Below are 72,089 nucleotides of genomic sequence, written 5' to 3'. Positions count from 1 at the left end.
TGTATTATACTCCAGAGCTGCACTCACTATACTGCTGGTGGAGTCACTGTGTACATACATTACTTATCGTGTACTGATCCTGAGTTACATCCTGTATTATACCCCAGAGCTGCACTCACTATACTGCTGGTGCAGTCACTGTGTACATACATTACTTATCCTGTACTGATCCTGAGTTACATCCTGTATTATACTCCAGAGCTGCACTCACTGTTCTGCTGGTGGAGTCACTGTGTACATACATTACTTATCCTGTACTGATCCTGAGTTACATCCTGTATTATACCCCAGAGCTGCACTCACTATTCTGCTGGTGCAGTCACTGTGTACATACATTACTTATCCTGTACTGATCCTGAGTTACATCCTGTATTATACCCCAGAGCTGCACTCACTATTCTGCTGGAGCAGTCACTGTGTACATACATTACTTATCCTGTACTGATTCTGAGTTACATCCTGTATTATACTCCAGAGCTGCACTCACTATTCTGCTGGTGCAGTCACTGTGTACATACATTACTTATCCTGTACTGATCCTGAGTTACATCCTGTATTATACTCCAGAGCTGCACTCACTATTCTGCTGGTGCAGTCACTGTGTACATACATTACTTGTAACTTATCCTGTACTGATCCTGAGTTTCATCCTGTATTATACTCCAGAGCTGCACTCCCTATTCTGCTGGTGCAGTCACTGTGTACATACATTACTTATCCTGTACTGATCCTGAGTTACATCCTGTATTATACTCCAGAGCTGCACTCACTATACTGCTGGTGGAGTCACTGTGTACATACATTACTTATCCTGTACTGATCCTGAGTTTTATCCTGTATTATACTCCAGAGCTGCACTCACTATTCTGCTGGTGCAGTCACTGTGTACATACATTACTTATCCTGTACTGATCCTGAGTTACATCCTGTATTATACTCCAGAGCTGCACTCACTATTCTGCTGGTGCAGGCACTGAGTACATACATTACTTATCCTGTACTGATCCTGAGTTACACCCTGTATTATACTCCAGAGCTGCACTCACTATTCTGCTGGTGCAGTCACCGTGTACATACATTACTTATTCTGTACTGATCCTGAGTTACATCCTGTATTATACTCCAGAGCTGCACTCACTATTCTGCTGGTGCAGGCACTGTGTACATACATTACTTATCCTGTACTCATCCTGAGTTACATCCTGTATTATACTCCAGAGCTGCACTCACTATTCTGCTGGTGCAGTCACTGTGTACATACATTACTTATCCTGTACTGATCCTGAGTTACATCCTGTATTATACTCCAGAGCTGCGCTCACTATTCTGCTGGTGCAGTCACTGTGTACATACATTACTTATCGTGTACTGATCCTGAGTTACATCCTGTATTATACTCCAGAGCTGCACTCACTATACTGCTGGTGGAGTCACTGTGTACATACATTACTTATCCTGTACTGATCCTGAGTTACATCCTGTATTATACTCCAGAGCTGCACTCACTATACTGCTGGTGGAGTCACTGTGTACATACATTACTTATCCTGTACTAATCCTGAGTTACATCCTGTATTATACTCCAGAGCTGCACTCTCTATTCTGCTGGTGGAGTCACTGTGTACATACATTACTTATCGTGTACTGATCCTGAGTTACATCCTGTATTATACTCCAGAGCTGCACTCACTATTCTGCTGGTGCAGTCACTGTGTACATACATTACTTGTAACTTATCCTGTACTGATCCTGAGTTTCATCCTGTATTATACTCCAGAGCTGCACTCACTATTCTGCTGGTGCAGCCACTGTGTACAGACATTACATTACTTATCCTGTTCTGATCCTGAGTTTCATCCTGTATTATACTCCAGAGCTGCACTCACTTTTCTGCTGGTGCAGTCGCGGTGTACATACATTACTTTTCTTGTACTGATCCTGAATTAAATCATGTATTATACTCCAGAGCAGCACTCACTATTCTACAAGCCCCACAGCTGTAATCTCCCCGTATTTTCTGCTTGTTCAGTGCCTTCATAAAGCATTAGGAGTTTCTCCATTTTGACTTCTGTTTTGGGCCCCTTCTCACCTATAGATATTCAGTCACACGTCTAGGTTGTATTTTCCAGCAGCTCAGACATGTATCCCGAGATCACACACAGTAACCAAAGATTTAGCGCAAATTATTGCTAATGTAGCAGATCGGAAATCTTTATCTAGTCTGGCAAAATATTTTTCTATGGATTCCGGCAGGATAGGAATGTTCTATTCCCGGAGCCTGAAAAACCCCACACAAGACCCTGGATTGTTCATCTGTCAAGTTCCAAAGCCTCGTCATAATAATCCTCAGAGTCCTCACGCACTTGGTGTAAAATAAAAGATAAAAACATTAAAAGATAAAATAATAATTCTACAATTTGCAAATTTATGAAATCCAAAGGATATTTGAGGACCCCCCCTCCTCCTTGCTTGAGGTCCCCTCTCAGGATTAGGGAAACAATTAGACTATAATTATCATCTAATGATACAAAGTAACAACTTGTCACTCATAATACAGGATTTCACTATTCAGTCATGCTAGTCATAGGGGTGGGGCCGTGACAACCCTTCAGTTCTTTCTCTTATTGAGTGGTTGTAATGATTCACAAAACAATCTAGGTGAGATTGCGAAAAATGTTATTTGGGCCCTAGGCTGGGGGAGCAGATCCCTGCACCTGTAGCCTTCTCTCACTTCAGCAGGAGAGGATAACCCTCTGGTCATTTTACCATTGCCCCATCTGCCCATGAGCATATTAAAATTTCCCCATTTTTCCAGGAGCTCCTTCTTTCAATGAGCCCCATCTTTCCATTGCCCCATCTTTCCATTGCCCCATCTTTCCATTGCCCCATCTTTCCATTGCCCCATCTTTCCATTGACCCCATCTTTCCTTGTGCCCCATCTTTCCATTGCCCTAGCTTTCCAGGAGCCCCATCTTTCCATTGCCCCATCTTTCCATTGACCCCATCTTTCCTTGTGCCCCATCTTTCCATTGCCCTAGCTTTCCAGGAGCCCCATCTTTCCATTACTCCATCTTTCTATTAGCCCCATATTTCCATTGTCCCATCTTTCCAGGAGCTCCATCTTTCCATTGCCCCATCTTTCCAGGAGCCCCATCTTTCTATTAGCCCCATATTTCCATTGTCCCATCTTTCCAGGAGCTCCATCTCTCCAGGAGCTCCATCTTTCCATTGGCCCCTTCTTTCTATTACCCCCATCATTCCATTGGCTCCTCACCAGACTTGAACCATAGTTTGGTTCCTGTCCCATTTCATGTATCCGTATTTACAATGTCCGTACATAAATGCATCTTCCCATGAAGCCGGCAGATAAGCCAGGGCAGTTCCTACACCCTGGGGCAGATGATATAGAACACTCCCGGGGTTCATCTCTCAGCTCGGAGATTATATAAAGGGGGCAGTGTATATGACGGGATGTTTAATTCATTTAACCTCTCTCGTCTCACAGGCCGCTAACATCTTCATGACTCACTCGTGGCTCCTCCAAATGATCCGCCATGTGCTGGAAGACCCTGCAGTAATGTCCCATCCAGCAGATTGCTAAGCAATGTGTGTGGCTTCCTGCACATGGGGAGATGACTTTCCCAGACACTCAGATCCACAAGCAGAACATGGGGGTTCAGCCGTCTGACAGCCCCGGGAATCACCCACCGCAGCCTGTCCTGGAGCCTCCGCTGCTGTCAGGGTCTTACACATTCTATTCAGCCATTTCCAAAGGTGATTGACAACCAGTGTGTGTTTACCTCTTCCAAAAAGGTTGTCAGATGGCATTTTTAGAGACCTGACAGATAAATCTGTTTAGTTTTCCAAGGGAATGTGTTTCTACATAATCACTGCCAAGAAAAGCTGGGTATCGTGTACATACTGGCAGAATAGTGAGTGCAGCTCTGGAGTATAATGCAGGATGTAACTAAGGATCAGTACAGGATAAGTAATGTATGTACACAGTGACTGCACCAGCAGAATAGTGAGTGCAGCTCTGGTGTATAATACAGGATGTAACTCAGGATCAGTACAGGATAAGTAATGTATGTACACAGTGACTGCACCAGCAGAATAATGAGTGCAGCTCTGGAGTATAATACAGGATGTAACTCAGGATCAGTGCAGGATAAGTAATGTATGTACACAGTGACTGCACCAGCAGAATAGTGAGTGCAGCTCTGGAGTATAATACAGGATGTAACTCAGGATCAGTACAGGATAAGTAATGTATGTACACAGTGACTGCACCAGCAGAATAGTGAGTGCAGCTCTGGGGTATAATACAGGATGTAACTCAGGATCAGTACAGGATAAGTAATGTATGTACACAGTGACTGCACCAGCAGAATAGTGAGTGCAGCTCTGGAGTATAATACAGGATGTAACTCAGGATCAGTACAGGATAAGTAATGTATGTACACAGTGACTGCACCAGCAGAATAGTGAGTGCAGCTCTGGAGTATAATACAGGATGTAACTCAGGATCAGTACAGAATAAGTAATGTATGTACACAGTGACTGCACCAGCAGAATAGTGAGTGCAGCTCTGGAGTATAATACAGGATGTAACTCAGGATCAGTACAGGATAAGTAATGTATGTACACAGTGACTGCACCAGCAGAATAGTGAGTGCAGCTCTGGAGTATAATACAGGATGTAACTCAGGATCAGTACAGAATAAGTAATGTATGTACACAGTGACTGCACCAGCAGAATAGTGAGTGCAGCTCTGGGGTATAATACAGGATGTAACTCGGTATAAGTACAGGTTATTTAATATGATGTGTGGGTTTCTTGGATACATCTTGGAGGTGATACCATCAGACCAGTACATGAATAGGATCTTTCCGTTTTCATATTTACTCCACTTCCTACAAAGTTCAGGAATGTTTTGAGCCTCAGAACATCGATCGTTTGGGTCGTTCTGGCAGCAGAGGAACCACAGAAGACGCTTTTAAGCCACGAGAGCCGTCCAGGTGCGGTTTTCCATGTATCATCCTGACTGTGTATGTAATATGGAAAATGTCACCAGCCGTGAGTCACCGCAGGGAAGATGTGATTCTTATCTTGCGTCGTCGTTTGCAGAGTGAACATTTCTGAACGGCTGCCACATCCTGTGACGGGGCCTGGAACGCACTTCTGACAAGTCCACGTCTATTTTCAATCGCTAATTTGAAAAGATTTCTCGTTGCTCTGAAATATAAAGAGAGGTAGATCAGAGGGCTGCCGTTCAATGAGCGCCCAGACCTTCATGGTGCGGAAGCGAGCCCCAATAGCCGCTCAATCATATGTGGCATTTGTATACATTCCAGGGCTCAGATCTCTCAGGACCTTCCTCCACTTCTTGTCAGGAATGGGTGGCTGCAGAGCACAGCGCAATCAGAGGACGCACTCGCTGCCATGCTATTGTTACGTGAACACCGCCTGCAGGAAGGCGCAGGTTGCAGCTACAAAGGGTGTTTTTGCCCCCTTTTTTTGGGAAGAGCCAGGGTGGAAATGACAGCGTTGCCCCCTGATATCCCTCTAATTCAGTTGGCAGCAGCTTCAAAAGTCCAGCTTCAAATGTAAAGCTGCTGCGCAAATGTCTTGACGTCCGGCCCTGTGACCGGCGCTACTGTGATACATGAACTGTAATAGATATGAGACAGGGATCTTTTGTTTGTTTCCTTAAACATGCAGAATTTTCATTAAAATGTTACCAAATGTGACTTTTTTGTGAGACTGTTGTAATTTTGAGGCCACACTCCATAGGGATGCATTGAAATTCGTCTGTGTCACTTGATACATCGGCAACATTTTGTTGCCACTTATTTCTGTCACATGACAATCGCATTCTAATAGAAGGGAACTGGGGCCAAGACGTTTCCCATTCACCTGTATTGGCACAAATTGTTACCAAACTCCAATCTCAGTCCTGGAAACTTGCCACCAGTTGGGGTTCTATAAGCTGAGGTCCTTGTCTACCTATCGATTACCCAAAAACATCATTTAAAGGGTCACCTCCAGATACACATACTCCAATGTCTGTCTTATGTGACATTATCCAGAGCTGCATTCAGAGCCTCACATCACTCCCTGCTGGTTCAGGGTCTGCAGTATGCATGGCCTGCTGTGTTACATTCTGGGAGATGTAGTGTTTTTACAATGTAGTAAAGCAGAGTATTCTAGAAGCAAGGGTGGGAAATAACGTTTAGATCAGTGGGGTTCTAGCCATTGGGACCCCCATGAATCACAAGTATGGGGGCTCTAAGTTTCCCCATTTGACTGGAGAGATTTCCAACCACGTGCACTGCTGCGCTTTTTAAATTCTATGGGAGCAGCAGTGTGCACAGCTCCATTTATAGGGAAAGCATGGGACTCCAAGTCTTGGGTTGGGGTCCCTGCACTCAGACCCCCTCCGATCAGGCACTTATCACCTATCCTGCAGACAAGGGATAACTTGCTCTTACTGGAATACCTCTTTTATATGTAATTGAGGAAAATGGTGAATACAGCTCAGGGTTTGACTGGAGTGTAAGACATAAAGTAACAGCAGAACTGTGAATGCAGCTCTGGATGTGAAAGGATTATAAGACACAATATAAGTCATTCACCGTTTTATCTGTTTAGCTCATTTATTCTTCACATTCAGTTTTCTGTTGATCCAGAAAAAGGAAACCATTCCCCAGGAAGGAGGAGCTGTTACAACTTATATTGTACCTATATATTATATGCATGGGGTGGGGGAGGGGGGGGAATCCCATCAATTCACAATTTTGTCACCAAAATTAAAAGAAAGTGCCCGTTCCTATTTGCTGCCATTTTTTTAAAGGGCCAGTAGCGACTTCTATTTAATTGCTTAGCAGCAGAAGGACTGTCCGTATTCCCATCATGAATCCTCCGTCGGTCCATTGTCCTGTCTCAGTTGCACATAAATTGTAGGACGTCTGTGAAGGTTAAACCGGGATATTTGCAGCCATATTGTATGATTTATCTTTGAACCTGCGTGCCAAAAATCCAAGCCGGTCACGTGCAAAGAGAATCCAATTCAGAGAGCTGACAGCTGTTTGGGACAAAGCATAATTCTTGGAAATAAATGGCAGAAGCTTTTATATTTTCATTAGCGTCATTCCGCCTTAAAATAGCCTAACGTGTTGTTTCCCATCATGTCAGCCGAGCCGTCCCGCCACGACCTGGTAAAAAGAGCACCTCGTACCTGCGCACTTTCACTAAGTGTTCGGGTTTTTTCATATCTGATAGATTTGGCGCGGTTTTATCGCCGTCACGTGTCCCAGCAGTATTTATCGCATCACACCGTATTGTTGTAGAAGAGATTCAAACAAATAATTTGTCATTTTTTGGTTTCTCGGTGGGCTGCGCGGCGGCGCTTCCAGTCGTTTAGATTAGACGAGTTTCGCATGTCGTATTTTTTTTTTCTCTTGACAGTAGCGACATAATTCTGAGGCTGAAATCTGGTAGAAGATACGACGACGAAGCGAACGCCGGGAATGTTTCTGTTGTAGCCAGGCTCAGTGACAGCTCTAACACTCACCAGGACTGGAGGCCACTGCGTACAAATGGCATTGCCCACCCTGAAAGGCAGAAAGTAGAGTTTATTTTTGTAATTTTTTTTGCCATTAAGCAGCCGCACAGACCACCAGGTGCGACAGAAGGGGATTTTTTTCATACAGTCTTCTTTTGTCAGAGTCAGAATCGGCCTTGGGTCATCAAACATCAGTGATTTGATTTATGTTTGTTTTAAGAAACTTGAATCAAATGTTTCAAAATTGTATCAGAAGCAAAAAAGCTAAAACCGCCAATGTCCTTAACCGTGTCCCTGCCCCCCGCAGGTCAGTTTTTCAGATTTTTCTCCTTTCTGTGGACCTGTTTTTTTACCTGGACACCTGCTTCACTGGTGGGATGAAAAGCCCCCGACTGAAAACAAACAGCAAACACCCATCTCACTACTGTTCGGGGGCCAGAGACAAAGGCTTCTTGTCCCATTCCCATCCACTCACAAATCAGTGCCCCGCTTAACTCTTTGTGTGCCCCGGTCAGAAAGTGATTAAGAGAATCAGTGAATGAGACCAATCACAAAAAAAATAACAGACTGATAATATAAGCATTAATTAAAATAATAGATCATAAAAATGGAGAAATAATGACGCAAAATAAAATAACAATTCAAATCAATTTAAAGGATGCAAAATAAATATTGCAAGATAAAATAAAAAATAATCAATTTTAATCAAATACAATTTAATTACAATAGACTTATTATTACCGATGATGATATTGATGATGATGACAATTATTCTGTTAAATCCACCCTGAACATTACTATGGCCCCTTCCACATGAGCACGTCGAACACACATGAATACCATCCGTATTGTCATCAGTATTTTCCATATTCCGTATTTACATGCGTATTCCTTCCTTCCTGCATTTTTGACTATAATGGGCATATCTGGAAGTAAATACACACAAAACTAGGGTATGCTGCATATTTCAAATACTAAGAGAAATTTACCACCCATGTAAATAGCCCTATTCATTGACATTAGCGGCGGATTCTGAAACACAAAATACTCGCCATATACGGACTGCAAATACGCTCGCGTGTAATTCCTGTATTAGTTAATTTGTCATTTCTAACCTGAGTATAAATTTAAATTTTTTTATATATATTTAATTTCATAATAAACTATTTTGTGATTTATTAAAATTAATTTACAATTTTTTTTATTTAGTTAAAATGCAACATATTTTCAATAAATCCCTGCAGACCTCTGATTAATATTGACTGTAGTCGGGATTACTTGATACTTTAGCTGGATACATTGTGTCATCGCACGTGTTTGTGTGTGTGAAATGAGCAGCTGAGATTTTATGAATGTCGGAGATAAGGAAGGACTGGGTGCATTATGTGGTAGATGTGAAGTTTGTGTCAGGAGAATCTTGGCCTCCTCTGGAAGTGAACACCTGGGAGATGTAAATCATGAGTCTGATAAACATTTCACATCAGAACATATGACAAGCTCTGTGCTCTGCTGGCCTGAAGTCCACACTATGGAGAGAGCATCTACAGGAAACCAGAGAATTTAATAAATCAGATGAATGAACCTCGGCTAATAAACACGGCTTATAGGAGGGGGGGGGAAATCGGACAATTCTGGAAAAGAACATAAAATGGATTAGACGTTTCCAAACAGTTCGGACAGATGTGAAAGGCGATTAATGGTCAATGTTCGAGAAAATTGAGGGAAAAAAATTATATTTTAGGATCTGAAATTTTTCACTTGTGTTATATAGAAAGACAATATAAAAAGATTTTTTTCATGAATATTCATATATTTCATTTACATTTTTTTTAAATAATTTTACTATTTTAGAACTGAATATATAAAAGTGCAATAAATATTAGCATATGATAAAATATAGTTAAAATAATAAATAAATATACCGAAAATTACAAAATGTATAAAAAAAGTATAAGCTTTACTTAAAATATTTATTAATGCTGAAATGTTTAAAATAAAAAAAATGTACAACATGAGTAGAAAAATTCTATGTGTGAAATTATAAAATGTATACAAAAGGCATGCAGAAGGATAAAGTATATAATGTGTGAAATCTATATAACATGATTAAATACATATGAACTAATAAAATAGATCAGCTATAAAACATGCAAAATGTCAAATACATGTAAAATGATAAAATAGATAAAGATGTGTAAATTCTTTATAAAATGATTAAATACATGTGAAAAGATATGATATATAAAATTCTAAAATATATACAAAATGTCTGATATATGTTAAATGATAAAATTGATAAAGATGTCTAAAATCTAAATCAAATAATTAAATACATGTAAAAGGATATAATATATAAAATTCTAAAAATACAGTATATACAAAATATAAAATATATATAAAATGATAAAAAAAAATTAAAAAAGTGCAAAATGTATATAAAATTCTAAAATATATGATGAACTATATAAAATATATTACAAATGTTAATGTCTACATGTTATATTTATAACAGCATAAAATGGATGAATAATTATAAAATGCATTTAAAAAATCTATATAAGATTAAAAATGAATGTAAGATTTTGAAATATGTAAAACTAATTAAATCTTGTGAAAAAATGATGAAATCTGTTTCTAACATTTCATACATTTGTATTTATAGATTATATTTTAAAATTGTAATTGACATTTTTTATTTGACTTATTAGAATATCACATGAAGGTGCCGTGTTGTATTTCACCTGTTAACACAATTAGATTTTTACTATTTTATTTTACCTGTGATTATATTTTGATTTTGAGCTTTGAATAGTACATTTTTAGAACATAAAACACAATTTTTTTTTATTTTAAATGTATACATTTTGTAATTCTCCAAATGTAAAGTAACACACTAGAAGTAAAGCTGTAATTATAAAGCGGAGATATTGAGCAGTGTTTGAGCGGTTATACGTAGTGGGACAGAACATCTTAGGTGGCCCACATGTTTCTTATCTGCTGCTGTGTTTCTGAGGGATGACGGATAACATTTACACTTATGGTCCAGCGCTGAGGATATTCCCAGCTTTCTGACTTTTTAAAAATTTTCCAAACCACAGACCCACAATCAAGCAAAGTAAAACTGTTATGTAAAAAACTTTCATCTGTTTTCATAATTTATTTTAAAAAATCTGATTTTCCAATTTCATATACATGCCCTCAGGTCATCACCCCCGGTGGTATCTTATATATTCCCTACAATCCTGAAGACCAGAGACTCAAGATAATGAATATGATGTTCAGGCAAAATGGTGGAAAACAGAAAAATAAAACCTGGACAACTTCCCCGCCGGGAGATTCTCACATATAATACTAATAATTAGTGATAAACGGCAGGGGCTATATTCGAATTCGCGATATTTCACAAATATTTTGTAGAATATTCTTCATATATTCGCGAATTTTGATAATTTGAGATTATTTTATTAAATACGAAAAATCAGCAATGTAAAAATTGCGTAATGCGATTTCGTAACACGAAATATAGGCTTGGGTCACTTTGGCTAAATTTTTCAAGCTGCTAGAAGTTTTATGAGTTTCTCCGGAGACTGGAAAAAATGGTCGGCACGGCAGAACATTACAGTAGCTTTATATGCAGATAGAGTCAAGTGCTCCAATATATTCGTGATTACGCTAATCGCCAGTGATTATAATATTTTTTCACATTACGTGCAACTTCACACTTTAGCAGGTCTGACTACAGATTACTGATCGGCGCACTCAGTGTGGCTGTGAACTTGACATTGCTTCCTTCTCATTGGCCGACAAGCAAGAAGCCGAGAGGAATCGTGTGTTCAGGTGGAAAAATGCTGAATATTTCATATAACAAATATATAGCACTACTGTATATTCTAAATATTTACGAATTCTCGAAGTGGTGATATTTGCGAATAATATTCGCTATTCGAATATTCGCGCTCAACACTACTAATAATCACAGGTATTATTGTGTATTTGTTATTACGCACCAGAGCCTCTAAATGTGAGATCAGAAATGGAAGATAATTACTGATTTCATTAAAAACTGCTTTATTATAATTATTACTATCATTATTAATATTATCATCTGTTACTGGTCCAGTTCATACAGCACAGAAATGTCTGCAGCTGCTTCATACAAGTGAATGGAGGTGTTTCTACAGTCTGTAATTTACTGTATATACGGTCTGTGGATTTATCTATCTATCTATCTATCTATTATCTATCTATCTATTATCTATCTATCTATCTATCTATCTATCTATCTATCTATCCATCTATTATCTATTATCTATTATCTATCTATCTATTATCTATCATCTATTATCTATCTATCTATTATCTATCTATTATCTATCTATTATCTATCTATTATCTATCTATCTATCTATCTATTATCTATCTATCTATCTATCTATTATCTATCTATCTATTATCTATCTATTATCTATCTATCTATCTATCTATCTATTATCTATTATCTATCTATCTATTATCTATCTATCTATCTATCTATCTATCTATCTATCTATCTATCTATTATCTATCTATTATCTATCTATTATCTATCTATCTATCTATCTATCTAATATCTATCTATCTATCTATTATCTATCTATCTATCTTATATCTATCTATTATCTATCTATCTATTATCTATCTATCTATCTATCTATCTATCTATTATCTATCTATCTATCTATCTATCTATCTATCTATTATCTATCTATTATCTATCTATTATCTATTATCTATCTATCTATTATCTATCTATTATCTATCTATTATCTATCTATCTATCTATCTATCTATCTATCTATCTATCTATCTATCTATTATCTATCTATCATCTATTATCTATCTATCTATCTATTTATCTATCTATCTATCTATTATCTATCTATCTATCTATCTATCTTATATCTATCTATTATCTATCTATCTATCTATCTATCTATTATCTATCTTATATCTATCTATCTATCTATTATCTATCTATCTCCTATCTATCTGTCTATCTATCTATCTATTATCTATCTATCTATTATCTATCTATCTATCTATCTATCTATCTATCTATCTATCTCCTATCTATTATCTATCTATCTATCTATCTATCTATCTATCTATCTATCTATTATCTATCTATTATCTATCTATCTATCTATCTATCTATCTATCTATTTATTATCTATCTCTCTATTATCTATCTCTCTATTATCTATCTATCTATCTATCTATCTATCTATCTATTATCTATCTCATATCTAAAACAAATCAGTGTTCATTGCTCCATTCTTCAGGGGAACATTTCTTGCAGTGTTCACCATCTTCATGCGAGTTGATGATTATGTGATTTAGGACGGAATTCTAATGTTAAATGAAGAACAGTTCATTGTGGTCCAAGGTTTTCACACTTCACAAGAAATGGTCAATCCAGGGTTTCAGTTCCTGTCCAACTCTTTGACTGTCCCATTGCTTTTATCTTCTATCTATCTATTATCTATCAATCTATCTATCTATCTATCTATCTATCTATTATCTATCTATCTATCTCCTATCTATCCATCTATTATCAATCTATCTATCTATCTATTATCAATCTATCTATCTATCTATCTATTATCTATTATCTATCTATCTATCTATCTATCTATCTATTATCTATCTATCATCTATTATCTATCTATCTATTATCTATCTATTATCTATCTATCATCTATTATCTATCTATCTATTATCTATCTATTATCTATCTATCTATCTATCTATTATCTATCTATTATCTATCTATCTATCTATCTATCTATCTATCTATCTATCTATCTATCTATCTCTCTGGTCTGTCTATCTGTCAATCTTTGCCACCCCTGTGCACAGAGTGTTTAGTCCAATGACTTTTTTTAAGTGCCTCCATGTCCCTCTTTAACCTCTTTTCCTCTCTATTAGGGGTGGGCGACATCTTGTTTGCTCTTGTAAGATGCACTTAAGTCTATTGAAGTATGACTAATTATCAGTAACTCACTTCACTCAACTCCCACTAACTGCAGAAGGAGCAAAACATCTGAATCACTGGTGACAGCGTTCTCCTCCAGCTGCATCATCCAGAAAACCGGAGTCAGCTACCAAACAGCATCTGTCCCCAGTGCTGTCCCCTTTAAATGACGCCATCTTGGCTTCTGACTCGGTGAGAGGGTGCACTGGTTTCATGTATTAGGCATCAGATCTCAAATGTCAAGCATCTTTTTCCAGTAACAGCCTTTAAACTGGACTCAGATGTAGGTAGAGATTTCTTCCTGGACGGTGGAAATTTCTGATAGTTAAAATGAACATCTACCATAGCTCCCCGGAACCCCCATACTCAGCCATGCTCAGGTGGTCCGATCATACATGTGTTCTCAGTGGGGAAAATATATATAAACTGATACCAGACCCCTCTGTCCTCCTCAAGACTCCTCTGTCTCCTCCGAACCCCTCTGTCCTCCTAAAGACTCCTCTGTCTCCTTCAGACTACTTTGTGTCTCTTCAGACCCCTCTGTCCCCCTCAAAACTTCTCTGTCCTCCTCCAGAACCCTCTGTCCTCCTTAAGTCTCCTCTGTCTCCTCCAGACCCCTCTGTCCTCCTCAAGACTCCTCTGTCTCCCCCAGACCCCTCTGTCCTCCTTAAGACTACTCTGTCTCCTTCAGACCCCTCTGTCCTCCTCCAGACTCCTCTGTCCTTCTCCAGACTCTTCTGTCCTCCTTAAGACTCCTCTGTCTCCTCCAGACCCCTCTGTCCTCCTTAAGACTACTCTGTCTCCCCCGGACCCCTCTGTCTCCTCTGGACCCCTCTGTCCTCCTCCAGACTCCTCTGTATCCTCTGGACCTCTCTGTCCTCCTCCAGATTCCTTTGTCTCCTCTGGACCCCTCTGTCCTCCAGACTCCTCTGTCTCCTCTGGACCCCTCTGTCTCCTCTGGACCCCTCTGTCCTCCTCCAGACCCCTCTGTCCTCCAGACTCCTCTGTCTCCTCTTGACCCCTCTGTCCTCCTCCAGACTTCTCTGTCTCCTCCAGACCCCTCTGTCCTCCTCCAGACTCCTCTGTCTCCTCTGGACCCCTCTGTCCTCCTCCAGACCCCTCTGTCCTCCTCCAGACCCCTCTGTCCTCCTCCAGACCCCTCTGTCCTCCTCCAGACCCCTCTGTCCTCCTCCAGACTCCTCTGTCTCCTCCAGACTCCCCTGTCTCCTCTGGACCCCTCTGTCCTCCTCCAGACTCCTCTGTATCCTCTGGACCCCTCTGTCCTCCTCCAGATTCCTCTGTCTCCTCTGGACCCCTCTGTCCTCCTTCAGACTCCTTTGTCTCTTCTGGACCCCTCTGTCCTCCTCCAGACTTCTCTGTCTCCTCCAGACCCCTCTGTCCTCCTCCAGACTCCTCTGTCTCCTCTGGACCCCTCTGTCTCCTCTGGACCCCTCTGTCTCCTCTGGACCCCTCTGTCCTCCTCCAGATTCCTCTGTCTCCTCTGGACCCCTCTGTCCTCCTCCAGACTCCTCTGTCTCCTCTGGACCCCTCTGTCCTCCTCCAGACTTTTCTGTCTCCTCCAGACCCCTCTGTCCTCCTCCAGACTCCTCTGTCTCCTCTGGACCCCTCTGTCTCCTCTGGACTCCTCTGTCCTCCTCCAGACTCCTCTGTCTCCTCTGGACCCCTCTGTCCTCCTCCAGATTCCTCTGTCTCCTCTGGACCCCTCTGTCCTTCTCCAGACTCCTCTGTCTCCTCTGGACCCCTCTGTCCTCCTCCAGACTTCTCTGTCCTCCTCCAGACTGCTCTGTCTCCTCTGGACTCCTCTGTCCTCCTCCAGACTCCTCTGCACCCTTCCAGACTACTCTGTTTTCTCCATACTCCTCTGTCTCTCTTCAGACTCCTCAAGAGATGTCTTCATAGTGATCTGGGCAGGACTGATAAAAAAGGAAAGAGAACAACAGAATAGACATGTACACCTGTAAGTCACTGAGTGGGAGCCTCAATGTGATTATTAATGACTGGGACCTAAGTGGATATAGTCATGGGGGAGTATTGTTACTTGGCCTTTATATAGTATTATTGGTAATGTTGGCCTTTGTATACTGTGGGACCTGGTTCTATCCATAGGTTAGGGGGCGCAATACTTGGCTTTCCCCGGGTGCTGGCCACCCACATTACGCCAGTACTCCCCATACACACCTGATTATTAGCCTGAACTGACAAAAGATTTGGTTGACATTCATCTAATGTATATGGTGACAGTCCTCTGCATGGAGCTTGTATCTTCTCCCCTTGTTTGTGTGGGTTTCCTCCAGGTTCTCCAGTTTCCTCCCACACTCCATAGACTGTCTGATGTCTCACGGGAACTTAGATTGTGAGCTCCTGGGGACAGCGAGTGCTGATGATGTCTGTACAGCGCTGCGGAATATGTCAGCAATATATGAGTGAGGAAAAGAAATAAATAATGATAGGAAAGTTCATTGTGAAGTTGATGCCGCCTACAATGAAAACAGATCTGTAAAATATTGCAATAGTCTCCTGGTGTATAGACTGGGAGTGCGGAGCAGGGATCGGCGGTCGGCCTGCGCTGTTCACATCCTGAACCGCTGATAATGAGATTTACATTAACGTATTGTGACACAGTAAGGCTGGGTTCACACGGGCGTTGCCGGAAAAGATGCGGGTGCGTTGTGGGAAAATGCACTATTTTTCAGCGCGAGTGCAAAGCGTTTTAATGCGTTTTGCACGCGCGTGAGAAAAATCGTCATGTTTGGTACCCAAACCCGGACTTCTTCACAGAAGTTCGGGTTTGGGATCGGTTTTGTGTAGATTTTATTATTTTCCCTTATAACATGGTGATGGATCATGTGATGGACCATGTGATGAGCGCAGTGACGTCACCAAAGGTCTTTTTCCTTCCAGGTCATCTAAGAAGAAGACGAGCCGGGTGCGCGAACAAGTGGATTAAGGTAAGTTTAATTATTTTTTAACCCCTCCATCCCTAATTTACTTAGCATTCTGTATTAAGAATGCTATTATTTTCCCTTATAACCATGCTATAAGGGAAAATAATAATGATTAGGTCCCTATCCCGATCGTCAACTAGCAACCATGCGTGAAAATCGCACCGCATCCGCACTTGCTTGTGATTTTCACGCAGCCCCATTCACTTCTATGGAGCCTGGGTTGCGTGAAAAACCCACAATATAGAGCTTGCTGCGATTTTGACGCAACGCACAAGTGATGCGTGAAAATCACCGCTCATGTGCCCAGCCCCATTGGAGTGAATGGGTTCGGATTCAGTGCGGGTGCGATGCGTTCACCTCACGCATTGCACCTGCGCCAGAAATCTCACCCGTGTGAAAGGGAGTTGTCTGGGAGGACAGGTATTTTCCTCCCAGCGTGCGCTGCTGGGCTGATTTGCAGCCAGGTGGGGTCAAACACCGGACTGGATTTTAAGTGCCGGTCCGGGGTTTGGCATCACCTAGCTGGGTTCAGAAGAAGGAATCTCCGTATTGGGATCTGAGGCTTGTGCCGGGGTGGAGGGCTGAGACCCGTGTGAGGGGAAACAGGCCGACTAAAGCCTGCTGATGGACTCATGGACCGCATGGTGTGAACTGACACCAACACTGCAAGGTGACTTTTTTGCTTGAAAGTTTTTTTTTTTGTTCTGTGAACTTTCTAACGTGTGAATAAACACTGAACATTTGGTTTACAATCTGGTTGGTGCCTCTATTCTGCATCCGCTTATCCTGTGTACCAGAGCGAGTCCCCACAGTATGTACACAGCAGCGCCCCTCACTAACCCTTCTACGCTTGGATGAGGCTATAGATACAGAATATGTATATACAGTTTTACAGAATAGGACTAATGTATCAATCCTGATACAACACAAAAGAAGAGTTGCAAATTGCATCAACAATATCTAAACACTACAAACATGAATCCTAAATTGCAGAACATTTAGCCCCCCCTCACCTGTTTCTGTTTCGAAACACCCAAAAACTATATAGAAAAACACCCCTTTTGAGAAAATATATAATAATGTAATGAGGTATGTGTCTTTATATATATATATATATATATATATATATATATATATATTAGTTACCCGCTCCAAACATTTTGCACCCATTGAACTCTTTTCTAACACAAAGATGAGGCTCTTGATGAAATTGCAACAATTGTATCAGGTCATTGTACAGTAATGCAAAACAAAACCTATTTAAAGAGACGCTGAATAGAGGGTCTAAATGGCTAATGTGATGTCATGAGGTGCATGGTGGGTGATATTGTAAGGCTCCTCCTGAAATGTGAATGAATGTCTTACAGTTGTGACATCCCATGGCCTCGCTATATGTAAATCTGGCGCCTTATTATATATGGAAATTACGGGATTCCCATCGCTGAGGGAGAGAAAGTTGGACCCTAAATGAGGTTTCCTTTGGTCATGAGGCTTTTGTGAGGGAAGATGAAAAGGATTCTTGTCGTCTCTAGTATTTTATCCTTTCATCAGCAAAACAGGACAGTAAAAATCCCGACCAGTCCTGGGGATGAGACTGGATGATCACAGAAGTGGAACTTACTGGAGATTAATAACCTTGGAGGGGACATGGTGACAACGACCACTGATGGCGGCAAATCCCATGAACAGATTCAGGAGGACGTCTGCAGCGGATGATACTACAGGAGAGGACATCCTCCATCTGCTAGTTACCAAAGTGGACAATCCCTTTAAGCTTAATATACACCAGTGGTTCTACAGGCCCAGCCGCTTCGATAATGGGCATGAGTAAGGGTCCGTCTCCACAATGGTGAAGATCAGTCGGATCAGTAGCTCCATATTTTGCAGGACTTGAATGAAGGGATGCAGCTCATACACAAGGTAATTTGGGATGTGGAAACCAGAACATCACACATGATGGATCAAAGAGGTGACGGAGCCCCAGATAAGGAGGGAGAAGCCTTCTGTGGCCTCTTAGTGGTGGGGAAGAGATGACCTGGGAGATACCTGCAGCCAGAGCTCCGGCCACACACAGACACTCTGCATATACTAGAGAATCGCTCACAGTGCAATCCCCTAAGGCCCCTTTCACACGGGCGAGTTTTCCATGTGGGTGCAACGCATGAAGTGAACGCATAGAACCCGCACTGAATCCTGACCCATTCATTTCAATGGACCTGTGCACATGAGCTTTTTTTCCACGCATCATTTCTGCGTTGAGTGAGAATCTCAGCATTTTCCATATTGAGCGTTTCTTATGCAGCCCTGGCCCCATAGAAGTGAATGGGGTTTCAGTGAAAAACGGATAGCATCCGGATGTGACCTGGATGTGACCTGGATGCATGTCGGGTGCAATGCATTATTCACTGATGGTTGCCAAGAGATGTTCTTTGTAAATCTTTAGGATTTTTTTTTCATGCATCAATTGATTGCACCCGCGTGTAAAAAAATGACCTTGCTTGTGAAATGGTGCGAGTTTCACTTAACACATCCTAACGCAATCTGTATCATTCGTGTGAAATTCAGACCCAAGATACACCCCACACTGAGACACTGCGTATATTAGAGAGTCGCTTACAGTGCAATTCCCGAATACATCAGACCCCAAAATTTATTTTATTTTTTATTTTCCTCACTCATATAGCGCTGACATATTCGGCAGCGCTGTACAGACGTTATAACCACTCGCTGTCCCCATGGGCTCACAATCTAATGTCGCTATAAGCAGGGGCGTTGCTAGGGTCCAGGGCCCGAGCCCCAATAAATATGGCCCAATTCTCTAAGTCTCCCCAGCCTATAAGGACATCTATGGAGTGTGGGAGGAAACCGGAGAACCTGGAGGAAACCGGAGAACCTGGAGGAAACCCATGGAGAACACGAGGAGAACATACAAACTCCACGCAGATGTTGTCCGAGGTCGGATTTGGACCCAGTGATGCAAGGCACCATTCGCACCTTCTGTACGGAGCATCACAGAAAACTCCAGGAAATCCACATTTCAAGCATTTTTCACAATTCAGGACAAAGTAGATTTGATTATAATGATAGTTTTGCAGTCATTTAAGGGAAGTTTAAAGGGAACCATCACCACGCACATCGCCCGCTATGAAACCATCTTACATGACAGATGTGCGCAATACATTGTAATGGTGCGGGTCCTGTTTCCAATGTGGAGAAATTAGGCTTTTTGTTTTATACTATGTAATTAGCCCCTGGGTGCAACAAGGAAAAGGAAACCAGAGCAATGGGTGGGGGGCATAACTAAATGGGGCCCCGTGGTCACTAGTACTGGGACAATAGGGAGGTCCCCAGTCACTGCCTCTCTCCATCTCGGTGCCTTCAATGGGTCACATAGGAAATGGCCCCTCGTCCTCGCCTCTCCATGGAAATAACAGGCATGCTGTACTAAGGGCTCATGCACATGGCCGCTGCTCGACCATTTCCTACATTGGGAACCACAATTTGCGGCCCCCAATGCACGGGCAACATCTGTACGGATTCCGCAGATGGATCCAGACCCATTCAACTTTAATGGGTCCATGATCCGTCCGCACCGCAAAAAAGTAGAACCTTCCGGATTGCGGACCCATTCAAGTGCACACAGGCAGAGCCGCTGTTTGGGGGCCACAAATCTGGCACAGCCAGGCAACAGCCGTGTGCATGAGCCCTAAGGACGGACATGATCCTGGGGTAGTCAGAAGAATAGTTGTCAGCAATGCCTATGGGAACGTATATATAGTGCTCTGGATTTCCCTGAGCGCCCCCGTTACCGCACCCTATAGCGGCTCCTATATGATGGGATCTATTTGCCTTCTTTTCAAGTTTTTTTTCCCCCTTTATTTCTTCTCTGACCTAAAACCGCCTCACTAGGAAATCAAGGTTTTGTGCCGCTGAGCGGCCGACGTTAAAAGAGTTAAAACATCATGTGACAATGTGTTCGCTGACACTTGTCATAAACGGGGAATTCATCCAAAAAGCTCCTTTAGTGCAGAAAATAAAGAGGCTTAAAAATGAAACCCGTTGGGGAGAACGTTTCCTGCCTCCTAATGAGCCGTTCTACATATCCGGTAATTAGCCGGCAGGAAATATTCCCTCCAGAGGCTGCAAATACGATTACATCGAATCCAGCGGACATTGCACTCTATATATAGAGAGGATTCCCAAGAGTTAATCACTGCTCCCTATAATAACCTTCAGGACGACCCAGAGATCTCCCCCAACGTCCTCGTCCCATCAGGTGACATCGGCCCAGCACCTTAAAGGCCAAAGTGGCCACTAGTCACCACTTTTTTCAATTTGGGAAAATTGGTGATTAGTGGCTAGTTTGATTTACGGAAAATAAATGCAATAACCTCAGAGTTGGCAGAGTCAATCGTATATAACAGCATCTTAAAGGGACACTCTACACTCAGCAAGTAGAATCAGTAAGGGGACTTTCACACTTGCGTTAAACTTTTACGGTATTGAGTTCCGTCCTAGGGGCTCAATACCGGAAAAAAATGGATCAGTTTTATCCTAATGCATTCTGAATGGAGAGCGATCCGTTCAGGATGCATCAGGACGTCTTCAGTTCTGTCACTGTATGGTTAATGGACGGAGACAATACCACAGCATGCTGCGGTATTATCTCCGTCCAAAATTCCGTAACACCTGCTGGAATGCCGGATCCAGCATTATTTTCCATTGAAATGCATTAATACCGGATCCGGCTTCAAGTGTTCCGGAAAAATGGATCCGGTTTTGCAGTTTGCACATGTGAAAAATGTGAAAAAGATAAATACCGGATCCGTTTTTCTGGATGACAACCGCAGAAACGGATCCGGTATTGCAATGCATTTGTGAGACAGATCCGCATCCGGATTCGTCTACAAATGGTATCCGTTTGCATACAGATTGCCGGATCTTTTTCAAACATAACGGATCCGTCTGGTCTCCTGTCGACAGGACTTTGTTTTCCGTTTTGCATAACGGGAACCAGACGGATCCGTTTTGATTCCTATAGACTTCTATTAGGACGGAGCAAAACGGAATGCCTCTTAAAGGCTTCCGTTTTGCATTCCGTCATAATGCAAGTCTATGGGCAGCCCTTCCGTCAAATGGATTCCGTTATGTTCCGCTATAACCCTGTTATAACGGAAAGCCATAACGGAATCCCTAACGCTAGTGTGAACCCACTCTTACTCTGTTGCAACAATGTTGCAGTTCTCTGTAGCCATGGTAACATTTGCACATTATTTTTTAAACATGGGATACATTTTGGAATCGTTGATAAAGGTAAAAAGTTTAAAAGTTTATGGGGGAATGTAAAAAAACACACAATACAAAGCTCTTTAGGTCTTTTGGAGGAGTTGTCAGGATCACCTTAGGCCTCTGAATGTTACTTGGAGTTCCCTATTAACCCTTTCCCTGCAGGTGGCGGGTCTGTTCTCCTCTGCTTGACCTCTCTTTCTGCTACTATTAGAGCAGGGGGTCAGGTCTGTAATTCAGGGAACAGGGTGGTATCTCTGGGCTAATGCTTGTGGATTCCATCAATGTGACTGAGTGGCCAGATCCCAGCTGCAATAAACTTCCCTATCTCAGCCAAAGTTTGTGTTATCTTTTATAGAGCCCCCAATAAAAACAGCTGCAAATCCCGACATAAATCAGCCCCCTACCCCGAGCACCCTGTGACTGGGATGGTAACTGGTAAAGATGCAATCTCCAGACCAATAAACGGGATCTGGCCCATCTCAGGAGCCTCTCGGGTCACTCCATAGAGATCATGATATCATGCACATGGAGAGACCCCCTCCTCCCCACGTCAAATGCGGATTTAAGGCCACAGATCTCAGCATCATGGAGGGATTTTTTTACACTGTTGTATATTTTTTTGCATATATTTTTAAATGGGGAAAACATGTTTTCATGCCCCTCACTTCTTCCCCTTTTTCTGGGAAGGATGGGATGGACTCATCTTCCCGTTCCTTGCAGGGTCGTGACCTGTGGTGCAGGGAAAAATCGAAGTCCCTTCCTATATTCTAGATGTCTGTGGGGAGCAGGGCCCCAGCTCATATTGGCCCTGTCCTATATCTTTAAGGTCCTTTGAGCCTACATGTGGCATCAGTCTACAAAGACCCTGCAATGTTAGTGAAAAGAGAGGGGAACCCGTCTGAGGGCCTCATCGCCCTTCTCCACCGGGCACTAGCACCCTGGCCTGGGGCAAGTGCTGGGCGCAAGAGGAACGAAACTCTTTTAATTTTTGCTGAGAGTGCCGTGTCTCACATTTCCACCCCAGACACCTCTCAAAGCTTAAATGATTGGGAAATATAAAAATACAATAAATAATATGATATAAGCAAAATCCAAGTTGTGGACATAGAGGACTTTGCAGGAGAAGTTAGAATTCGGGAAACTTTTCTTTTTTTATTTGTAATTTTTCATGATGAACAATCAGAACACCGTACCGTAAAGCAGTCGATGACAATCTCCTGAATTCATGTCAGATTTAGGGCTCGTTCACATGAAAGTTTTTTTGAGTTCTGTATACAGGCCGTTTTTTGAGTTCCGTATACGGAAACCTTAATTTCAATGGTGCTCCGTTTCCGTATTTCCGTTTTTTCCGTTCCATTCAAAGATAGAACATGTCCTATTATTGCCTGCAAATCACGTTCCGTGGCTCCATTCAAGTCAATGGGTCCGCAAAAAAAAAACAGAACACATACGGAATGTACTCGTATCCGTTCTGTATTTGCGGAACCGTCTATTGAAAATTTTATGCCCAGCCCAATTTTTTCTATGTAATTGCTGTATACTGTATATGCCATACGGAAAAACGGAACGTAAAAACTAAACTGAACTAGAAATACTACTTAAACTAAAAACGGAAAAAACGGATCCGTTAAAAACGGCCCACAAAACACTGAAAAAACCATACTGTCGTGTGAACGGACCCTTAGTTTGTAATGTTTTTAAAGTGTTTTTGAATTTCCTCTTTGTAATGCTAATGCTTTGCAGTGTTGTGACCACAAAGTGGCGGTGTAACTTTCGGAAATAGTTATTTTATGGAACCAAATAAAAAAATATCCAAAAGTCTCCTTGACTAGGACACGTTTAATGAATGTGGGGGGCCCATTCTCTCTCAGGCATCTGTAGCTGGAATCTTCTCTAATCTTTCAGCAGGAAGATCGACCCCTCGCGGGTGAATTAGGGACCTTCTTATCTTGATGGATGTGGTTCTCTGTGACTGGCAGGCGGCAGAGGATTTCTGTGGGGCTGAGCTATGGCCACTCAGATCTGGATCATTTCATTTTTGGGGCTAATTTACCCATTTTGATGTTAATATATTGAAAAATTGGCTGCATTATTGGCTGCAGAGCAGGAAACCATTGCTCCGTGTGGCTGGTCATCAAACTTTCTGAATATTTGCCAGATTAGTGTTTTTTTACCGGTTTTAGGACACTTTTGAGCAGCTGTTTTCTCTGTCAGGTCTAGTGCGGCCGCCCAGTCCCACCACAGTTCTTACTGCCCTGAGCTCGGCCGCCACCGCTTGTTCCGACCTCGGACGAGGTTATTTCCCTCTTATTACATTGTTATGATGTGGTTTGTTCTGTCTCCTGTTTATTTCTAGCAAAAGCCACAAGTGCAGTAGATGGGATTATCCGGGTCTGCTCGGAGCGAGGGACGGTACATTGAGTTAGGCTACATGCACACCAACGCATTTTGTTTCCATGTCCATTCATTTCAATGGCTGTCCGCATCTGTATGTCCGTTCCGTAGTCCCGCAAAAAAAAAAATAGAACATGTCCTATTCTTGTCCGTTTTAGGCATTGTTACAATGCATCCGCAAAAGCCATACGGTCGTGTGCATGTAGCCTTACTCTGCATGGACGTCCTGCCAGAGGTTTGGATAGCTGCACGTATTCATGTAAAGGGGCTCCCAGGACTTTGACCATTTTTTGTGATGGAAGTTTACTGCCCTCAGTACGGTCGGTGTTCCTGCAGGTAAATCTGCCACCGGCTGCACAATTTTCAATGCATCATTTGTGCAAAATCCAGACTGATTGAGAATTCCATCCGATACATGGAGAACGTACGATGCAGAACATTCGAGCTGACCCATCCTGCATGGACATACCCATGTGGTTAATATTACGGGCTAGTGTCAGGGATTGTGTTATAATGGCCATACTGCACGACAATCAGGTAAATTATTGGGAACAAATATTGATAGAAACGTTCATTCCCGATAATTGATTCCTATGATCCAGCAGTTGATCAGCCGCTGACAGGAATCTCTGATCAGGATAAAAGATGCCCAATTATCGGCAGCAGAGCGCCCTGTGTGATCCGGAAAGTGCTGCTGATAATGAACAGAACAGAATCAGGGAGGAATTAATGGTTCCTCCCGCATTCAGTTTGCATCGGCTTGTGTATTCAGGATGTACTACTACTCTCATCCATCGGCGCCCACACTGCCTGAAGATACCACCATTACAGTATGGTCAGCAGAACCTGGCAGATGGTGGGGGGTTGAAGAATCAGGCCCAATCTACTTTACCATCAGGGAGCATTGGAGAGGACAGAGGAGTCTGGAAGGAACACAGAGGTCTGGAAGAGGACAGAAGAGTCTGAAGGGGACCAAGGAGGTCTGGGAGGAGACAGAGGAGTATGGAGGAGAGAAGTAAGTATGAAAGAGAACAGAGATGGCTAGAGGAGAAAGGGGAGTCTGGAGGAGGACAGAGGAGTCTGAAGAGGACCAAGGAGTCTGGAGGAGACAGAGGAGTATGGAGGAGAGAAGTAAGTATGAAAGAGAACAGCTAGAGGAGAAAGGGGAGTCTGGAGGAGGACAGAGGAGTCTGAAGAGACGGAGGAGTCTAGAGGAGGACAGAGGAGTCTGAAGAGATGGAGGAGTCTGGAGGAGGACAGAGGAGTCTGAAGAGATGGAGGAGTCCGGAGGAGGACAGAGGAGTCTGAAGAGATGGAGGAGTCTAGAGGAGGACAGAGGAGTCTAGAGGAGGACAGAGGAGTCTGAAGAGATGGAGGAGTCTGGAGGAGGACAGAGAAGTCTGAAGAGATGGAGGAGTCTAGAGGAGGACAGAGGAGTCTGAAGAGATGGAGGAGTCTGGAGGAGGACAGAGAAGTCTGAAGAGATGGAGGAGTCTGGAGGAGGACAGAGGAGTCTGAAGAGATGGAGGAGTCTGGAGGAGGACAGAGGAGTCTGAAGAGATGGAGGAGTCTGGAGGAGGACAGAGGAGTCTGAAGAGACGGAGGAGTCTGGAGGAGGACAGAGGAGTCTGAAGAGATGGAGGAGTCTGGAGGAGGACAGAGGAGTCTGAAGAGATGGAGGAGTCTGGAGGAGGACAGAGGAGTCTGAAGAGATGGAGGAGTCTAGAGGAGGACAGAGGAGTCTAGAGGAGGACAGAGGAGTCTGAAGAGATGGAGGAGTCTGGAGGAGGACAGAGAAGTCTGAAGAGATGGAGGAGTCTAGAGGAGGACAGAGGAGTCTAAAGAGATGGAGGAGTCTGGAGGAGGACAGAGGAGTCTGAAGAGATGGAGGAGTCTAGAGGAGGACAGAGGATTCTGGAAGTACAGAGTCTGGAGGAGTCAGAGGAGTGTTAAGAATACACAGGGGCACACAGGAGTCTAGATAGAACAAAGCAGTGTGGAGAAAACAGAGCCATTTAGAGAGGAAAAGAAGTTTGGAGAATATAAAAGAGTCTGAAGAGAGAGGGAGCAGGATCTGGAGAGGTAGAAGGATGTAGAGGGGGCAAAAGAGTCTGAAAGTGAAGAGAGGGGATTAAAAGGGATAGAGATGTCTGGGGGGAACAGAAGTGTCTAAGGAAGGCAGAGTAATCTGGAAGGACAGAGGTGTTTGGAGGAGAACAGAGGAGTATGAAAGGCACAGAGGGTCTAGAGTGGAGAGAAGAAGGGTCTGAAGTCAACAGATGAGCCAGTAAGGAACTGAGGAGCCTTGAAGGGAAAGAGGATCCTGGAAGGGACAGATGAGTCTAAAAGGGACAGAGAAGCCTTGAAAGGACAGAGAGGTCTGGAAGAGACAGAATCCTTTCAACTGAACTAAGTGGTTTAGCGTGGAGGGAGGGGTCTGCAGAGGACAGAAGGGTCCAGCGGGGACAGAGAAACCTGGTGGGGTCAGAGGAGTCTGGACAGAGGCCTTTCAACTGGACTTAGGGGTCTGTAAAGGACAGAAGGGTGGGGACAGAGGGGTCTGGCTGCTTCTTACCTCCCCTCCCAATTCATAATTCATGGACCCTGAGCCAAGAATATGTATCATGACTATGGTCAGTCAATTACTGTAAAGTGCTTGTGTAGGAGGCAGTATTATAGTAGATATATTCTTGTACATAGGAGGCAGTATTATAGTAGTTATATCCTTGTACATAGGAGCAGTATTATAGTGGTTATATTCTTGTACATAGGAGCAGTATTATAGTAGTTATATTCCTGTACATAGGAGCAGTATTATAGTAGATATATTCTTGTACATAGGAGCAGTATTATAGTAGTTATATTCCTGTACATAGGAGCAGTATTATAGTAGATATATTCTTGTACATAGGAGCAGTATTATAGTAGTTATATTCCTGTACATAGGAGGCAGTATTATAGTAGTTATATTCTTGTACATAGGAGCAGTATTATAGCAGTTATATTCTTGTACATAGGAGCAGTATTATAGTAGTTATATTCCTGTACATAGGAGCAGTATTATAGTAGTTATATTCTTGTACATAGAAGGCAGTATTATAGTAGTTATATTCTTGTACATAGGAGCAGTATTATAGTAGTTATATTCTTGTACATAGGAGCAGTATTATAGTAGTTATATTCTTGTACATAGGAGGCAGTATTATAGTAGTTATATTCTTGTACATAGGAGGAAGTATTATAGTAGTTATATTCTTGTACATAGGAGCAGTATTATAGTAGTTATATTCTTGTACATAGGAGGCAGTATTATAGTAGTTATATTCTTGTACATAGGAGGCAGTATTATAGTAGTTATATTCTTGTACATAGGAGCAGTATTATAGTAGTTATATTCTTGTACATAGGAGGCAGTATTATAGTAGTTATATTCTTGCACATAGGAGGCAGTATTATAGTAGTTATATTTGTCACGGGGTTCCGAAGGTGCACTCGGTCCCCCATTGCCCGCAGAACTGTTGCTTAGCTTTTGGAATGAGGTTCTGTGTTTGACCTCATTCCCAGGGCGGATTTACTAGCTGGGTGGCTCCTTGCTCCTAAGTCTGCCTTGAGCGCCGAGCTGATCACTCGGTGCTCGACTGGTTGGTCTGTCGGTCATGTGACGCTGGCCACGTCACATGACCCTCACTCCCCACTATAAATACAGGCAGCCTGCTGGCTACAGGTTGCCTGTTAATTTCTAGGTTCCTGGCTATTTGTTGGACTGCTGAATACTTACCTGATCCTGTTCCTTGACCATCCTTTTGCCTGCTCCGCCTGTACTGCGCATCCGTCCTGGTATTGTGACCTCGGCTCCCACCTGACTACTCTCTTAGGACTCCTCTTGTACTTCTCTGCTCTCCTGGTATTTATGACCCCGGCTTCTCCTGACAATTCTCTGCTTGCTCCATTTGTACTTTGGAACTTTCCTGGTATTGACTCGGTCCGTTCACGTCCTGTTGTTTGTCTGTCTGTCATCCCTGCACTTACTCCAAGTTAGGTATTGCCGTCCAGTTGTCCCCTGTCATTAGGACTCGCGAGGCAAGTAGGCAGGGCCAGGGGTAAGGGTGGAGCGCAGTGGTCACTTCCCTCCCCCCTGTGTGTGTGTGTACGCGACCGTTACAATATTCTTGTACATAGGAGCAGTATTATACTAGTTATATTCCTGTACATAGGAGCAGTATTATAGTAGTTATATTCTTGTACATAAGAGCAGTATTATAGTAGTTATATTCTTGTACATAGGAGCAGTATTATAGTAGTTATATTCTTGTACATAGGAGCAGTATTATAGTAGTTATATTCTTGTACAGAGGAGGCAGTATTATAGTAGTTATATTCTTGTACATAAGAGCAGTATTATAGTAGTTATATTCTTGTACATAGGAGCAGTATTATAGTAGTTATATTCTTGTACATAGGAGCAGTATTATAGTAGTTATATTCTTGTACATAGGAGGCGGTATAATAGTAGTAATATTCTTGTACATAGGAGCAGTATTATAGTAGTTATATTCTTGTATATAGGAGCAGTATTATAGTAGTTATATTCTTGTACATAGGAGGCAGTATTATAGTAGTTATATTCTTGTACATAGGAGCAGTATTATAGTAGTAATATTCTTGTACATAGGAGCAGTATTATAGTAGTTATATTCTTGTACATAGGAGCAGTATTATAGTAGTAATATTCTTGTACATAGGAGCAGTATTATAGTAGTAATATTCTTGTACATAGGAGCAGTATTATAGTAGTAATATTCTTGTACATAGGAGCAGTATTATAGTAGTTATATTCTTGTACATAGGAGCAGTATTATAGTAGTAATATTCTTGTACATAGGAGCAGTATTATAGTAGTAATATTCTTGTACATAGGAGCAGTATTATAGTAGATATATTCTTGTACATAGGAGGCAGTATTATAGTAGTTATATTCTTGTACATAGGAGGCAGTATTATAGCAGTTATATTCTTGTACATAGGAGCAGTATTATAGTAGTTATATTCTTGTACAGAGGAGGCAGTATTATAGTAGTTATATTCTTGTACATAAGAGCAGTATTATAGTAGTTATATTCTTGTACATAGGAGCAGTATTATAGTAGTTATATTCTTGTACATAGGAGCAGTATTATAGTAGTAATATTCTTGTACATAGGAGGCGGTATAATAGTAGTAATATTCTTGTACATAGGAGCAGTATTATAGTAGTTATATTCTTGTATATAGGAGCAGTATTATAGTAGTTATATTCTTGTACATAGGAGGCAGTATTATAGTAGTTATATTCTTGTACATAGGAGCAGTATTATAGTAGTTATATTCTTGTACATAGGAGCAGTATTATAGTAGTAATATTCTTGTACATAGGAGGCAGTATTATAGTAGTTATATTCTTGTACATAGGAGGCAGTATTATAGCAGTTATATTCTTGTACATAGGAGACAGTATTATAGTAGTTATATTATTGTACATAGGAGCAGTATTATAGTAGTTATATTCTTGTACATAGGAGCAGTATTATAGTAGTTATATTCTTGTACATAGGAGCAGTATTATAGTAGTTATATTCTTGTACATAGGAGCAGTATCATAGTAGTTATAATTTTGTACATAGGAGGCAGTATTATAGTAGTTAGATTCTTGTACATAGGAGGCGGTATAATAGTAGTAATATTCTTGTACATAGGAGCAGTATTATAGTAGTAATATTCTTGTACATAGGAGCAGTATTATAGTAGTAATATTCTTGTACATAGGAGCAGTATTATAGTAGTTATATTCTTGTACATAGGAGCAGTATTATAGTAGTAATATTCTTGTACATAGGAGCAGTATTATAGTAGTAATATTCTTGTACATAGGAGCAGTATTATAGTAGATATATTCTTGTACATAGGAGGCAGTATTATAGTAGTTATATTCTTGTACATAGGAGGCAGTAATATAGCAGTTATATTCTTGTACATAGGAGCAGTATTATAGTAGTTATATTCTTGTACAGAGGAGGCAGTATTATAGTAGTTATATTCTTAGTACATAGGAGCAGTATTATAGTAGTTATATTCTTGTACATAGGAGCAGTATTATAGTAGTTATATTCTTGTACATAGGAGCAGTATTATAGTAGTTATATTCTTGTACATAGGAGGGCGGTATAATAGTAGTAATATTATTGTACATAGGAGCAGTATTATAGTAGTTATATTCTTGTATATAGGAGCAGTATTATAGTAGTTATATTCTTGTACATAGGAGGCAGTATTATAGTAGTTATATTCTTGTACATAGGAGCAGTATTATAGTAGTTATATTCTTGTACATAGGAGCAGTATTATAGTAGTAATATTCTTGTACATAGGAGCAGTATTATAGTAGTTATATTCTTGTACATAGGAGACAGTATTATAGTAGTAATATTCTTGTACATAGGAGCAGTATTATAGTAAGTAATATTCTTGTACATAGGAGCAGTATTATAGTATATATATCTTGTACATAGGAGGCAGTATTATAGTAGTTATATTCTTGTACATAGGAGGCAGTATTATAGCAGTTATATTCTTGTACATAGGAGACAGTATTATAGTAGTTATATTATTGTACATAGGAGCAGTATTATAGTAGTTATATTCTTGTACATAGGAGCAGTATTATAGTAGTTATATTCTTGTACATAGGAGCAGTATTATAGTAGTTATATTCTTGTACATAGGAGCAGTATCATAGTAGTTATAATTTTGTAACATAGGAGGCAGTATTATAGTAGTTAGATTCTTGTACATAGGAGCGGTAATAATAGTAGTAATACTCTATGTACATAGGAGCAGTATTATAGTAGTTATATTCTTGTATATAGGAGCAGTATTATAGTAGTTATATTCTTGTACATAGGAGCAGTATTATAGTAGTTATATTCTTGTACATAGGAGTGCAGTATTATAGTAGTTATAATCTTTGTACATAGGAGGCAGTATTATAGTAGTTATATTCTTGGACATAGGAGCAGTATTATAGTAGTTATATTCTTGTACAGAGGAGGCAGTATTATAGTAGTTATATTCTTGTATATAGGAGCAGTATTATAGTAGTTATATTCTTGTACATAGGAGCAGTATTATAGTAGTTATATTCCTATATATAGGAGCAGTATTATAGTAGTTATATTCTTGTACATAGGAGGCAGTATTATAGTAGTTATATTCTTGTACCATAGGCGCAGTATTATAGTAGTTATATTCTTGTACATAGGAGCAGTATTATAAGTAGTTATATTCTTGTACATAGGAGCAGTATTATAGTAGTTATATTCTTGTACTAGGAGCAGTATTATAGTAGTTATATTCTTGTATATAGGAGCAGTATATAGTAGTTATATTCTTGTACATAGGAGGCAGTATTATAGTAGTTAGATTCTTGTACATAGGAGCAGTATTATAGTAGTTATATTCTTGTTATATAAGGAGCAGTATTATAGTAGTTATATTCTTGTACATAGGAGCAGTATTATAGTAGTTATATTCCTATATATAGGAGCAGTATTATAGTAGTTATATTCTTGTACATAGGAGGCAGTATTATAGTAGTTATATTCTTGTACATAGGAGCAGTATTATAGTAGTTATATTACTTGTACATAGGAAGCAGTATTATAGTAAGTTATATTCTTGTACATAGGAGCAGTATTATAGTAGTAATATTCTTGTACATAGGAGCAGTATTATAGTAGATATATTCTTGTACATAGAGACAGTATTATAGCAGTTATATTCTTGTACATAGGAGACAGTATTTAGTTAGTTTATATTCTTGTACATAGGAGGCAGTATTATAGTAGTTATATATTATTTTACATAGGAGGCAGTATTATAGTAGTTATATTCCTATACATAGGAGCAGTATTATAGTAGTTATATTCTTGTACATAGGAGCAGTATTATAGTAGTTATATTCTTGTACATAGGAAGGCAGTATTATAGTAGTTATATTCTTGTACATAGGAGCAGTATTATAGTAGTTATATTCTTGTACATAGGAGCAGTATTATAGTAGTTATATTCTTGTACATAGGAGCAGTATTATAGTAGTTATATTCTTGTACATAGGAGCAGTATTATAGTAGTTATATTCTTGTACATAGGAGGCAGTATTATAGCAGTTATATTCTTGTACATAGGGAGCAGTATTATAGTAGTTATATTCTTGTACATAGGAGGCAGTATTATAGTAGTTATATATTATTTTACATAGGAGGCAGTATTATAGTAGTTATATTCCTATACATAGGAGCAGTATTATAGTAGTTATATTTTTGTATATAGGAGCAGTATTATAGTAGTTATATTCTTGTATATAGGAGCAGTAATATAGTAGTTACATCCCTGTACATAGGAGCAGTATTATAGTAGTTATATTCTTGTACATAGGAGGCAGTATTATAGTAGTTATATTCTTGTACATAGGAGCAGTATTATAGTAGTTATATTCTTGTATATAGGAGCAGTATTATAGCAGTTATATTCTTGTACATAGGAGCAGTATTATAGTAGTTATATTCTTGTACATAGGAGCAGTATTATAGTAGTTATATTCTTGTACATAGGAGCAGTATTATAGTAGTAATATTCTTGTATATAGGAGCAGTATTATAGTAGCTATATTCTTGTACATAGGAGCAGTATTATAGTAGATATATTCTTGTACATAGGAGCAGTATTATAGTAGTTATATTCTTGTACATAGGAGCAGTATTATAGTAGTTATATTCTTGTACATAGGAGCAGTATTATAGTAGTTATATTCTTGTACATAGGAGGCAGTATTATAGCAGTTATATTCTTGTACATAGGGAGCAGTATTATAGTAGTTATATTCTTGTACATAGGAGGCAGTATTATAGTAGTTATATATTATTTTACATAGGAGGCAGTATTATAGTAGTTATATTCCTATACATAGGAGCAGTATTATAGTAGTTATATTCTTGTACATAGCTGGCAGTATTATAGTAGTTATATTCTTGTACATAGAAGGCAGTATTATAGTAGTTATATCCTTGTATATAGGAGCAGTAATATAGTAGTTATATTCTTGTACATAGGAGCAGTATTATAGTAGTTATATTCTTGTATATAGGAGCAGTATTATAGCAGTTATATTCTTGTACATAGGAGCAGTTTTATAGTAGTTATATTCCTGTACATAGGAGCAGTATTATAGTAGTTATATTCCTGTACATAGGAGGCAGTATTATAGTAGTTATATTCTTGTACATAGGAGCAGTATTATAGTAGTTATATTTTTGTATATAGGAGCAGTATTATAGTAGTTATATTCTTGTATATAGGAGCAGTAATATAGTAGTTATATTCTTGTACATAGGAGCAGTATTATAGCAGTTATTTTCTTGTACATAAGAGGCAGTATTATAGTAGTTATATTCCTGTACATAGGAGCAGTATTATAGTAGTTATATTCTTGTACATAGGAGCAGTATTATAGTAGTTATATTCTTGTATATAGGAGCAGTAATATAGTAGTTATATTCTTGTACATAGGAGCAGTATTATAGTAGTTATATTCTTGTACATATGAGGCAGTATTATAGTAGTTATATTCTTGTATATAGGAGCAGTAATATAGTAGTTATATTCTTGTACATAGGAGCAGTATTATAGTAGTTATATTCTTGTACATATGAGGCAGTATTATAGTAGTTATATTCTTGTACATAGGAGCAGTAATATAGTAGTTATATTCTTGTACATAGGAGCAGTATTATAGTAGTTATATTCCTGTACATAGGAGGCAGTATTATAGTAGTTATATTCTTGTACATTGGAGGCAGTATTATAGTAGTTATATTCTTGTACATAGGAGGCAGTATTATAGTAGTTATATTCTTGTACATAGGAGCAGTATTATAGTAGTAATATCCTTGTACATAGGAGGCAGTATTATAGTAGTTATATTCTTGTACATAGGAGCAGTATTATAGCAGTTATATTCTTGTACATAGGAGGCAGTATTATAGTAGTTATATTCTTGTACATAGGAGCAGTATTATAGTAGTTATATTCTTGTACATAGGAGGCAGTATTATAGTAGTTATATTCTTGTACATAGGAGCAGTAATATAGTAGTTATATTCTTGTAAATAGGAGCAGTATTATAGTAGTTATATTCCTGTACATAGGAGGCAGTATTATAGTAGTTATATTCTTGTACATAGGAGGCAGTATTAGAGTAGTTATATTCTTGTACATAAGAGCAGTATTATAGCAGTTATATTCTTGTACATAGGAGGCAGTATTATAGTAGTTATATTCTTGTAAATAGGAGCAGTATTATAGTAGTTATATTCCTGTACATAGGAGGCAGTATTATAGTAGTTATATTCTTGTACATAGGAGGCAGCATTATAGTAGTTATATTCTTGTACATAGGAGCAGTATTATAATAGTTATATTCTTGTACATAGAAGCAGTATTATAGTAGTTATATTCTTGTACATAGGAGCAGTATTATAGTAGTTATATTCTTGTACATAGGAGCAGTATTATAGTAGTTATATTCTTGTAGATAGGATCAGTATTATAGTAGTTATATTCTTGTATATAGGAGCAGTAATATAGTAGTTATATTCTTGTATATAGGAGCAGTATTATAGCAGTTATATTCTTGTACATAGGAGCAGTTTTATAGTAGTTATATTCCTGTACATAGGAGCAGTATTATAGTAGTTATATTCCTGTACATAGGAGGCAGTATTATAGTAGTTATATTCTTGTACATAGGAGCAGTATTATAGTAGTTATATTTTTGTATATAGGAGCAGTATTATAGTAGTTATATTCTTGTATATAGGAGCAGTAATATAGTAGTTATATTCTTGTACATAGGAGCAGTATTATAGCAGTTATATTCTTGTACATAGGAGCAGTATTATAGTAGTTATATTCTTGTACATAGGAGGCAGTATTATAGTAGTTATATTCCTGTACATAGGAGCAGTATTATAGTAGATATATTCTTGTACATAGGGCAGTATTATAGCAGTTATATTCTTGTACATAGGAGCAGTATTATAGTAGTTATATTCTTGTATATAGGAGCAGTATTATAGTAGCTATATTCTTGTACATAGGAGCAGTATTATAGTAGATATATTCTTGTACATAGGAGCAGTATTATAGTAGTTATATTCTTGTACATAGGAGCAGTATTATAGTAGTTATATTCTTGTACATAGGAGCAGTATTATAGAGTTATATTCTTGTTACATAGGAGCAGTATTATAGCAGTTATATTCTTGTACATAGCGAGCAGTATTATAGTAGTTATATTCTTGTACATAGGAGGCAGTATTATAGTAGTTATATATTATTTTACATAGGAGGCAGTATTATAGTAGTTATATTCCTATACATAGGAGCAGTATTATAGTAGTTATATTCTTGTACATAGTGGCAGTATTATAGTAGTTATATTCTTGTACATAGAAGGCAGTATTATAGTAGTTTATATCCTTGTATATAGGAGCAGTAATATAGTAGTTATATTCTTGTACATAGGAGCAGTATTATAGTATTTATATTCTTGTATATAGGAGCAGTATTATAGCAGTTATATTCTTGTACATAGGAGCAGTTTTATAGTAGTTATATTCCTGTACATAGGAGCAGTATTATAGTAGTTATATTCCTGTACATAGGAGGCAGTATTATAGTAGTTATATTCTTGTACATAGGAGCAGTATTATAGTAGTTATATTTTTGTATATAGGAGCAGTATTATAGTAGTTATATTCTTGTATATAGGAGCAGTAATATAGTAGTTATATTCTTGTACATAGGAGCAGTATTATAGCAGTTATTTTCTTGTACATAAGAGGCAGTATTATAGTAGTTATATTCCTGTACATAGGAGCAGTATTATAGTAGTTATATTCTTGTACATAGGAGCAGTATTATAGTAGTTATATTCTTGTATATAGGAGCAGTAATATAGTAGTTATATTCTTGTACATAGGAGCAGTATTATAGTAGTTATATTCTTGTACATATGAGGCAGTATTATAGTAGTTATATTCTTGTACATAGGAGCAGTATTATAGTAGTTATATTCTTGTATATAGGAACAGTATTATAGCAGTTATATTCTTGTACATAGGAGCAGTAATATAGTAGTTATATTCTTGTAAATAGGAGCAGTATTATAGTAGTTATATTCCTGTACATAGGAGGCAGTATTATAGTAGTTATATTCTTGTACATAGGAGGCAGTATTAGAGTAGTTATATTCTTGTACATAAGAGCAGTATTATAGCAGTTATATTCTTGTACATAGGAGGCAGTATTATAGTAGTTATATTCTTGTAAATAGGAGCAGTATTATAGTAGTTATATTCCTGTACATAGGAGGCAGTATTATAGTAGTTATATTCTTGTACATAGGAGGCAGCATTATAGTAGTTATATTCTTGTACATAGGAGCAGTATTATAGTAGTTATATTCTTGTACATAGAAGCAGTATTATAGTAGTTATATTCTTGTACATAGGAGGCAGTATTATAGTAGTTATATTCTTGTACATAGGAGCAGTATTATAGTAGTTATATTCTTGTACAGAGGAGGCAGTATTATAGTAGTTATATTCTTGTACATAGGAGCAGTATTATAGTAGTTATATTCTTGTACATAGGAGCAGTATTATAGTAGTTATATTCTTGTAGATAGGATCAGTATTATAGTAGTTATATTCTTGTATATAGGAGCAGTAATATAGTAGTTATATTCTTGTATATAGGAGCAGTATTATAGCAGTTATATTCTTGTACATAGGAGCAGTTTTATAGTAGTTATATTCCTGTACATAGGAGCAGTATTATAGTAGTTATATTCCTGTACATAGGAGGCAGTATTATAGTAGTTATATTCTTGTACATAGGAGCAGTATTATAGTAGTTATATTTTTGTATATAGGAGCAGTATTATAGTAGTTATATTCTTGTATATAGGAGCAGTAATATAGTAGTTATATTCTTGTACATAGGAGCAGTATTATAGCAGTTATTTTCTTGTACATAAGAGGCAGTATTATAGTAGTTATATTCCTGTACATAGGAGCAGTATTATAGTAGTTATATTCTTGTACATAGGAGCAGTATTATAGTAGTTATATTCTTGTATATAGGAGCAGTAATATAGTAGTTATATTCTTGTACATAGGAGCAGTATTATAGTAGTTATATTCTTGTACATATGAGGCAGTATTATAGTAGTTATATTCTTGTACATAGGAGCAGTATTATAGTAGTTATATTCTTGTATATAGGAACAGTATTATAGCAGTTATATTCTTGTACATAGGAGCAGTAATATAGTAGTTATATTCTTGTAAATAGGAGCAGTATTATAGTAGTTATATTCCTGTACATAGGAGGCAGTATTATAGTAGTTATATTCTTGTACATAGGAGGCAGTATTAGAGTAGTTATATTCTTGTACATAAGAGCAGTATTATAGCAGTTATATTCTTGTACATAGGAGGCAGTATTATAGTAGTTATATTCTTGTAAATAGGAGCAGTATTATAGTAGTTATATTCCTGTACATAGGAGACAGTATTATAGTAGTTATATTCTTGTACATAGGAGGCAGCATTATAGTAGTTATATTCTTGTACATAGGAGCAGTATTATAGTAGTTATATTCTTGTACATAGGAGCAGTATTATAGTAGTTATATTTCTGTACATAGGAGCAGTATTATAGTAGATATATTCTTGTACATAGGAGGCAGTATTATAGCAGTTATATTCTTGTACATAGGAGCAGTATTATAGTAGATATATTCTTGTACATAGGAGGCAGTATTATAGCAGTTATATTCTTGTACATAGGAGCAGTATTATAGTAGTTATATTCTTGTACATAGGAGCAGTATTATAGTAGTTATATTCTTGTACATAGGAGCAGTATTATAGTAGTTATATTCTTGTACATAGGAGGCAGTATTATAGTAGTTATATTCTTGTACATAGAAGCAGTATTATAGTAGTTATATTCTTGTACATAGGAGCAGTATTATAGTAGTTATATTCTTGTATATAGGAGCAGTATTATAGTAGTTCTATTCTTGTACATAGGAGCAGTATTATAGTAGTTATATTCTTGTACATAGGAGGCAGTATTATAGTAGTTATATTCTTGTACATAGGAGCAGTATTATAGTAGTTATATTCTTGTACATAGGAGCAGTATTATAGTAGTTATATTCTTGTACATAGGAGCAGTATTATAGTAGTTATATTCTTGTACATAGGAGCAGTATTATAGTAGTTATATTCTTGTACATAGGAGCAGTATTATAGTAGTTATATTCTTGTACATAGGAGCAGTATTATAGTAGTTATATTCTTGTACATAGGAGCAGTATTATAGTAGTTATATTCTTGTACATAGGAGGCAGTATTATAGTAGTTATATTCCTGTACATAGGAGCAGTATTATAGTAGTTATATTCCTGTACATAGGAGGCAGTATTATAGTAGTTATATTCTTGTACATAGGAGCAGTATTATAGTAGTTATATTTTTGTATATAGGAGCAGTATTATAGTAGTTATATTCTTGTATATAGGAGCAGTAATATAGTAGTTATATTCTTGTACATAGGAGCAGTATTATAGCAGTTATTTTCTTGTACATAAGAGGCAGTATTATAGTAGTTATATTCCTGTACATAGGAGCAGTATTATAGTAGTTATATTCTTGTACATAGGAGCAGTATTATAGTAGTTATATTCTTGTATATAGGAGCAGTAATATAGTAGTTATATTCTTGTACATAGGAGCAGTATTATAGTAGTTATATTCTTGTACATATGAGGCAGTATTATAGTAGTAGTAGTTATATTCTTGTACATAGGAGCAGTATTATAGTAGTTATATTCTTGTATATAGGAACAGTATTATAGCAGTTATATTCTTGTACATAGGAGCAGTAATATAGTAGTTATATTCTTGTAAATAGGAGCAGTATTATAGTAGTTATATTCCTGTACATAGGAGGCAGTATTATAGTAGTTATATTCTTGTACATAGGAGGCAGTATTAGAGTAGTTATATTCTTGTACATAAGAGCAGTATTATAGCAGTTATATTCTTGTACATAGGAGGCAGTATTATAGTAGTTATATTCTTGTAAATAGGAGCAGTATTATAGTAGTTATATTCCTGTACATAGGAGACAGTATTATAGTAGTTATATTCTTGTACATAGGAGGCAGCATTATAGTAGTTATATTCTTGTACATAGGAGCAGTATTATAGTAGTTATATTCTTGTACATAGAAGCAGTATTATAGTAGTTATATTCTTGTACATAGGAGGCAGTATTATAGTAGTTATATTCTTGTACATAGGAGCAGTATTATAGTAGTTATATTCTTGTACAGAGGAGGCAGTATTATAGTAGTTATATTCTTGTACATAGGAGCAGTATTATAGTAGTTATATTCTTGTACATAGGAGCAGTATTATAGTAGTTATATTCTTGTAGATAGGAGCAGTATTATAGTAGTTATATTCTTGTATATAGGAGCAGTAATATAGTAGTTATATTCTTGTATATAGGAGGCAGTATTATAGTAGATATATTCTTGTACATAGGAGGCAGTATTATAGTAGATATATTCTTGTACATAGGAGGCAGTATTATAGTAGTTATATTTCTGTACATAGGAGCAGTATTATAGTAGATATATTCTTGTACATAGGAGGCAGTATTATAGCAGTTATATTCTTGTACATAGGAGCAGTATTATAGTAGATATATTCTTGTACATAGGAGGCAGTATTATAGCAGTTATATTCTTGTACATAGGAGCAGTATTATAGTAGTTATATTCTTGTACATAGGAGCAGTATTATAGTAGTTATATTCTTGTACATAGGAGCAGTATTATAGTAGTTATATTCTTGTACATAGGAGGCAGTATTATAGTAGTTATATTCTTGTACATAGAAGCAGTATTATAGTAGTTATATTCTTGTACATAGGAGCAGTATTATAGTAGTTATATTCTTGTATATAGGAGCAGTATTATAGTAGTTCTATTCTTGTACATAGGAGCAGTATTATAGTAGTTATATTCTTGTACATAGGAGGCAGTATTATAGTAGTTATATTCTTGTACATAGGAGCAGTATTATAGTAGTTATATTCTTGTACATAGGAGCAGTATTATAGTAGTTATATTCTTGTACATAGGAGCAGTATTATAGTAGTTATATTCTTGTACATAGGAGCAGTATTATAGTAGTTATATTCTTGTACATAGGAGCAGTATTATAGTAGTTATATTCTTATACATAGGAGCAGTATTATAGTAGTTATATTTGGGGCATAGAACGTATATTTAATAGGGTGGCGGGTCTTATTGGGTGCTGTCTATGAGGTGACTCCTAGGTGGTGCATGTTACCTGCAGGCTCCTCGGCTGTAAGCTTCTAGGCTTATACTGGGGATGAGCTCTCTGGGTGGGATTCTGGGTTTGTTTTCATAGGCTAAATGCCTTCAGAAATTACCAGCTTGTCCTGGAAGCTGAGGAAATGTTTCATTACCAGACACATGTCCTTCAATCTCGACTGGAAACTCTAGGATCAACTTTCAGCTTCAACAGACAGAACAATCTGTGTTCCAAATCCTAGAAATGATCCAGGGGCTGGAGGGACTTGTGGGTTAACCCCTTCACCTCCGCCCTCCTGTCACCTGTCCATGGCACAATAACAAACTCAATAACTATCATCCTAGGACTTACTGCCCCCCCTCCAGCACTCAGGGGTAATGACCTTTAGCAGTTGAGGGGGTAACGCTTACTGACTGAAGGGTGCAGTATAACAGGATTATTAGGTCGATGAGCTGTGGTGCAGATATAACAAGAACGTGCACCGCTACAAGGACAGCAGAAGATGAAACAATAATAACAAAATAATAAGTATAATTATTATTGTTATCATTATTATTACTGCAAGAAAAATAATATTATGGAGATGACTTTTATTTGTGACTTTTTTCTGACCCAGGAAGATGTAGAGATGAGGATGATGGTGATGGCGATACGCCGCCGCTGTAGCTCATGCAGAGATACCGGATGACCTCACAGCAATCTCAGATTTATCTTTTGTTTTAAAGGCCCCTTTAACATGGGCTGAGAATCCGCCAGATAATCACTAATGAGTGTTCATAGGAGTTAGTTAGCAATTATCTGGCGGTTTAAGGTGCCGCTGACCCCCTGATGAACGAATGAAATGCTGGTTTGTCAGTAATAGGATGGTCTGTGCAGGCGCGCTAAATCGCTGTTTGCCGGCTGCAGATCACAGTGTCTAAACACCTTCTGCTGCCGGCAAGCAATGATTCTGTATGGGGACGAGCGATGGCATTAGTGATGGCTCCTCACCATTCTGTGCGTGTAAATGCAGCGGTCTCCTTCACTGACGAGCCAGCTTCCTTCCCAGCAATTTCCTGCGGAATTGTCCCATCTAAGGCCTCTTTCACACTGGCGTGTGCGCCCCGTTGCCGTATTGAATGGGTCCGCAAATCCGGAGATGCGGAATGGTGCGGAACCACGGAACGGAACCCTACGGAAGCACTATGGAGTGCTTCTGTGGGGTTTCGTCCCGTACTTCCGTTCCGCAAAAAGATAGAACATGTCCTATCTTTTTGCAGAACGGCCGGATCGTGGACCCATTTAAGTGAATGGGTCCGCGATCCTCTGCGGCTGCCCCATGGACTGTGCTCGTGTATTGCGGTCCGCAATACAGTAACGGGGCGCACACGCCAGTGTGAAAGAGGCCTAAAGGAACCTTAACTTTGATTTCAGAGAAACCTGACACCGTGAGGCTGTGTTCACATGCTTCATGTCCTCCCACTTGTTTTAAGCTGGACCTGGACGCAAAGGATTATTGTGCACCAGTCCAGCGATATCATGCAGCCAGACAGAGATGTGTCCAGTTACAACTGATATAATGTATCTCAGAGACAATGTCACATAAATCTATGAGACGTCTTCTGGCTTCAGTTTCTGTTCCACACGGAGGTGAACTACAAGGTGCAGCCAGATGTATGGGAACCCAGCATAATGCAGTCATAATACCAGAATACTGATGAGTGCTGCCAATACCAAATAAGCAGGATAAATATCCTACTGTGGAAAATTCTAATAAGGCTACTTTCACACTTGCGTCAGAGGATTCCGGCCGAATCCGTCAAAACGTATGCAAACTGATGGCATTTGTAAGACTGATCAGGATCCTGATCTGAAAAATTATCTGATCAGTCAGAAAAATGCATTGAAATCATCCGGCAAAACGCATCCGGCATTTTTTTTTTTTCACCTTTCCGGTATTTTGAATGCCGGATCCGGCATTAATACATTTCTATAGAAATCATTCAGGCAAAAAGGGACGCTCCTGCATACACTATGGGAATGTGACGCTATAAAACCCTTATGGAAGGCTACGGAAACTCTCATATACACTGTATTGAAACTACATGTTACCCTAACTCCCCAGCTGGCTCTGTTGTTGTTGGGACTCGATGATCTGCCAAACAATTTCAGGTCAATAGTCGCACATATTGTTATGGCGGCAAAACTAGTCATAACGAGACATTGGAAATCGGTGGACACTCCCCAGATAAAAGAAGTCTGGCAGGCTGTGAATAACACTTGTTCATTCGAACAAACTATTGCAAGGGTCCAGGACAAACTTCATACATACCACTATAGATGGGATGAGTGGTTGAACAGTACCTACTATTGCTCTCAGTCTTGAGGGCTGTTTCTGCATTGTTTTGATGTGTTATTTGTCTTTATATTATTGTTAGACTTTTCTATGTTACTATTCAACTCACTTATCATTTTTGTTAACTTCGGCGATATAAGTTTATTATGCGACTGTAATCAAGTCTGAACTCCTATATTTGATATTTTCTCTGTATCATGGAAAAGTATTTTTTGTTTTATTTGTTTTAAAAAACTTTAATAAAAAGAATTTTACAAGAAATCATTCAGACAAGTCTTCAGTTTTTTGGGCCGGAGGTAAAACCATAGCATGCTGCGGTTTTATCTTTTGCCTGATCAGTCAAAAAGACTGAACTGATGCATCCTGAACAGATTGCTCTCCATTCAGAATGCATTAGGATAAAACTGATCAGTTCTTTTCCTGATATTGAGCCCTTTTGATGGAACTCTATGGGCCCTTTCACACTTGCGTTCTTTTCTTCCGGCATAGAGTTCCGTCGTCGGGACTCTATGCCGGAAGAATACTGATCAGGATTATCCTAATGCATTCTGAATGGAGAGAAATCCGTTCAGGATGCATCAGGATGTCTTCAGTTCCGGAACGGAACGTTTTTTGGCCGGAGAAAATACCGCAGCATGCTGCGCTTTTTGCTCTGGCCAAAAATCCGGAACACTTGCCGCAAGGCCGGATCCGGAATGAATGCCCATTGAAAGGCATTAATCCAGATCCGGCCTTAAGCTAAACATCGTTTCGGCGCATTACCGTATCCGACGTTTAGCTTTTTCTGAATGATTGCCGTGGCTGTCGGGACGCTAAAGTCCTGGCAGCCATGGTAAAGTGTAGTGGGGAGCGGAGGAGCAGTATACTTACCGTCCGTGCGGCTCCCCGGACGCTTCAGAGTGACGTCAGGGCGCCCCACGCTCATGGATGACGTGTCGCATGGATCACGTCATCCATGCGCATGGGGCGGCCTGACGTCATTCTGGAGCGCCCCGGGAGCCGCACGGACTGTAAGTATACCGCTCCCCCGCTCCCCGCTCCTACTATGGCAGCCAGGACTTTAATAGCGTCCTGGGTGCCATAGTAACACTGAAAGCATTTTGAAGACGGATCCGTCTTCAAATGCTTTCAGTTCACTTGCGTTTTTCCGGATCCGGCGTGTAATTCCGGCAAATGGAGTACACGCCGGATCCGGACAACGCAAGTGTGAAAGAGGCCTATGCCGGAAAAGAATAACGCTGGTGTGAACGTACCCTAATTGTAGTAAGAATAGTAATGGGGATCAACAATATTAATAATAACTGCACATATATATAGTTACAAGATTTATTATCACTGGATACATTTTACTTCCTTGCTCAGGTTGGGATTCTCAATGATATAATATATATTTTTCCTCACCTCCTGCAGTATTAATGGAGGATAATTATATGATTTACTACTATATTAATTACAAATATCCATAATCCTCAGTTCCTCTTCATAAGCAGAGAACATCCTTGTGTAAGAAAATTGCCTTGCAATTAATATTGATCTATAATAATAAAAACCATCCACTGAGTGTGATCCTGGCCACCCCCGATCAGTGACATAGAGAGGTCACAGGTCACAGGTCTCCTCATTCTGGAGGTAAGAAGGTCTGGCACCTTCTAAGGTGCACCATGCTGTAGACTAATATATCTATCTATCTCATATCTATCTATCTATCTATCTATCTATCTATCTCATATCTATCTAATATCTATCTATCTGTCTATCTATCTAATATCTATCTATTAATCTATCTGTCTATTATAGTGAAAGAGTTGAATGTAAGAACACGTTGTATTTGCAGATTACAGTTGCACAGATTTGTTCCATTTTTCAGCAACATTAAAAAAGGCAAAAAAATATATTTATGAAAAATGGAAAGAAATGTAGTAAACTGATTTGTAGTTGATCAGTGTGAATGAGCCTTGTGTGTGTGACTATAGCTATAATACCTGAGGGCCCCTATATATGGATGTTGCAGGGGATACATTATAGTGAGTGTGTTCTCGGCATCCTGGCTGCAGGGGGTTGTGTCCCTGTGTGTGCAGCAGCTGGAGCAGCAGAGCTTGCAGCAGACACAGCAGAGGTAAACACATCTCTGGTCAGTGAGCAGCTCTGGGCAGATGAGCAGGGACCACACACAGGGGCCCGCCAGCAGACCACACAGGGGCCCGCCAGCCTCACTGACAGCACTTTGCACGCAAAGCTCGTCTTCCCCTCCCTGAGCTGGAGTCAAGGCTGGGGGGCTGGAGCCAGGGCCATGGGGGCTAGTGTGAGGCATGGGAGGCTGGAGACGGGGCTGGGGGGCATGAGCCGGGGCTGGGGGGCTAGAGTTGGGGCTGGAGCCGGGGCTGGGGGGCATGAGCCGGGGCTGGGGGGCTAGAGTTGGGGCTGGAGCCGGGGCTGGGGGGCTAGAGTTGGGGCTGGAGCCGGGGCTGGGGGGCATGAGCCGGGGCTGGGGGGCTAGAGTTGGGGCTGGAGCTCTTACACATTTCCTGCTTTCTCTAGTACTGGGTGCCATTTTCTGCTGCATCAGGACTCCACATCTCTCCTGATTTATTTCCTGCACACACGGGTCTGATTAGAGTGCAAGCTCCGCTGGTTAACGTGATGACTTCTTCTAAGGACCATTAAATGTAATGTGCATAAAGCTCTGTGATGACTGAATGAGGAATATTGTGCATGAGAAAATTCTCTGCTTACCTCTATAAATGATCCCAGATTGTATTGATGATAACGGAGACCTCATGCATGCAGCAGAGCTGTGTGCACTGTATGGCGGCACATGCTGTCCTGCAGCTCTGTCCTTTTCTGTATGGGGCTGTATAATGGAGATATTCTGCCCTACATGCAATCCTCAACCCTCTACAATGAGTCCTCATAATGGAGAAACCTACGTTTTTTGCACCAGTTTCTGTGTCAATCAGACCGAGAAATAAAAATGAATATCTTAGAACACCATTTTTTTAAATGTCTAATTATATTCACATTTCTGTGTTGAACCATTTTATACATATTTGTGGTGGTTAAAGTTCAGTTTTTCTGATACAGAAATAGACATATCATAAATTATTTATTACCAGCAGCCACCACTAGGGGAAGCCCAGGAGCGTAATGCATAATGTGTTATTATTGAGTTCATTATACAGATCTGTATGCAGTAATCTCCTGAGCTCCCTCTAGTGGTGGCTGTATATATCTGTATGTAGTAATCTCCTGAGCTCCCTCTAGTGGTGGCTGTATATATCTGTATGCAGTAATCTCCTGAGCTCCCTCTAGTGGTGGCTGTATATATCTGTATGTAGTAATCTCCTGAGCTCCCTCTAGTGGTGGCTGTATATATCTGTATGCAGTAATCTCCTGAGCTCCCTCTAGTGGTGGTTGTATATATCTGTATGCAGTAATCTCCTGAGCTCCCTCTAGGGGTGGCTGTATATATCTATATGTAGTAATCTCCTGAGCTCCCTCTAGGGGTGGCTGTATATATCTGTATGTAGTAATCTCCTGAGCTCCCTCTAGTGGTGGCTGTATATATCTGTATGTAGTAATCTCCTGAGTTCCCTCTAGTGGTGGCTGTATATCTCTGTATGCAGTAATCTCCTGAGCTCCCTCTAGTGGTGGCTGTATATATCTGTATGTAGTAATCTCCTGAGCTCCCTCTAGTGGTGGCTGTATATATCTGTATCCAGTAATCTCCTGAGCTCCCTCTAGTGATGGCTGTATATATCTGTATGTAGTAATCTCCTGAGCTCCCTCTAGTGGTGGCTGTATATATCTGTATGTAGTAATCTCCTGAGCTCCCTCTAGTGGTGGCTGTATATATCTGTATGTAGTAATCTCCTGAGCTCCCTCTAGTGGTGGCTGTATATATCTGTATGTAGTAATCTCCTGAGCTCCCTCTAGTGGTGGCTGTATATATCTGTATGTAGTAATCTACGGAGCTCCCTCTAGTGGTGGCTGTATATATCTGTATGCAGTAATCTTCTGAGCTCCCTCTAGTGGTGGCTGTATATATCTGTATGGAGTAATCTCCTGAGCTCCCTCTAGTGGTGGCTGTATATATCTGTATGCAGTAATCTTCTGAGCTCCCTCTAGTGGTGACTGTATATATCTGTATGTAGTAATCTCCTGAGCTCCCTCTAGTGGTGGCTGTATATATATACATAGTAATCTCCTGAGCTCCCTCTAGTGGTGGCTGTATATATATACATAGTAATCTCCTGAGCTCCCTCTAGTGGTGGCTGTATATATCTGTATGTAGTAATCTCCTTAACTCCCTCTAGTGGTGGCTGTATATATCTGTATATAGTAATCTCCTGAGCTCCCTCTAGTGGTGGCTGTATATATCTGTATGTAGTAATCTCCTGAGCTCCCTCTAGTGGTGGCTGTATATATATACATAGTAATCTCCTGAGCTCCCTCTAGTGGTGGCTGTATATATATGTATGTAGTAATCTCCTGAGCTCCCTCTAGTGGTGGCTGTATATATCTGTATGTAGTAATCTCCTGAGCTCCCTCTAGTGGTGGCTGTATATATCTGTATGTAGTAATCTCCTGAGCTCCCTCTAGTGGTGGCTGTATATATCTGTATGCAGTAATTTCCTGAGCTCCCTCTAGTGGTGGCTGTATATATCTGTATGTAGTAATCTCCTTATCTCCCTCTAGTGGTGGCTGTATATATCTGTATGTAGTAATCTCCTGAGCTCCCTCTAGTGGTGGCTGTATATATCTGTATGTAGTAATCTCCTGAGCTCCCTCTAGTGGTGGCTGTATATATCTCTATGCAGTAATCTCCTGAGCTCCATCTAGTGGTGGCGGTATATATCTGTATGTAGTAATCTCCTGAGCTCCTTCTAGTGGTGGCTGTATATATCTGTATGTAGTAATCTCCTGAGCTCCCTCTAGTGGTGGCTGTATATATCTCTATGCAGTAAGCTCCTGAGCTCCCTCTAGTGGTGGCTGTATATATCTGGATGTAGTAATCTCCTGAGCTCCCTGTAGTGGTGACTGTATATATCTGTATGTAGTAATCTCTTTACCTTCCTCTAGTGGTGGCTGTATATATCTGTATGTAGTAATCTCCTGAGCTCCCTCTAGTGGTGGCTGTATATATCTGTATGTAGTAATCTCCTGAGCTCCCTCTACTGGTGGCTGTATATATCTCTATGCAGTAATCTCCTGAGCTCCCTCTAGTGGTGGCGGTATATATCTGTATGTAGTAATCTCCTGAGCTCCTTCTAGTGGTGGCTGTATATATCTGTATGTAGTAATCTCCTGAGCTCCCTCTAGTGGTGGCTGTAAATATCTGCATGTAGTAATCTCCTGAGCTCCCTCTAGTGGTGGCTGTATATATCTGTATGCAGTAATCTTCTGAGCTCCCTCTAGTGGTGGCTGTATATATCTGTATGTAGTAATCTCCTGAGCTCCCTCTAGTGGTGGCTGTATATATCTGTATGTAGTAATCTCCTGAGCTCCCTCTAGTGGTGGCTGTATATATCTGTATGTAGTAATCTCCTGAGCTCCCTCTAGTGGTGGCTGTATATATCTGTATGTAGTAATCTCCTGAGCTCCCTCTAGTGGTGGCTGTATATATCTGTATGCAGTAATCTCCTGAGCTCCCTCTAGTGGTGGCTGTATATATCTGTATGTAGTAATCTCCTGAGCTCCATCTAGTGGTGGCTGTATATATCTGTATGTAGTAATCTCCTGAGCTCCCTGTAGTGGTGGCTGTATATATCTGTATGCAGTAATCTCCGGAGCTCCCTCTAGTGGTGGCTGTATATATCTGTATGTAGTAATCTCCTGAGCTCCCTCTAGTGGTGGCTGTATATATCTGTATGTAGTAATCTCCGGAGCTCCCTCTAGTGGTGGCTGTATATATCTGTATGTAGTAATCTCCTGAGCTCCCTCTAGTGGTGGCTGTATATATCTGTATGTAGTAATCTCCTGAGCTCCCTCTAGTGGTAGCTGTATATATCTGGATGTAGTAAACTCCTGATTTCTATTCAGGTGAATAGAAGGGATCAAAAGATCCTAGGTGTTAGCCCCCTAAGGGGGCTTATAGTTATTAAATATAAAGTTTAAAAAAAAGTAAAATATAATATACTATATACAAATTTTAAATCACCCCCTTTCCCAATTTTACATATAAAAATATATAAACAATAAAAAAAACATATTAGGTATTACTGCGTCCAAAAATGTCTGAACTAGTAAAATAAAATAAAAATTCCGGTGCAGTTAAAGCTGTAATGTAAAAAGAAAAGAAAAACACGGATTCACCATTTTTCGTCATCTTGCCCCCCCCAAAAAATTGAATAACCGTAATCAAAAGGTTGTACATACCACAAAAATGGTACCAGTAAAAACTACAGTTGCAGTCGCAAAAAAAACAAGCCATCATTCAGCTCTGAAATATAAAAAAGTTATGGTTGTCAGAAAATGCCGATGCGAAGACATTTTTTTTTTCAAAGGTCTTTCTTTTTTTTAAAGTAATTAAACAGAATAAAAACTATACACTTTTGTATCGCCGTAATTCTATTGAGCTGCAGAATAAGAACATCATGTCATTTTTAGTGCACAGTGAATGCCATGATGTAAATACAGAACAGAATTGTGAAGTTTTTTCAGTTTTACCCCACAAAGATTTTTCTTCCTGTTTTCTAATTAAAGACATGGTAAATTAAATGGTGTGACTAAAAATGCATTTTTGTCCCGCAAAAAATAAGCCCTGAATGGAAAAAAGTTTTTGTTATTGGATAGTGGGGAGAAAAAAAAAAAAAGCAAAAATGAAAATAGACCTGGTCTTAATTATTTATTTATTAATAACAATAATAATAATAATAATAATGATATAATAATCTAGTATTGGCCAGAGCTTAGTGGCATCTCATTGTCCTATTCGGAACACTTTCTTGCCCTCGTCATGTGTAGGCGAGGGTTCAGGATCTTTCCTTCTTCTGCTACGTCTTTGATCCTTTGATGATGGGAAGTGTTTGTCTCGTGTGGATATTTATTTGTGCAGTGTGGCTACATAGACAGAAGGTCCCAGTGGGGCCCCGAAGTTGGAGGGGGACACCAGAGGCTCCCATACATTCATTTCTTGGTTTGAGGTGTAACCTTACCATGTTCCATGTGATCGTCACATACAAGAGCAGACAATGGTCCCATGTAACAAGCACCACAGTTATAATGCACTTGAAAAGGTTACAATGTAACAAATGAGAACACAAAGAGGGAGATTTATCAAAACTGGTGTAAAGGAAAACTGACTTGGTTGCTCTTAGAAACAAATCAGATTCCACCTTTCATTTTTCAGAGTAAAAATAATCAATCTGGTTGCTATGGGCAACTAAGTCAGTTATTGTTAGCACCAGTTTTGATAAATCACCCATTTCGTATCTAATTTATCTAACTAGAGTGTTATGGGCCCCAATGCAAACTTTGGATTCCCCCCCCCACCATTTTTACAAAGAGGCGGCAGATTATCTTTACACTAAGAGCTTTTTCACATGAGCGGATGCGCTGCAGGTAATCCGCTGCGTGAAAGAGAGCCAAGCCCCGCTCCGGACAGCAGAGACGCGGAGCAGTAACATGATTGATAACGCTCCGCGCCTCTCTGTCATCTTTTAACTACAAAATCACTGTGAGATAAAGTTTCCACTGTGATTTTGTAATAAAAAGATCACAGAGAGGCGCAGAGCGTTATCAATCATTATCATCAGTGTCTCTGCTGTCTGGAACGGGGCTTGGCTCGCTTTCACGCGGCGGATTATCCGCACGGGATCCGCTAGTGTGAAAGAGCCCTAAGCCCAATGCATGGCTACTCTCACCATGGGTGTAGGAACCCCCAAAAATCTGGGGGGGACAGCATTTTTGCTCGCCGGGTATAAACTTACAGTTCTGAAGACTCAGGGGTGCTGGCTTGGCCGGGCAGAAGGAGTGTGGGAGACTGTGAGGCCTTTTTCTCCAAGCTGCTCCGGATCAGTGCTCTGGGCTCCGGGCTGGAAGTGGGCACAATAAGAAAAAAATAATTTTCATTACACCTCAGGTCAGACCACCAATGTTAATCAGACCTCAGCTAACAGCCCCAATAAGATCCCCAATGTTAATAAGACCTCAGATCACACCTCAGCTCAGACCCCAATATGAATGACCCCCAATCAGACCTCAGATAAGAGCCCCATGCCTCATAGCAGCCCCCAGTGCCTCTCCAGCAGCCCCCAGTGCCTCTCATCAGCCCCCCAGCGCCTCTCATCAGCCCCCAGTGCCTCTCATCAGCCCCCCAGTGCCTCTCATCAGCCCCCCAGTGCCTCTCATCAGCCCCCCAGTGCCTCTCATCAGCCCCCAGTGCCTCTCATCAGGCCCCCAGTGCCTCTCATCAGCCCCCAGTGCCTCTCATCAGCCCCCCAGTGCCTCTCATCAGCCCCCCAGCGCCTCTCATCAGCCAGTAATAACAGCCCCCCCTCAATCATGTGCCAGTAATAACAGGGCCCCCCCCCAATCATGTGCCAGTAATAACAGGGCCCCCCCCAATCATGTGCCAGTAATAACAGGGCCCCCCCAATCATGTGCCAGTAATAACAGGCCCCCCCAATCATGTGCCAGTAATAACAGCCCCCCCCCAATCATTTTCCAGTAATAACAGCCCCCCCCAATCATGTGCCAGTAATTACAGGCCCCCCCCCCAATCATGTGCCAGTAATAACAGCCCCCCCAATCATGTGCCAGCTATAACAGCCCCCCCCCATTATGTGCCAGTAATAACAGGCCCCCCCCAATCATGTGCCAGTAAAAACAGCCCCCCCAATCATGTGCCAGCAATAACAGGCCCCCCCATTATATGCCAGTAATAGCCAGGCCCCCCATTATGTGCCAGTAATAACCAGGCCCCCCATTATGTGCCAGTAATAACCAGGCCCCCCCATTATGTGCCAGTAATAACAGGCCGCCCCCCCCCCCCCCCCCATCATGTGCCAGTAATAGGGCCCCCCCATTATGTGCCAAAAAAATAATTAACACTTATACTTACCTCTTTGGAGCGATGCGATGCAGGACTCTTACGGCCTGTGTCCCGACTCCAGCGCTGTACGGCTCAGGCGGCCTCTGATAGGGACACACCTCCCTGCCCTGCTCCTCCGCAGCCTTCTGTTTGTATCGCTGTCCTGAGGACGGCGATACAAACAGTCAGATCACTATGGAGATGACCAAACCTGTCCCCCCCCGCATTATTTCCTGTGGGGGATCCGTCCCCCCCCGTCCTTCCGCTTCCTACACCCATGACTCTCACCCAGTCCTAATAAAATCTGGTCCCACCTCATCCAGGGTGTCGCTGGTGTCGGCGTGATGTCCTCTGGATCCGGAACAAGGTCCCTGTGGTGATAGAGAAAAAAAGAATAATCACATAAGGAATGGATGGTGACTGCCCCTGTGAAATCACCAGCAGGGGGCGCTGTGCTGGCCTGGAAGACTGAGCCATGCCAATGTATAGCAGGGTAATCTAGGACATTTCCCCTAAGTGCTACCACACAGTACTAATGCCCACATTGTGGCCCTTCACAGTATTTAAGCCCACCTTGTGGTCCCTTCAAAATAGTTGTCCTCCTTGTGGCCCCTCACAGCAGTTATGCCCAGATATGTGCCCCCTCACAGTAGTTATACCATATATGTGCCCTCTCACAGTAGTTATACCAGATATGTTCCCCCTCACAGTAGTTATGCCCAGATATGAGCTCCCTCACAGTAGTTATAGCCAGATATGTGCCCCCTCACAGTAGTTATAGCCAGATATGTCCCCCCTCACAGTAGTTATACCCAGATATGTGCCCCCTCACAGTAGTTATAGCCAGATATGTGCCCCCTCACAGTAGTTATAGCCAGATATGTGCCCCCTCATAGTAGTTATACCAGATATGTGCCCACTCACAGTAGTTATGCCAGATATGTGCCCCCCCTCACAGTAGTAATGCCAGATATGTGCCCCCTCCTAGTAGTTATAGCCAGATATGTGCCCCCTCACAGTAGTTATGCCAGATATGTGCGCCCCTCACAGTAGTAATGCCAGATATGTGCCCCCTCCTAGTAGTTATAGCCAGATATGTGTCCCCTCACAGTAGTTATAGCCAGATATGTGTCCCCTCACAGTGGTTTATGCCAGATATGGTCCCCTCTCACAGTAATTATTCCAGATTAGGCCGCCCCCTCAGTAAAGAGGCCCACTTTTGTGCCCCCTCACTATAGTTGTTGCCCCCCTTTGCCTCTAGTTTGCAGCTTTATGGGGGAAAAAGAAAAAAACACATACTTACCCTCATCCCTGATGACTACTAACTCCATGGTTACTAGAGTTGCATTATACCTGAGGTCAGTAGAGTGGGATTATATCTGAGGTCAGTAGAGTTGCATTATTTCTGAGATGAAATTGCATTATACCTGAGGCCAGTAGTCGTATTATACCTGAGGTCGGTAGAGTTGCGTCATACCTGAGGTCAATAGAGTGGCATTTTACCTGAGGTCAGTAGAGTCACATTATTCCGTGGTCAGTAGAGTCGCATTATACCTGAGGACAGTAGAGTTGGATTATACCTGAGGTCAGTAGAGTCGCATTATACCTGAGGTCATTAGAGTCGCATTATACCTGAGGTCATTAGAGTCACATTATAGCTGAGGTCAGTAGAGTCTCGTAATACCTGAGGTCAGTAGAGTTGCATCATACCTAAGGTCAATAGAGTCGCATTTTACCTGAGGTCAGTACAGTCACTTTATTCCACGGTCAGTAGAGTCGCATTATATCTAAGGACAGTAGAGTTGCATTATACCTGAGGTCAATAGAGTGGCATTTTACCTGAGGTCAGTAGAGTCACATTATTCCGTGGTCAGTAGAGTCGCATTATACCTGAGGACAGTAGAGTTGGATTATACCTGAGGTCAGTAGAGTCGCATTATACCTGAGGTCATTAGAGTCGCATTATACCTGAGGTCATTAGAGTCACATTATAGCTGAGGTCAGTAGAGTCTCGTAATACCTGAGGTCAGTAGAGTTGCATCATACCTAAGGTCAATAGAGTCGCATTTTACCTGAGGTCAGTACAGTCACTTTATTCCACGGTCAGTAGAGTCGCATTATATCTAAGGACAGTAGAGTTGCATTATACTTGAGGTCAGTAGAGTCGCATTATATCTAAAATCCGTAGAGCCGCATTATACCTTAGGACAATAGATCCGCACTATACCTGAGGTCAGTAGAGCCGCATTATACCTGAGGACAGAAGAGTTGCATTATATCTGAGGACAGTAGAGTCGCATTATATCTGAGGACAGTAGAGTCGCATTATATCTGAGGTCAGTAGAGTCGCATTATACCTGAGGTCAGTAGAGTCACATTATACCTAAGGTCAGTAGAGTCACATTATATCTGAGGACAGAAGAGTTGCATTATATCTGAGGACAGTGGAGTCGCATTATATCTGAGGTCAGTAGAGTCACATTATATCTGAGGACAGAAGAGTTGCATTATATCTGAGGACAGTAGAGTCGCATTATATCTGAGGTCAGTAGAGTCGCATTATATCTGAGGTCAGTAGAGCCGCACTATACCTGAGGTCAGTAGAGTCGCATTATACCTTAGGACAATAGATCCGCACTATACCTGAGGTCAGTAGAGTCACATTATATCTGAGGACAGAAGAGTTGCATTATATCTGAGGACAGTAGAGTCGCATTATATCTGAGGTCAGTAGAGTCGCATTATATCTGAGGTCAGTAGAGCCGCACTATACCTGAGGTCAGTAGAGTCGCATTATACCTTAGGACAATAGATCCGCACTATACCTGAGGTCAGTAGAATCACATTATACCTGAGGTCAGTAAAGCCGCATTATACCTGAGGACAGAAGAGTTGCATTATATCTGAGGACAGTAGAGTCGCACTATACCTGAGGTCAGTAGAGTCACATTATATCTGAGGTCAGTAGAGTCGCATTATATCTGAGGTCAGTAGAGCCGCACTATACCTGAGGTCAGTAGAGTCACATTATACCTAAGGTCAGTAGAGTCGCATTATATCTGAGGTCAGTAGAGTCGCATTATATCTGAGGTCAGTAGAGTCACAGTGTATCTAAGGTCAGTAGAGTTGCATATAGCTGAGGTCAGTAGATTCGCATTATACCTGAGTTCAGTAGAGTTGCACTATACCTGAGGTCAGTAGAGTTGCACTATACCTGAGGTCAGTAGAGTCACATTATACCTGAGGTCAGTAGAGTCACATTCTACCTGAGGTCAGTAGAGTCACATTATATCTAAGGTCAGTAGAGTCGCAGTGTACCTAAGGTCAGTAGAGTCGCATTATATCTAAGGACAGTAGAGTTGCATTATACTTGAGGTCAGTAGAGTCGCATTATATCTAAAATCCGTAGAGCCGCATTATACCTTAGGACAATAGATCCGCACTATACCTGAGGTCAGTAGAGCCGCATTATACCTGAGGACAGAAGAGTTGCATTATATCTGAGGACAGTAGAGTCGCATTATATCTGAGGACAGTAGAGTCGCATTATATCTGAGGACAGAAGAGTTGCATTATATCTGAGGACAGTAGAGTCGCATTATATCTGAGGTCAGTAGAGTCGCATTATATCTGAGGTCAGTAGAGCCGCACTATACCTGAGGTCAGTAGAGTCGCATTATACCTTAGGACAATAGATCCGCACTATACCTGAGGTCAGTAGAGTCGCATTATACCTGAGGACAGTAGAGCCGCACTATACCTGAGATCAGTAGAATCACATTATACCTGAGGTCAGTAAAGCCACATTATACCTGAGGACAGAAGAGTTGCATTATATCTGAGGACAGTAGAGTCGCACTATACCTGAGGTCAGTAGAGTCACATTATATCTGAGGTCAGTAGAGTCGCATTATATCTGAGGTCAGTAGAGCCGCACTATACCTGAGGTCAGTAGAGTCACATTATACCTAAGGTCAGTAGAGTCGCATTATATCTGAGGTCAGTAGAGTCGCATTATATCTGAGGTCAGTAGAGTCACAGTGTATCTAAGGTCAGTAGAGTTGCATATAGCTGAGGTCAGTAGATTCGCATTATACCTGAGTTCAGTAGAGTTGCACTATACCTGAGGTCAGTAGAGTCGCATTATACCTGAGGTCAGTAGAGTCACATTATACCTGAGGTCAGTAGAGTCACATTCTACCTGAGGTCAGTAGAGTCGCATTATATCTAAGGTCAGTAGAGTCGCAGTGTACCTAAGGTCAGTAGAGTCGCATTATAGCTGAGGTCAGTAGAGCCGCATTATATCTGAGGTCAGTAGAGTCGCATTATACCTGGGGTCAGTAGAGTCACATTATACCTGAGGTCAGTAGAGTCACATTCTACCTGAGGTCAGTAGAGTCGCATTATATCTGAGGTCAGTAGAGTTGCACTATACCTAAGGTCAGTAGAGTCGCATTATATCTGAGGTCAGTAGAGTCGCATTATAGCTGAGGTCAGTAGAGCCGCATTATATCTGAGGTCAGTAGATTTGCATTATACCTGAGGTCAGTAGAGTCACATTATATCTGAGTTCAGTAGAGTTGCACTATACCTGAGGTCAGTAGAGTCACATTATATCTGAGGTCAGTAGAGTCGCACTATACCTGATGTCAGTAGAGTCGCACTATACCTGATGTCAGTAGAGTCGCATTATATCTGAGGTCAGTAGAGTCGCATTATATCTGAGGTCAGTAGAGTCACATTATATCTAAGGTCAGTAGAGTCGCACTATACCTGAGGTCAGTAGAGTCACATTATATCTGAGTTCAGTAAAGTCGCACTATACCTGAGGTCAGTAGAGTCACATTATATCTGAGTTCAGTAAAGTCGCACTATATCTGAGGTCAGTAGAGTCACATTATATCTGAGGTCAGTAGAGTCACATTATATCTGAGGTCAGTAGAGTCACACTATACCTGAGGTCAGTAGAGTCACATTATATCTGAGTTCAGTAGAGTTGCACTATACCTAAGGTCAGTAGAGTCACATTATACCTGAGGTCAGTAGAGTCACATTATATCTGAGGTCAGTAGAGTCGCATTATACCTGAAGTCAGTAGAGTCGCATTATATCTGAGGTCAGTAGAGCCGCACTATACCTGAGGTCAGTAGAGTCACATTATACCTAAGGTCAGTAGAGTCGCATTATATCTGAGGTCAGTAGAGTCGCATTATATCTGAGGTCAGTAGAGTCACAGTGTATCTAAGGTCAGTAGAGTTGCATATAGCTGAGGTCAGTAGATTCGCATTATACCTGAGTTCAGTAGAGTTGCACTATACCTGAGGTCAGTAGAGTCGCATTATACCTGAGGTCAGTAGAGTCACATTATACCTGAGGTCAGTAGAGTCACATTCTACCTGAGGTCAGTAGAGTCGCATTATATCTAAGGTCAGTAGAGTCGCAGTGTACCTAAGGTCAGTAGAGTCGCATTATAGCTGAGGTCAGTAGAGCCGCATTATATCTGAGGTCAGTAGAGTCGCATTATACCTGGGGTCAGTAGAGTCACATTATACCTGAGGTCAGTAGAGTCACATTCTACCTGAGGTCAGTAGAGTCGCATTATATCTAAGGTCAGTAGAGTCGCAGTGTACCTAAGGTCAGTAGAGTCGCATTATATCTGAGGTCAGTAGAGTCGCATTATAGCTGAGGTCAGTAGAGCCGCATTATATCTGAGGTCAGTAGATTTGCATTATACCTGAGGTCAGTAGAGTCACATTATATCTGAGTTCAGTAGAGTTGCACTATACCTGAGGTCAGTAGAGTCACATTATATCTGAGGTCAGTAGAGTCGCACTATACCTGATGTCAGTAGAGTCGCACTATACCTGATGTCAGTAGAGTCGCATTATATCTGAGGTCAGTAGAGTCGCATTATATCTGAGGTCAGTAGAGTCACATTATATCTGAGGTCAGTAGAGTCGCACTATACCTGAGGTCAGTAGAGTCACATTATATCTGAGTTCAGTAAAGTCGCACTATACCTGAGGTCAGTAGAGTCACATTATATCTGAGTTCAGTAAAGTCGCACTATATCTGAGGTCAGTAGAGTCACATTATATCTGAGGTCAGTAGAGTCACATTATATCTGAGGTCAGTAGAGTCACACTATACCTGAGGTCAGTAGAGTCACATTATATCTGAGTTCAGTAGAGTTGCACTATACCTAAGGTCAGTAGAGTCACATTATACCTGAGGTCAGTAGAGTCACATTATATCTGAGGTCAGTAGAGTCGCATTATACCTGAAGTCAGTAGAGTCGCATTATATCTGAGGTCAGTAGAGTCCCATTATATCTGAGGTCAGTAGATTCGCATTATACCTGAGGTCAGTAGAGTCGCATTATATCTGAGTTCAGTAGATTCGCATTATACCTGAGGTCAGTAGAGTCGCATTATATCTGAGGACAGTAGAGTCGCATTATATCTGAGGTCAGTAGAGTCACATTATATCTGAGGTCAGTAGATTCGCATTATACCTGAGGTCAGTAGAGTCACATTATACCTGAGGTCAGTAGAGTCACATTATACCTGAGGTCAGTAGAGTCGCAGTGTACCTAAGGTCAGTAGAGTTGCATTATAGCTGAGGTCAATAGAGTCGCACTATACCTGAGGTCAGTAGAGTTGCATTATATCTGAGGTCAGTAGAGTCGCATTATATCTGAGGTCAGTAGAGTCGCATTATATCTGAGGTCAGTAGAGTCACATTATACCTGAGGTCAGTAGAGTCACATTATACCTGAGGTCAGTAGAGTCGCAGTATACCTGAGGTTAGTAGAGTCGCAGTGTACCTAAGGTCAGTAGAGTTGCATTATAGCTGAGGTCAGTAGAGTCGCACTATATCTGAGGTCAGTAGAGTTGCATTATACCTTAGGTCAGTAGAGTCACATTATACCTGAGGTCAGTAGAGTCGCATTATATCTGAGGTCAGTAGAGTTGCATTATACCTGAGGTCAGTAGAATTGCATTATATCTGAGGTCAGTAGAGTCGCAGTGTATCTAAGGTCAGTAGATTCGCATTATATCTGAGGTCAGTAGAGTCACATTATATCTGAGTTCAGTAAAGTCGCACTATACCTTAGGTCAGTAGAGTCACATTATACCTGAGGTCAGTAGAGTCGCATTATATCTGAGGTCAGTAGAGTCGCAGTGTACCTAAGGTCAGTAGAGTCGCATTATACCTGAGGTCAGTAGAGTCACATTATACCTGAGGTCAGTAGAGTCACATTATATCTGAGTTCAGTAAAGTCGCACTATATCTGAGGTCAGTAGAGTCACATTATACCTGAGGTCAGTAGAGTCACATTATACCTGAGGTCAGTAGAGTCGCAGTGTACCTAAGGTCAGTAGAGTCGCATTATACCTGAGGTCAGTAGAGTCACATTATACCTGAGGTCAGTAGAGTCACATTATACCTGAGGTCAGTAGAGTCGCATTATACCTGAGGTCAGTAGAGTCGCATTATACCTGAGTTCAGTAGAGTCGCATTATACCTGAGGTCAGTAGAGTCGCAGTATACCTGAGGTCAGTAGAGTCGCAGTATACCTGAGGTCAGTAGAGTCGCATTACATCTCAGATTTCTCAGGACTTGCAACTCCAAACATCAGGGCTGCAGAACTATTTTCTGTCTGATTTTCAATGTCTTGAGCGGATGGAATATGTTGAGCCTATGGGCTCCATGTATCCCATGCAGACAGAACAGACATGAACCACATGCACCAGCCATCCTCCATGTGCTTACATAATGCAGGAGGACGCCTTGTGTTTCGGGCATGTGAGTAGGGTATTCCCTGTTTGCAGCCAATGGGTGTGAATACTTTTCAGCAGGGCTGCAGAACACAGTCTCTATAGGAAGACGCAGATTGGGAGGATTAGTGGTCATTTAAGATGATGGGAGTTTTCAGTGCAATTTCACAGCACGTCAGGTAGATTTTCCCTAATGTCCCTGCATAGTTATATATATTCCAGATTGCTTCCTGGTCGGCCTCATCCAGGGAGGTAGACAAGCCTGTAAAGTGAGACTGACAGGGAGCCGGCAATGTTTGCTGAGTCTTCTCTGTGACCCAGGGCAGGGAGAGGAGTGAGCCTTCAATCACAATTAGCAGGCCAGACTGCAGGGCAATTAGCAGAAAGCTTCCTCTGACATGTGCAGGTCAACAGCTAACACAGCACAGGGGCCAGCAGTCAGAAGTGATAGGTGCCTGCAACCAGCCCTGATGGATTGCTCAGTTTACAGGTAATACATCATGTTATACTGGGAGGACTGGGGGTGATGGTTCTCAAACATATGATACGAGGAGATTAATGTCACTTCTGATTTCATTGGAAGATTCAGTCAATTCATAACGTTATAATGAGATAATAAATCACGACCACAAAGGTACTAAAGTTTTCCAGAGCTGCACTCACTATTCTGCTGGTGCAGTCACTGTGTACATACATTACTTATCCTGTACTAATCCTGAGTTAAATCCTGTATTATACTCCAGAGCTGCACTCACTGTTCTGCTGGTGCAGTCACTGTGTACATACATTACTTATCCTGTACTAATCCTGAGTTAAATCCTGTATTATACTCCAGAGCTGCACTCACTATTCTGCTGGTGGAGTCACTGTGTACATACATTACTTATCCTGTACTGATCCTGAGTTACATCCTGTATTACACTCCAGAGCTGCACTCACTATTCTGCTGGTGCAGTCACTGTGTACAGACATTACTTATCCTGTACTAATCCTGAGTTAAATCCTGTATTATACTCCAGAGCTGCACTCACTATTCTGCTGGTGGAGTCACTGTTTACATACATTACTTATCCTGTACTGATCCTGAGTTACATCCTGTATTACACTCCAGAGCTGCACTCACTATTCTGCTGGAGCAGTCACTGTGTACGTACATTACTTATCCTGTACTAATCCTGAGTTAAATCCTGTATTATACTCCAGAGCTGCACTCACTATTCTGCTGGTGGAGTCACTGTTTACATACATTACTTATCCTGTACTGATCCTGAGTTACATCCTGTATTATACTCCAGAGCTGCACTCACTATTCTGCTGGTGCAGTCACTGTGTACATACATTACTTATCTTGTACTGATCCTGAGTTACATCCTGTATTATACTCCAGACCTGCACTCACTATTCTGCTGGTGCAGTCACTGTGTACATACATTACTTATCCTGTACTGATCCTGAGTTACATCCTGTATTATACTCCAGAGCTGCACTCACTATTCTGCTGGTGCAGTCACTGTGTACATACATTACTTATCCTGTACTGATCCTAAGTTACATCCTGTATTATAATCCAGAGCTGCACTCACTATTCTGCTGGTGCAGTCACTGTGTACATACATTACTTATCCTGTACTGACCCTGAGTTACATCCTGTATTATACTCCAGAGCTGCACTCACTGTTCTGCTGGTGCAGTCACTGTGCACATACATTACTTATCCTGTACTGATCCTGAGTTACATCCTGTATTATACTCCAGAGCTGCACTCACTATTCTGCTGGTGCAGTCACTGTGTACATACATTACTTATCCTGTACTGATCCTGAGTTACATCCTGTATTATACTCAGAGCTGCACTCACTATTCTGCTGGTGCAGTCCCTGTGTACATACATTACTTATCCTGTACTGATCCTGAGTTACATCCTGTATCATACTCCAGAGCTGCACTCACTATTCTGCTGGTGCAGTCACTGTGTACATACATTACTGATCCTGTACTGATCCTGAGTTACATCCTGTATTATACTCCAGAGCTGCACTCACTATTCTGCTGGTGCAGTCACTCTGTACATACATTACTTATCCTGTACTGAACCTGAGTTACATCCTGTATTATACTCCAGAGCTGCACTCACTATTCTGCTGGTGCAGTCACTCTGTACATACATTACTTATCCTGTACTGATCCTGAGTTACATCCTGTATTATACTCCAGAGCTGCACTCACTATTCTGCTGGTGCAGTCACTGTGTACATACATTACTTATCCTGTACTGATCCTGAGTTACATCCTGTATTATACTCCAGAGCTGCACTCATTATTCTGCTGGTGCAGTCACTGTGCACATATATTACTTATCCTGTACTGATCCTGAGTTACATCCTGTATTATACTCCAGAGCTGCACTCACTATTCTGCTGGTGCAGTCACTCTGTACATACATTACTTATCCTGTACTGAACCTGAGTTACATACTGTATTATACTCCAGAGCTGCACTCACTATTCTGCTGGTGCAGTCACTGTGTCCATACATTACTGATCCTGTATTATACTCCAGAGCTGCTATTCTATAGGTCTCAGTGGTGAAATCTCCCAGCATTCTCTGCTTGTTCAGTATCTGCAATGATTTTACTGTAGGTTCTGATGGTTTCTGCTGAGATGTTTCCAGCCTTTGGGCTTCTTCTTCAGCTCAGACCTTCTCCTCCCCATGTAATGACCTCGCTTTGCTTTGTCTGAAGCAGAGAAAACTAATGAAGATTTAATGAGCAGGAAGTTTCCTTAATCTTTAGTTGGGACTCCTCACATTCTGGATTTCTCGCGGGTTCCTTGGGGCGCGGTATTTTTCCCTCTGTTCTTAGTGAAGGTCTGGAACAATATTCTGTGACCTCCGGTAGAAAAGGTTGAGGGATCTAATACGGGTTCAGGCGGAAAAAAAAGGCACCGGCTCTTGGGCTGGCAAGGAAATGGCTCCTAAAAGGACTACAATGAGCCAGGAAAGTGGCCGCGGCGCGTGAGTCACGGCTTTTCATTCTTGGCATTTAAGCGGCTGAAAAATGACTGCAACTTCCTTCTCGGGGACCTGAAGAGGCGAAGCTCTTAAGAATTGTGTGTTCCAAGCTCAGAGGCTGGAGATTGGCGAGATGTCTGCAAACTGCTCGGGCTCACTGCGACAGAGGCCGAACATTCCCCCCGATCTGTGTGGAGAGCGGCGGATTTCCCCTCTTGGTCTCTGACCTGTCGCCTTCTTCCTCCATTGTCCTGTTTTTCCCTAAAAATCTAAAACCAAAGTGGAAAATGAAGTGAGATGGAAATAATAAGTGATGTGTACGGCTCCTTAAAGGAATGGAACGTGTCCACCGGGACGAGGCCGCATGATCTGAGCCACAAGTATGGATTTCCTAGAGCCTGACCTCCCAAAATGCCCCAGTAGCAGGGCAGACGTCCCACCCCAGGGAGCAGCTGCTAGAATTCAGCTTTGAAAAACTGAAGGAGTAGTGGACATGTGGCAGCCAATCCACAAACTGTGATAAGCTATAGGGGGCGGAGCATGACTCAAGACAAAGAGAGAATCCCTGTGTCATGCTCCGCCCCTCTCCACTAGGCATAACACAAAGGGTCAGATTAACTGCGCAAATGCACCCAATTTCTGGCAACAATTGCGCCAGAAGCCTGCAGGGCATGCCTTGCACCAGACTGGTTACATTGTAGACACCCTTTACATCTCATCCGATACTATGTAGAGGCCAAAAATGCAAAAGGTTTTCCAGTGCTCATTTTTACTGGTTGCTCTGGCGCCTGCTTTACTTTCACGTTGCCCTGGGTTTTACAGTGATATCTGAACCGTATAGCGAATGTAGGCTCAGACATAGCGCAGAAGACCGCAACCACCAAGATACATCAGATGATTGGAGTTGTACTCGTATCTCTCTACTTCCTCTGTAGCAGATACATCAGATGATTGGAGTTGTACTCGTTGTATCTTTCTACTTCCTCTGTATCAGATACATCAGATGATTGGAGTTGTACTCATTCCATCTCTCTACTTCCTCTATAGCAGATACAACGGATGATTAGAGTTGTACTCTTTCTACCTCTCTACTTCCTCTGCAGGAGATGCATCGGATGATTGGAGTTGTACTTATTCTATATTTCCACTTCCTCTATAGCAGATACAATGGATGATTGGAGTTGTACTCTTTCTATCTCTCTACTTCCTCTGTAGCAGATACATCAGATGATTGGAGTTGTACTCTTTCTATCTCTCTACTTCCTCTGTAGCAGATACATCAGATGATTGGAGTTGTACTCTTTCTTTCTACTTCCTCTGTAGCAGATATTGTTTTCCTTTAGTCTTCAGTCTACAGATGTGTAGAGGCTCTGTTTCTCAGGAGGCTCCTCTTCTAATAAATGAACCATCACTTTGGAGGCAGTGAAACTCAGGACAGAACTTTCCTCTGCCGCCGACATTCCAGAGGTGAGACAAGATTAATGAATGAGGGATAATAGAAATGTAACACAAAATCTGATTTCCTCTGATGCTGAGAGGAGCAGTGCAATACAAACAGCTTATACATGCACTTGTAAGAACAAAAGAGAGGAGAATAGAAGGAAGGAAAAGGAAGGAATGGAGGAAGCAAGGAGGGAGAGATGGAGCAAAGGAAGGACAAATATAAGGAGAGAAAAAGGAGAAGGGGATAAAGGAAATAGGAAAAGAAAGAGAAGGAAGGAAGCAAAGAAGGATGCAAGGCAAGAAAGAAATAAGAAAGGGAAAATGGAAAGTCGAAAAATAAGGAAAAAGAGGGAATAAAAGGAAGGAAGGAATGATAAATGGGGGGAGAGATGGAGAGAAGGAACAAAGGAAAGGAAAATATCAGTAAGTCAAAAGGAAGACTAGACAAAAAATAGTAGTCAAGGAAGGAAAGAAGGAAGGAAAGAAGAGAAAAATGGAAAAGTACAGATAAAAAGAAAGGTAGGAAAGAAAAAAGAAGGGAGGAAAAAGTAGGATGAAAGTAATGGAAACAATAGGAAGTCAAGAATGAAGGAAAGGATAATGGCATTGATTGGAGGAGAAATGGGGGAAAGGAATGGGAAAAAATGAAAACAGAAGGAAGAAAGAAAAGATGAGAAAAGGAGGAGAGAAAGGAAAGTAGCAAAGACAGGAAAGAATGCAGAAGTACATAGAAAAGGAAGGAAAATAAGGAAGCAGAAAAAGGGCAGGAATAAAGAAAGGGAAGGAAGGAAACAAGGAGGAAGAAAACAGAGGGGGAAAGTAAGGAAAAAGAGCGAAGAGAAATAAGGATGCAGGAAAAAGGAAAGGGGGGAAAGAAGGAGTACAGGAAGTAAGCGAGGAATTGAGAGGAAGGACTGCAGTTCATTCCCCTGTATTATCGGGTAGCTGCACCGACTCCTCGGTTACATCATTAGTTACATTGTTAAATCTCCACATTCTGGACATATGACGCGGATCCCCCATCAAACTACAGGGGCCCATCAGATTGTTAAGAAAATTATCCAAAATAATACAATTTATCTTGACCTGTATTCTGAAGAAACAAGTCCGGCATCAGGTCCGGCACACTGGAGGAGTCATTCAGGTGAAGCCCTGAATATAAAATTCTCTGATTGACCGTTAATAAAGTGCAGCACATAGTTTACTCCAGTCACATCCAGAGCTGCATTCACCCTTCCACTGGGTTCTGTATAACGGATAGAGGGTCTGTATGAGATCCTAATCTGCTGCAGTGCATTGTGGGAGTTGTAGTGCTTACACCAGACACTGTACATTAGCTTGATGAGCTGAATCTCCTGGATTCAGTGCAGGTTGTGTCGGATTTTATACCTCATCGCCCTGGATCTCCGGCAGATCCATTGATATGTGTAACATTTTGAAGAAGTAGCAATAGATGTGATATACGCTGTGTCACTGGTTACCCCAAAACTTAACGCAATTGTTTAACAAGTCTCAAAGAATTCTTATTTGTCTGCAGGAGCCTCAGGGAATTGATGGATCTGCTATAGTTGCGCTCTTATTATTTCTTATAATTCATGTGTATGAAGTATGATTGACAGCTGAGTATTCCCAAGAGGTTCTGCAGTGCTGACCCCTGCAGCAGATGAGGGGGCAGCCTAAATCATTACACTCAATCCAGTTCAGAGGAAGAAGCAATGGCCCCTGGACTCAACAAATGTCCAGTGTAAGGAGAGGACAGGGGCCCCCTATGACTAATGTCCATGGGGGATGAAACCTGAACTGCTGCTATCATCTGCAAGCATCTCTCTAGGAAAAGCCCAGACTGGGGACGAGTTCTCAGAAACAAATCAACTTCCTTCACAGCTTATATCAGCGCTGGAGCGTTATAAGAGGAGCGGCTGATATCAGTCACATGTGATGTAATGTCTCTGGAGGTTATATCAGTACTGGAGCGTTATAAGAGGAGCGGCTGATATCAGTCACATGTGATGTAATGTCTCTGGAGGTTATATCAGTACTGGGAGCGTTATAAGAGGAGCGGCTGCTATCAGTCACCTTTGATGTAATGTCTCTGGAGGTTATATCAGTACTGGAGCGTTATAAGAGGAGCGGCTGATATCAGCACATATGATATAATGTCTCTGGAGGGTTATATCAGCGCTGGAGTGTTATAAGAGGAGCGGCTGATATCAGTCACATGTGATGTAATGTCTCTGGAGGTTATATCAGCGCTGGAGCGTTATAAGAGGAGTGGCTGATATCAGTCACATGTGATGTAATGTCTCTGGAGGTTATATCAGTACTGGAGCGTTATAAGAGGAGCGGCTGATATCAGTCACATATGATGTAATGTCTCTGGAGGTTATATCAGCGCTGGAGCGTTATAAGAGGAGCGGCTGATATCAGTCACATTATGATGTAATGTCTCTGGAGGTTATATCAGGCTGGAGCGTTATAAGAGGAGCGGCTGATATCAGTCACATATCATGTAATGTCTGGAGGTTATATCAGTGCTGGAGCGTTATAAGAGGAGCGGCTGATATCAGTCACATATGATGTAATGTCTCTGGAGGTTATATCAGTGCTGGAGCGTTATAAGAGGAGCGGCTGATATCAGTCACATGTGATGTAATGTCTGGAGGTTATATCAGTGCTGGAGCATTATAAGAGGAGCGGCTGATATCAGTCACATAGGATGTAATGTCTCTGGAGGTTATATCAGTACTGGAGCGTTATAAGAGGAGCGGCTGATATCAGTCACATATCATGTAATGTCTGGAGGTTATATCAGTGCTGGAGCGTTATAAGAGGAGCGGCTGATATCAGTCACATATGATGTAATGTCTCTGGAGGTTATATCAGTGCTGGAGCGTTATAAGAGGAGCGGCTGATATCAGTCACATGTGATGTAATGTCTGGAGGTTATTATCAGTGCTGGAGCATTATAAGAGGAGCGGCTGATATCAGTCACATATGATGTAATGTCTCTGGAGGTTATATCAGTGCTGGAGCGTTATAAGAGGAGCAGCTGATATCAGTCACATATGATGTAATGTCTCTGGAGGTTATATCAGTGCTGGAGCGTTATAAGAGGAGCGGCTGATATCAGTCACATGTGATGTAATGTCTCTGGAGGTTATATCAGCGCTGGAGCGTTATAAGAGGAGCGGCTGATATCAGTCACATATCATGTAATGTCTGGAGGTTATATCAGTGCTGGAGCGTTATAAGAGGAGCGGCTGATATCAGTCACATGTGATGTAATGTCTGGAGGTTATATCAGTGCTGGAGCATTATAAGAGGAGCGGCTGATATCAGTCACATAGGATGTAATGTCTCTGGAGGTTATATCAGTACTGGAGCGTTATAAGAGGAGCGGCTGATATCAGTCACATACGATGTAATGTCTCTGGAGGTTATATCAGTGCTGGAGCGTTATAAGAGGAGCGGCTGATATCAGTCACATACGATGTAATGTCTCTGGAGGTTATATCAATACTGGAGCGTTATAAGAAGAGCGGCTGATATCAGTCACATATGATGTAATGTCTCTGGAGGTTATATCAGTGCTGGAGCGTTATAAGAGGAGCGGCTGATATCAGTCACATACGATGTAATGTCTCTGGAGGTTATATCAATACTGGAGCGTTATAAGAAGAGCGGCTGATATCAGTCACATATGATGTAATGTCTGGAGGTTATATCAGTGCTGGAGCGTTATAAGAGGAGCGGCTGATATCAGTCACATGTGATGTAATGTCTCTGGAGCAGTGCTTGAAGTGGGCCGGAACGCGGCGGTACTCAGTACCGCCACTTCCAAAAATTGCCCTGGAGAGTACCAGCACCTCTCCGTGCGCCCAGTACGTGGGTTTCCGGTACCGGAGCGCAGCGGAGAGCTGGCAGTATCTCCTCCCTAATGTCGTTGGCTGGGCAGCTAGTGGAGGGGGGCGGGTCGTTGCAGAGTACGGCTCAGGCTGGCGCAGGCAGGGAGTTGACCTCACGTTAGGTGACGTCAACTCCTTCCCGCGCGCCTGTGACTGAGGAGCGATCAGTGCGGCGACCAGTGACTGGTCCTCCTTGGAGTCAGGAGTCGGACGGTGCAGCAAAGAACATCGACTTTGCTTTGGAATCCAACTTCTGAAGAGTACTGGTGAGTGACAGGCACCCCCCCTCCCCCCACACACATTAGTTCCTCTCTGTACCAGTACCCCCCCCCCCCCCCCCTGGCAGGGGGGTACTGGTACAGAGAGGAATTAATGTGTGTGATGAGTGGGGGGGGGGTCTGATGTGCAGGGGGGTACTGGTACAGAGAGGAACGAATGTGCGGTGGTGGGGGGGGGTACTGTACTGGTACATAGAGGAACTAATATATATGTGTGTGATGGGGGGGTCTGATGTGCAGGGGGGGGGGGAGCACCGGCGCCTAATAGAGTACCGGCACCTCTTTTGGCCCACTTAAAGCACTGCTCTGGAGGTTATATCAGTACTGGAGCGTTATAAGAGGAGCGGCTGATATCAGTCACATATGGTGTAATGTCTCTGGAGGTTATATCAGTGCTGGAGCGTTATAAGAGGAGCGGCTGATATCAGTCACATACGATGTAATGTCTCTGGAGGTTATATCAATACTGGAGCGTTATAAGAAGAGCGGCTGATATCAGTCACATAGGATGTAATGTCTCTGGAGGTTATATCAGGGCTGGAGCGTTATAAGAGGAGCGGCTGATATCAGTCACATATGATGTAATGTCTCTGGAGGTTATATCAATACTGGAGCATTATAAGAGGAGCGGCTGATATCAGTCACATATGATGTAATGTCTCTGGAGGTTATATCAATACTGGAGCGTTATAAGAAGAGCGGCTGATATCAGTCACATAGGATGTAATGTCTGGAGGTTATATCAGTACTGGAGCGTTATAAGAGGAGCGGCTGATATCAGTAACATACGATGTAATGTCTGGAGGTTATATCAATACTGGAGCGTTATAATAGGTTTTGAACACTGAAAGGGCTGATAACAGGGAAGAATAGTTTGTATCTCCTCATCCTGAAAAAAAGTCAGGGAGAAATACATTGTAACCTTTCTTGCAGTTGGCTGATACCAGGGAACAATAGATTACATTCAGCCTCCTAGCAGCTGTGCGTCAGCCCAGAGGGCGATATTTAGGGTGCACCCACCCCCTCAGACTTCACTCTGGTCACTGAGCGGTCACTTTCAGGTACGATGACCTCCTCTATCCGGAGGAAATCAGATTGCGGTGGAGATGGAGACTGACTGACCGTTCCATAGGTGAAACTTTCAGCGGCGTCTGCGCCCGAGCTTGACCTTTAACCCCTGCACTAAAAAACTGCACTGTGTATCATATGAAGAGAGGACTGAGGCCTGGAGTCATTCTGCTGGAGCCGAGCCCCCCTCCTAGCCCCCAAGTACACAGTTCCCATGAGTGTATGTGTAATACATCCATACAATGTACATACAGAACCCTCAATGTATAGAGTCCCTGCCTGTGAATTAAACATGGGCCGCCTGATGTCTCCTGACAATATTTAGACTGTAAGCTTCTGGGGCAGCAGATCCAGTATCTGGCGGTCTAGTGTCTGAGAAGAGTTGTCATACAGACCCAGAGCCTGATACAGTGTGACAGGGGATTATAGGAAGAGCCATGGCGGCCGCTCTGCAGGTCTGTAACTGCAACATTGTATCATTGAGTCTGACAGAACGATGCATACAGAGGAAAACAGGACCCCTGGACCCCAAAACCTCTACCAGGCCTCCAATGCGGGGGGCTCTTATATGACAGAGAGGCCTCTGCACCCCCCTATCACCTATACCAGTGGTGGCGAACCTATGGCCCTCTCTGTGGGTACCCACGCCCTGGAAAAAGTCTATGATGTACCAACAAGCTTTAGACTGTTCCTGCCATTCATCAGCGCAGGGCGCACTATGAACGGCACAGGCAGCGCATTGAGTGTAAGCGGCTATTATAGTACATAGAAGATATACTGGACTGTAGTATTCAGGGGAAATTGCTGTGTTGGCACTCTGCGATAAATAAATGGGTTTTGGGTTGCAGTTTGGGCACTCGGCCTCTAAAAGGTTCACCATCACTACCCTATGACATATGGTCCAAGGGAATTATGGGAGCAGGGGTGTCCTGTATTAGTACGGGCAGGAGGATTTCTATGTATCAATATTCTATTCTATATTATTGTAGTGTTTTGTGGACAGTGCATGCGCTTCACTTATACAGGGGCTCACCAGTGAAAGGCCACACTGATCAGTGGAGGCCCCGGTATATCAATCCTCTGCAGACGACCCTAATGAGATGGAACCTCTCGTCCGCGCCGCGCACTGATTTATGACATCCCACACACAGCTATCTGCAGGTCAACTTTTCCACTGACTTTTGTCCAGTCCCACCTTGCACCTTCTTTTGGTGAATCTTAGATTTTAGTGCACCTTGTGGTCACACACTATATATACCAGAGTGCAGAGCCCTGTGCGCACTGTGCTCCGTCTTCCGTTCAGGCTTCCGTACACAATCACGCAATCTTTGGTGCATTTAACAGATAAACATCTTTTCTCTTTCATTCACAATTCACAAATGTCACAGAACACACTATTCATTCAAATGGCGCAAAATAAAGATGGCGCAGGCAAAATACAAGACTATAAATAAATTCCCGCCTGTATTTTCCATCTTCCACATGCAGAAGGTTGAGCAGAATTCGTCAGAATTTGAAGGTTTTTCTTCAGCCAAAAAGATTCCAAGTAGCAACTTCCTGTAACCAGAATGGGGAAGGAAGAGATTTCTCGCCAGATTTCCAAATCTGGATTTTCCCTCGTGTGTCAGTGTGTGCAAAACAAGACATGATATGTGTGACGTGTGATATGTAACATATGATATGTATTTGATTTGTGTGATCATGATATGTGATGGGGGATATACCCGGTCGAGTCCAATTATTCTGACCAAATTATTTCCAGAGCTTATCTCCACAGTATCCGCCGTGTGCAGCACGGACAGCAAGTAGACGGGTCCGGAGTGGCTCCATAAGGTCCTGGGAGGTTGTCACCGGTATCTGGAGCCATACTGACTGCATTGCATCCCACAGCTGCTGGAGGGGGAGTGGGGGGGATCCATGGAGCGAACACGACCATTGAAGTGGCCCCACAGCTGCTGGAGGAGCCTTGGTGGGTATCCATAGAATGAACACGACCATCAAGGTGGCCCCACAGTTGCTGGAGGGGGAGTGGGGGGATCCAAAGAGCGAGCACGACCATCGAAGTGGTCCAACAGCTCCTGGAGGGTGCGTGGGGGAGGATCCATAGCGCGCACACGACCATCGAGGTGGTCTCACAGCTGCCGGAGGGGGTGGATCCATAGAATGAACACGACCATCAAGGTGGTCTCTCAGATGATCAATTGGGTTCAACTCTGGGGAATTAAGGGGCCAGGGTAGTTCTCAGAAGTCTTGGTCATGCTCTTCCATCCAGTGTCAGATATTTCTAGTCATGTGACACGTTACATAGTCGTGCTGGAAGGTCCCATCTGCCCCAGGGGAGACAATCAGCATGTAGGGGTGTATGTGATCTGCAAGGATATATTCATACCCAGATCGCCTGAGAGTGCCTTCCACATGGATGAATGGCCCAGAGAATGTCAGGAAAACCTTCCCCAGACAGCCTATCACACACCTTATATACCCACCGAGGGAACTGT

Source organism: Bufo bufo, chromosome 10 (genome assembly GCF_905171765.1).
Source record: "Bufo bufo chromosome 10, aBufBuf1.1, whole genome shotgun sequence".
Classification (NCBI taxonomy): Eukaryota; Metazoa; Chordata; class Amphibia; order Anura; family Bufonidae; genus Bufo; species Bufo bufo.
The sequence above is the reverse complement of the archived record's forward strand: the minus strand, read 5'-3'. Positions refer to the sequence as shown.